Source organism: Pleurodeles waltl, chromosome 12, assembly GCF_031143425.1.
Source record: "Pleurodeles waltl isolate 20211129_DDA chromosome 12, aPleWal1.hap1.20221129, whole genome shotgun sequence".
NCBI lineage: Eukaryota > Metazoa > Chordata > Amphibia > Caudata > Salamandridae > Pleurodeles > Pleurodeles waltl.
Window position 1 is genome coordinate 552020083 of NC_090451.1, and position 72089 is coordinate 552092171.

Genomic DNA, 72089 nt, shown 5'->3' on the forward strand with positions numbered 1-72089 from the left:
CTTAGCAGACAGTGAAAATCGCGACGGGTGCTACTGCACCCGTCGCACCCCTGCAACTCCGCCGGCTCCATTCGGAGCCGGCTTCCTCGTTGCAGGGTCTTTCCCGCTGGGCCGGCGGGCGCTCCTGGGCCGGCGGGCGCTCCTTTGGCAGGCGCCCGCCGGCCCAGCGGGAAAGCCAGAATGGCCGCCGCGGTCTTTTGACCGCGGTGCGGTCATTCGGCGGTGACCGCATGGCGGGCGTCGATCGCCGCCTGCCGCGGTCAGAATGACCGCCTAAGTGTTTTGCCCAGGATCACAGGACGTTGCGCCGACACAGAGGCTCAAACCTGGATCCCCAACTCCAGAGGCGGTCGCTCTGACTGCTGCGCTACATCCTATTAAGAAACTCTGACATGGTTCTGGACTTACCATGGATTCACAAGGGAAACATTCGTTTGAATCCTTTTCATAGCCCCAAAAAATGCCAATGAACCAGCTCTGTGGGAGCCTCACTGGGCACAGGTCTAGATGAAAAAACACTCTGTCGTCCAAACAGAGGCTTCCTGCTGTACTCTGAGTGGTCCAGACGGCAAGGCCAAGACTTCAAATTTTCAGTAGCCACCCCAACAGAGATAATTCTCACTTCAAAACCAGCAGCCAGTTCACAAATGTATGCACTGAAAAGGTACAGCCAAGGCTTAGGAGATTCAGGTACATGCATCTGTTCTGCAGAGTCCAGCCTGGCGCCGAGGGCCATCATAAGACTAATCACCACAGGCAGTGCTTTACATTAATACAGAGTACCAGCTCTTCTGTATTTCCATTTAAAACACTGACCCAAGGTCACAGATGTCGCACCTCTGGAACCTATCCTGTCGGCCAATCTACCCCTGAAGCTCTGTTTCACCAACCTGCACACATTTGAAGCCTCCTGTACAGTTAAGCTGCCTCTTCTGTTATTCTCTTAATATACAGAGAATGTTTTTAAAAGTTCGGCTGGTATTGCCAATGTAGAGGAATAATTTCCTTAAAATTTTAGCACACAGAAATATATGGCTGCCCCCTTTTCTTTGCTCCTCTTTTGTCCCACTCATTCTCCAGGTTAAAGACCACGAAGGTGCCTCTTTGTGGCTTGTTTGGTGCTATATAAGTAAAGGTAGACACACTAGAGAGGGTTGCATCTCTAGGGTATCACAGACAGTCTGTAGGAATGAGACAAAAACACCCTTAAGATGGCGGACTAGTTGTGTCCTCTCTCCTGCAGCGAACTGGCCTGGGAGGGTTGCTGAGGTACCTGGCATACATCCACTGCGCTCCAAACCAAAACACATAGGTAAAAAACATTGACATTTACAATCCCAATAGCTCTAACTCTCACAAATGCAAGACTTGTTGCATTGCAAATGCTTGTATATTGGGACGATTTTGACTGCCTTCCAACTAATTGAAATCTCTGTGCCCTTGAGTAGTGCATTCAACAGTTTGTTAATATACGTGGCCCAGTTCTCTGGACTGACAGAAGAGGTCTCCCGGAACTAAGTCTAGTCCCCCTGCTTTTCCTAGGGCAACGCAGTGTATTGCGCTTAAGGTCTCACTCCATTCCAAGCTTGAAGATGGTGAGCTCGGGTGCAGGCCAGAACCTACCAGGGCACATTCCTCGCCAGCCAGACCTGAGGAAGAGTCAAATAGATAAGTAAAATGCTTATGCCACGTCCCAGGGGTGATAGAGTTAGTCTGGTGGTCTCTAGCATTCTGTCCCCGTTAGCTACCATCTGCCAAAATCCCTTTGTATCTCTAGATTTACTTGCTTCATATATCTCCTCCCAAATCCAGGAATCCCAGGTTCTACGTGCTTTTTCCTGGACCTGTTTGTATAGTTTTCTTTTTGATCTAAAACACGCAGCATTCCCACCCTTCAAAGCTAGGCGTAGCTTGTGCTTTGCATTTTCACAATCATTATTGTACCAAGTAGTGGCTGCCTTTCCGGGTTGTTTATCCCCTGAGTCCCCTTCATGAAACATGCCACCAGTGTTTCAAAAAGCTTGTCATGGATACTTAAGACATCCTGGATTGGGGGCTGTGAAACTGGAAACTATTTAGGGTCTCTATGGCGGCTAGTAGGGCATTATTCATAGCCAATAAAACGTTTGGTCTTGGTGTCATATTGGCCCATTTGAGACGGCGTCTATCATTTGATGGAATCACGTCAGAGGAGCGTGCAGTGGGTCGTGCACAAGGTGATTAATTAAATTATTCATGCCCATATTTATACTTTTTTAGCGCCGCGTTTGCGTCACTTTTTGACTCAAAAGCAGTGCAAACTTACAAAATACAATTGTATTTTGTAAGTTAGCGCCGCTTTTGCGTCAAAACATGACGCATACGCGGCGCAAAAAAAAGTATAAATATGATCAATGTGCAATGGACCCCTTTCTGGTCACTGTCATTCCGGTCTCTAATCTTGCTGTCCAGTACAAAACTCCTCAGGGGAGAGAAAACAGTATGTAGTCAATCCTGCCAGTATGATTAGTATGGTGTGCATGTGCAACAGATTTCTGTGCGCCCATTGCACGACCTTAAGCCATAAAGGGCCAGATGTAGCAAATTTGGAAATTGCGACTTGCAATTTGCGAGTCGGAGCGACTCGCAAATTGCAAGTCGCAATTTCCAATGCAGAACGGTGTCTCAGACACCGTCTGCGACTCGCTATGGGGTCGCAATGACCCACCTCATTAATATTCATGAGGTGGGTCGCAAATTGCAGCCCCATAGCGAGTCTAGGCACTCGCAAACATGGAGGCCTGCTGTAGTCAGCAGACCTCCATGTTCGTGACTGCTTTTAAATAAAGCAGTTTTTTTTTTTTTTTAAGTGTAGCCCGTTTTCCTTGAAGGAAAACGAGCTGCACTTAAAAAAAATCCGAAACCTTAAGTTTCAGTTTTTTTTCAGGGCAGGTAGTGGTCCCTTGGACCACTACCTACCCTGAAAAAATAATTGTGGGTCCATTCACAAAGTGGAAGGGGTCCCATGGGGACCCCTTCCAATTTGCGAGTGGTGGATGGTAACTGCAACACCATTTGCGACCGCATATGCAGTCGCAAATGGTATTGCATACCACTCCGAATCGCAAATAGGAAGGGAACACCCCTTCCTATTTGCGATTCTGAAATGCATATTGCGAGTCGGTCCCGACTCGCAATATGCATTTCTGTATTGGAACTGGAATTTGCGAGTCGCAAACGGCATTTTTTGCCGTTTGCGACTCGCAAATAGTTTCCTGCATCTGGCCCTAAATAACGTTAATGACAGCAGTCTGTACACTGCGTCTGTCTATCGCTTCACAGGAGCAATATCTACGACTGGAACCCCCCCACTCCCCATTTTCAACCTTGGTAAACAAGTGCCATCATTGTCTAGAGATTCGTAGGTACATTGTTCCCTGTGTGCCCTAAACTGTTTCAAAGTCGGAGTTTCTCCCCCCCTTGTATCCCCTCGATTGTACACATCGTACAGATAAATATGAGGGCTATTCTCCCCAATAATTTGAATGCCTTGGATGTCTGGGGAAGGAAAAGATATTGGGCTAAGTGAAGCATTCAGAAAGATTTGTATCCAGACAAGAAGGCCACTAGCAGGGATACAGAAATGTACATATCCATGCCTATGAATGGGATCCTAGCTCCAAGTCTCCTGGAGTAGACAAATAACTTGGTCCGAAAAGGAGCTCCAAGAAGGATCTCCCAGCTTGGAATGCACACCTGCGACATTGCAGTAGATAATATTTATATTAGCCACGTTCTGAGCATGGGTGGTATTTGAAACCATACATAGCTCTACCAGGAAAGAAGTAGGGGGTGTGCCAGGACTTTTAATCAGATGCTCTTCCTCTCTTGTTGGTGCAGAATAACACCTATCTTTGAGTCAATCCACCATGGACAACCCCAGCCTCTATTGGGAGTATACAGAGGGTCCTGGGGAGGGATGCGGTAGTCTGAATTTAAACTTCATTGATATGTGCGCCGAAGGGTTTTTCCAGAACTCAAGGCCCACAAGCCCTTTCACCATTTTGGTATCCTTCAATCTAATCTCAATAAAGTCGTAGGTTGTCCCAGTAGGAGATAGATCGAGAAGTCTTTAGGCATGCAAGATGTCTTGGCGAACTACAGAGTAACAGTTTCTTACAGATCTTATGTAATGAGTTTATTACTGAATCCTCTTCCTCCCTTGTCCCTTCACACAGTTTAGGAACATGTGTCAGAAATACACAGACCTGAATTTAAGAAAAGTGGAGCTGCATCCAATGCAGCACCACTTTTCTTGCGTCCCTTAGTGCCCCCTACCACCACCATGTGTGCGCCGTATTTAATATATACGGTGCACCATGGCGCAGGGTAGAGGCTATAGCACCAACATTGTTTACGCTATTGATGTACTGTGCAGGATTAGCACCAAGATTTTGGTGCTAATCCTGCAGTGTACATAAGGGCCCATTGTAAACAAGGGTATCCCCCCTTTTAACGCCTTCTCTGTGCAGGCGTTACAAATAGCCACTGAAAATGGCGCTGTGAAATCTCTTAGATTCCACTGTGCCATTTTTGCAGTCCCCCAACAGGGGAACGCCCCCCTTGCATACATTATGCCTGGCGCAGGCATAATGTGGCGCAGGGGGTTACAAAGTGGTGCAATGCATGCATTATGCCACTTTGTAAATATGGCATGGTGAATTTGGCCTCGTTTGGCCACATTAGCGTCATAAATAATGAATCTAATGTGGCGCAAAGATGTGCTACGCCCTCTTAAATCTGGGCCACAGTTCGATCTCCCGGTACAATCCCCTTGGGCCCTTGTCATAACGCCCTTTTCCTGTAGAGTGGAAGAGAGCCAATTCTAACTTGGTCTCTGCTCCCTTTGATTGGGTTAATGAGTTCAGAGGTGGGGCGCACAACCTTCTAGCCAGTAGGGGGGTTGCCAATGGGGGATGCCTAGAGGGATGTGACCCAAAGTTAGACTGCCATTCAGAGAGCGCCCTATTGGCAATGGAGTGTCCAGGCCCAACAGATTATTCTTTTGTTTATTTTGGTCTGCTTTGTGCATGCGCAAGTAGGTGTGGATGTAACGGCCTTGCCACAATGCGCACCTACAGGGTGTTTACATTTATCTTCCTCCCCGACACAGCAGCCAGCTGTAATCACAGCACAGTTACTTTACTCTGTAGCGTCGTAACCAATGAGATAACTCTAAACATGTTTAGATCACCATCACCATGAAACCTCTGCCACATAACCCTAACAGGGCTGTCCCCTAGAACGGCATTTACTGCACCGGCTTCCACCTCGACCCCCCCTCTCACCTCTCTCCATATCATTAACCTGATGGATGGGCAGAAGCTGAGAACCTATTTGAGCAAATAATTACTGGCTCCAGTGGTACTGACGTGCTTGGATTGATTGACGCCAGGGGATTTGACAACATTAACCCTGGGGGCCTCGCTAGGTAGAACACAGTTGTGCTTGTCTGCCCTGGATTGGATTTCGAGAATTTGTTCTTCCGTTTGCGTGAGAAGATTGGCGCCATGTTTCCTACTTGTTTCAAACCTACAGCAGCTTTAGCACCCCAAAGAGTGATTCAACCTCCTCAATAAGAGAGTCAGTGTCCTCAAGCATTGTATTGGCTGGAGGTCTTTCATCTGTCTCGCCAGGGGTAATCTTGGAACTTTTCTTCTTTTTCCCAGGGAGTGTCTCAGTCATTTTGCGCTTTCCCATTTGAGCAGGATTAAATGCCAGATGCCGGGTCGCAAAATAGGACACAGTCTTACTTCCAAACAGAAGAGGGAAGAGGTGATGCAAAAGTGTCAAAGTGCATTTGAGACTCAGCATTTTCCCCTCATTTTGCTATTTTTCTGTACTGATGGCGTTTATGGCAATAATTTACGCAAATGCATCTTTCCTTTCTAAATTGACTGCAATTATGATTTTGGTGTGTACTTTACCTTGGGATTTACCTCAACACCATGACCCCCTCCCCAGTGGGCGTGCTATTGGGTTGACTTTCTTGGGTGTAAGATTTTAGTTGTGCCTTGTCAACCACGATGGAAATGATTTTATGCAGTTAACTAGGATTTGATGCATAAGCACTTAATTATCTCTGTAGTCTACCAAATGAATGTAATACATGTTCTCACATTTCTAATTCTGCCCTAGAACTCACTTATTGAGTCAGTTCTTTCGTATTTGGCCACCGTTTTGCTGTTCTGTACCTTATCTTAGGTACACAGCCTTATTTATACTTTTTTAGCGCCGCATTTGCGCCGCTTTTTGACGCAAAAGCAACGCAAACTTACACAACCCAATTGTATTTTGTTAGTTTGCGCCGCTTTTGCGTCAAAAAGCGGCGCAAACGCGGCGCTAAAAAAGTACAAATACATTGGCCCGTATTTATACTTTTTGACGCTAAACTGCGCTAACGCAGTTTAGCGTCAACAATTTTTGCGCCGGCTAACGCCATTCTGAAGCACCATGCGGGCGCCGTATTTATTGAATGGCGTTAGCCGGCGCAAGCAGACCGGCGCTGCCTGGTGTGCGTGAAAAAAAACCACGTACACCAGGCAGCGCCGGCGTAGGGAAAAATGGCGTTAGGGCGTCTTAAAAATGGCGCAAGTCAGGTTGACGCTAAAAAATCGTCTTAACCCGATTTGCGCCATTTTTAACGACGCCCATACGCCATTTACATGACTCCTGTCTTAGTAAAGACAGGAGTCATGCCCCCTTGCCCAATGGCCAGGCCCAGGGGACTTATGTCCCCTGGGCATGGTCATTGGGCATAGTGGCATGTAGGGGGGCACAAATAAGGCCCCCCTATGCCACCCAAATAAAAAAAAAAAAAAAATTATACTTACCTGAACTTACCTGAATGTCCCTGGGATGGGTCCCTCCATCCTTGGGTGTCCTCCTGGGGTGGTCAAGGGTGGCAGGGGGGGTCCCTGGGGGCTGGGGAGGGCACCTGTGGGCTCATTTTGAGCCCACAGGCCCCTTAACGCCTACCCTGACCCAGGCGTTAAAAAACTGCGCTAACGCGGGTACACGTCATTTTTTTTTACCCGCCCACTCCCGGGCGTCATTTTTGCCCGGGAGTATAAATACGACGCATATGCATCGGAGTCATTTTTTTAGACGGGAACGCCTACCTTGCATATCATTCGGGGTTTTTTGCCCCGCCCACTCCCGGGCGTGATTTTTGCCCGGGAGTATAAATATGACGCATTTGCGTCGCCGTCATTTTTTTAGACGGGAACGCCTTCTTTGCATCTCATTAACGCAAGGAAGGCGTTCACGCAAAAAAATTACGCTATTTGCCCATACTTTGGCGCTAGACGCGTCTAACGCCAAAGTATAAATATGGCGTTAGTTTTGCGCCGAATTTGCGTCGAAAAAAACGACGCACATTCGGCGCAAACGGAGTATAAATATGCCCCATTGTCTCATAAAATTGTTTAAAACCATCCCCCATCCACTGGATGTGATTTAGAGGTGTAAGACAGCACGTCCACAATTCTAAATATAGAGGATTTGTAGTCTTTCCTTTACTATCTGAAGGCAGGCTAGAAGAAAACAGGAAGCCGTTAGCTTTGTGCCTCACTAGAGAAGAGGTGAAGGGAGGTCTGCCTTTGGAGCATGTTTCCCTTGTGGTATATTATACATAAAGCAAAAGAACGTCAGGGGCATATTTACTAGCCCCTAGCGCCACCTTGTGGTGCTCTAGTGTAATTTTATTTAATGCTAAATCAGCATTAAGAAGCCTTTCTCCCACGCCATATTTACAAAGTGGTGCAAGGCTAGCATTGCGCCACTTTGTAAACCTTTGCGCCACATTATGCCTGCGCCAGGCATAATGTATGCAAGAGAGTCGTTCCCCCGCAGAAAATGCTGCAGTGAAACTTACATTTCATTTGCACAATTTTTTCCATCACTTTTAACAACTGCTCAGAGCAGGCGTTAAAATGACACACCCATTTAAATCAATGGCCCCCGTGCGTTGCTGCATTAGCGTCAACCTTTTTGACGCTAGTGCAGCAAAGCGCCACAATAGCAGCAAACATTTTATTGCTATTGTCCTAACGACCGCCATGGTGTGCCGCATTGTAAATACGGTGCAACCATGGTATTGTTAGGTGGGGCAGGGGAGACCCAAGAAAAGTGGAGCATCAGGACCTATGAGCCATTTTCTTGTAAATATGCCCCTCAATATCTGCTATCAATAGTGAAGGGCTCCTGCACCGTATCCTACTGCTAGCAAGGTATGATCCCAAATCTGCTGATCAAGAGCAAGTGATGCCACACAAGACAGTTGGCAGGCCCAGCAGCCAATGTGTTGCTAGTGGCCCATTGGTGCAAGCAGGCAGCAGAATACCAGAATACCATAAGAACACCTGCAGGCTGGATGGCTCATCTGTGAGTATACTGGTGTGCGGTGGATGCCCCTGCTCCATGAGACTCACATACTAATTCAAAAGACACTTCTGAAATGTAATGAGCATACTTGAAAATGAGCCAACAGCAAATAAAAACGTTACTTTTAAAAGGCCATCTTAACACAATTACATAATAGAGTTCACGTGGTACTGCAAAGACATCCGTAGTATTGTACAACGTTAGGCAATTGCATACTAGACCATATTTTGGCTTATCCTGATGACGTGCTTTCTAACAGTCCATTTCACTATTGGATCAGTAAGTAATCAGTAAATGGCAATGCGTTTATTAGAATGCTACTCACTCAGAATTAATGTGAGAAATGTATTTTATTATTAGAGTGGGCATACTTAGCCTTCACAAACACAGATATACAGCACTTCTATACAACAAAAGAAAACATATTTGATAGAACTGTAATGTTTACAGCAATAAAAACACAATTTCCAGGGTGATAATTTGCATAACTCTAAACACAATACTCAACATTAAAACTTACAAGACAGTGATAGCTGAGCACGGCAATAACTAAACAAAAGTATGCGGGAAGCTTACGTATTTTATTTGGAGTGAGCTTGCCTACTAGACTAAAGGTGGGTTTAAAAGGTGGAATGACTTAAAAAGGCCTCACTGACCAACCAGAGGTAAATCATTTCCAAAAGAGAGAAGTTCTGAAACGAGATGATTAATATTAAGATGACCTACTGGGATGGTCAGTTGGGCGACCCTAAGATAGGAGTGGCCAGACAGAGATAACCCATTAGCTGTTAAGCAATGAGATGGTTTGTAGTCACATGACTAGTGTAACTTGTCTAGCAGTGGAATGATCAGAAGTGAGATTGTGGGAAAACCACTGGTGAGATGTGATATGTGAAGGTGCTGGTCAGAGTGAGATGGTGAGAACGAGATGTTAAAATAATTTAGCCATGATGGGAGGGTCAATTAAAGGTTAGCAATGAATTGGTCAGTGAGAAGAAAAGTAACTGCTTTGATGATTTTTCAGTGAGATTGTCAGTGGGGAGTTCACTTACTATATGATCAGGACTGAGGTGGTCTATTTTACTGTTGGTTGGGAAGAACACAAACACTATTGGTTAAAGCAGAGATAGAATTCTAAAATGAAATAAAGACAAAAGCAGTAACGTTTGCTAAGCATCTTTAAATCCAGCTGTACAGGGCTATGTGCATCAAGGAAGGCTGGTGTCGAGTACATTGGACACCAGCCAACTTCTTTACTAACTGCAAAGAAACTAAGGGGCATATTTAAGAGCCCTTAGTGCCTCCTTGCGCCACTTTAGCGTAACTCTTATTTACGCTAATATGGCAAAATTCCCTTCACCATATTTACAAAGTGGCACAATACTTGCATTGCACCACTTTGTAACCCTTTGCGCTACTTTATGCTTGCACCAGACATAATGTATACAAAGGGGGTGCTCCAACGTTAGGGCCGAAAAAATGTTGCAAAGAGATCTAAGAAATGTCTTTGCGTCATTTGTTTGGCACTTTTAACCCCTGCTTAAAGTAGGCGTTAAAAGGAGGCATACCATTGATTACAATGGGCCTCGATCGGCTCTGCAGGATTAGTGTCAACATTTTTCACGCTAATCCTGCAAAGCTCCGGACTAGCGTAAAAAATTATGACACTAGTCCCCTAACTACTGCCATGGTGTGCTGTATTTTAAATACGGCGCACACATGGTGGCATTAGAGGGGCGCTAAGGGGCGCAAGAAAAGTGGGGCTGCAATGTGTTCAGCTCCACTTTATTAAATATGCCCCAAAGCCTTGTGGTCAGCTAAGCATCCTTGAGCAAGACAATGCACAACACATTTATCGTAACATACAAATTGCCAGATCTACCATTCTCTGCATTGGAGAGCATGTGTTATAAAAACAAAAAAAATGATATATGAGGCCCAACAAATAATTTAAATGTACTGTCCTCGTGTTGACACATTTTTCAGAATCGTCCATCTCTATAAAGGTATGAATGTAACTTGTAAAGTTAGTAAACAGAGCACGACCTCCTAAGGCGTAATTTGTGTATTACAGATGTTCAAAATAAAATATGTTGAAACCTACTTTATTGGCACGGAGCCCCAATCATGGAGCACCTTATGTTGCCACAGCCTCTTTCCTTCCGAACAATGACTGACCGCTGGAAGGAGGAAGCACTTTGTTCTCGTGCCAAATTACCAATAGGAGTTTTAATTAGAATCTGCAGAAAATGCGGAAGGAGAGACACTAATTCCGGGTAAAACCAGAGCGGAAAATGGAGAGTAGTGTATTTCAAAGCTTGGAATTCCAGACTTGGGACCCACGGGCTTGGCCTACCAACTGCTCACTGTAAACAAGCAAATTCTCTTTTAGCCAAAGATGCAGTGAAAAGCTGTTACCCTGATTAACTTGTAATATACGCAATGAACAAAATCTGGAAAGGAAAAGGGTGGACAATTATGGTACTACTATTTTATTTTACTGACGTGAGACTCCAAATGCAATCCGAGAAAAAGAATGATTATTATCACTCAATGGATCCAACCATACGTTCACAGATATTCAAAGTTGGTATTCATGCGCTCCTCATCAACCCTACATCAATGTGTCTCTATTTTATACAGACCTCCGCTTAAGTCATTGGTGTGTAGTTGTGCAGTGGGAGAGAGTGTCCCTATCGAAGGCTTCAATTAGATAATTTGCTGAACATATCTGTACCTTCGACGGAGAGAAATGCTTTTTGTACAATCAATAGGATCTTTGAATTTACTGATAATAAAATATAAAATATACAGGTACTGTATGCATGCTCGTTTTATCTTCTCTTTTACATTGGTGGTAATGTCCTCGTACATCCATTATTTGAGTTTCAATTTAGTGACTGGGATGGACAGATTGTCAGTCGCCATTACCAATAGATTCACATCTCAGTCACTAATGACCTTTGCTCTCAACTCTCGTCTGCTCCAGTCATCTCGAAGATGGTAACATTACAACTATATCACTTGCTTGAAGTGGACACCCTGGTGGTGCAGGAACTTTTTGCCCAGGTGACAAGTTGGCGGATTCCACGGCAGATGCAGAAGACGTTGTAGAAACGGCAGTGGCAGGTATGACAGGGGCTGCAGCAGGGCACGCCCCCCATGCATAACTCCAGGTGTTGTGCACACCTTTTAGGTGACCGTTCTTCCCTGCCTGCTGCTTCAAGGCCATACGGCATCACCTGCAGAAGGGTAGAAGGAAAAGTGTTACTGATGTCATCACCAGGTTCACGCAAGCACTGAAATGGAGCTAAATACATCCCAAATGGAAGTCCACATTGCTCAAGACTTCAAGGGCTGACTGCTCTACATCACCTGCCTGTGTCTCCTGGCAAAGGTAGGTAGCACAGGCGTAGCCGGGGTATGGAACTTTCGCCGGGAACACCCTAAATTACAAAATGCTCATCTCTGGGCCCCTGTCAAGTCTTGTACGCAGTATGTTGATAAGAAAGTTTTAGAGGGGATGCATTTTTACATCTTATAATTATTCACCACAAATTATTGCAGCCTCTTTTGTGCATTGCATTTAAAAACAACCAAACGGGATGCATTTTAGTCCATAATATTAGGGGGTTGCAGGTTTGAGATTTCAAATCAAGCCACGCTAAACCAACCCACCTTCGTGCCTCCCCCTGCCCCAAGCCCTGACTGAAGCAGAATTACTGAGTAACAATGTTCAACTTTACTTATGAATCACAGGAGCAGCATCTGAGTTTCTTCACAGCCACTACCAGCTCACCTCCATGGGTCACTGCCTGTTCTCTGATCTTTCAAGCTGCCAATATATTTTGGATAATGTTTTATTGAAATTACTCAATACCTAATCTTGAATGCAATCCTTTAAATGTACTGCTCAGAGGGAAAGTGTTCTCTTTGTAAACTGATACTTCCGGTTTTCAGAGAACCAGTGGACTCATCTTATGGAGATGTGCTATTCCTGACATTGGCAAACCTGTAGTGCCTTGGAGAAACTGTGTCTTTTGCTTCAGCACTGTATGTTCATCAAAAGCAACAACTGACTTCAAGTATATTTTGGTAATTAAATATGCGAGAGTAAGCAAGTGCCAGTTTTCACCTCTCGAAGCCTGTTCTAATCTCAGTATTGGCTTCGTTTGCCTTTCTAACCCTAAAACCGAAGTCAAAGGCAACTGACATTTCAGGGCTGAAACTGGGATGAAGGAAATTACTCTTGTATCTCCAGGAGCACTACTTGCATCTACAGATATTCAGTGTCCGAGCAGTACCCACACATTTTTACATTTGCATCATTTGAAAACACCCCTCCTAATATTAAATACTTTGCATTAGTTTGTTATGTATTTAGGAAGGTGAAGAACTTGTACATTTGGTTACCCTGTGTACGAGCCTGGCTGGTTTGTAGTGGGTACCAAAGGTACTTACACCTTATACCAGGTCCAGTTATCCCTTATTAGTGAAATCCAGTCAGTGTGTAGAAGTCAGGTTGTCTAGAGGTAGCTGAAGGCAAAGCAGTCAAGACTGAATGAAGAGACATGCAAAGCTCTTGCTCACACAGTACTCACACACAATGAAAGACAAATCTCAGTGTTACAAAAATAAAGGTACTTTATTTTAGTGACACAATGCCCAAAATACTTTGGAGACTATACTCTCTTAGGAGGTAAGTGAATTACACAATATATACACTAGTAACCAAAAACAGGTAAGTACACAGTAGGAAAACAGTGCAAATAGTGAAAATCACAATAGGTTGCAATGGGCCTAGGGAGAACCCAAACCATATACTAAAATAGTAGAATGCGAAAGTCGGTTTCCCACCTAGGCAAGTGTAGTGTGTAGAGGGGTGGTGGGAGTGTAAGAAAACACTAAAGGTAAGTAATAGACCCCACCCCAGAGCCCAGGAAATCTGGAGTAAAACACAGCAAGTTTCCTAAAACACACTAGAGGTCGTGATAGAAGATAATGCAAGAACCAAAAGAGACTGCAAGACACCAACAATGGATTCCTGGACCTGAAGACCTGTGGAAGAAGGGGACCAAGTTCAAGAAGCACTGAAGAGTCCAGGGAGAACAGGAGCCCCTGCTAACCCGGATAAAGGTGCAAAGAAGGACCACTGGTGAGAAGACAAAGTCAGTATTGCACCAAAGAATACAGATGTGGGTTCCTGGTTAGTGCAGAAGATGTCCCACGCTGGGTGGATGAATGCAGTCTTGTTTGCGTGGCTGGATTCCACCAACAAGCCTTGGCACATGCAAAGCTCGCAGTTAGTGGCAAATGGCATGGCCTGGGACCAGTAGGGGCCTGATAGCCTCTACCCAGGAAGGGAAGACAGAGAGAGCTCTCAGCAACTCAGAGAGCCCTCAGAAGACCAGGCCACGTGCACAGGAGTCCCACAGCCCGGGGACAAAGAAGGTGCAAATGGAGGCCCATGCAGCGCGACACAAAGGATTCCCACACCACCTGAGAACCACCCAGAAAGCTGTGCATCACAGGATGGAGTGCAGGGGGCATAAGCAGTGCTGTGCATGAAGAAACTTTTGGAAGGTTGCACACAAGCCTTGGCAACTGCAAGTCACGCGATGCATGAGCATACTGTCTTGCGTGGGAAGGCAAACTCTTACCTCCACCAAAGTTGGACAGCTGGACATTGGGACTGTCAAAGTCACTTTAGTCCACCACCCGTGTTGCTGGATCCACTCCTGTCATCTGGAGAGGGGACGCAAGCCACCAGTTGTCGCTGCAGAGAGGTGCTTGCTGAAGCAGGGAAGTGACTCAGTCACTCCACAGGAGATTCCTTCAGTTCTTCTGGTGCAGGTTAAAGACAGCCAGTCCTCAGCGGATGCACGACCTGGAAACTGTTCCAGTTGCTGGCAGGAGCTAAAGTTACAATGTTGCAGAAGTCACCTTTGTTTCTTTGTTGCAGTTTTGTAGAGTTCCTGGAGCAGTCAGCGGTTGATCTGTTGGTAGATGATGAAGTAAAGGATGCAGAGGATTCCTGCTGGAGTCTTGCAATCCAAATCTGCAGAAACACCCAGAGGAGAGACCCTAAAGAACCCTGAGAGAGGGATTGGTCACCTAACCAGGTAAGCACATGTCAGGAGGGTTATCTGATGTTACCTGCTGGCACTGGCCACTCAGATGCTCCCAGAGTGCCCCACCACCTTGGAATCCAAGATGGCAAAACCCAGGGACACTCTGAAGGAGTTCTGGGCACCATCCCTGGGGTGGTGATGGACAGGGGAGTGGTCACTCTCTTTTCCTTTGTCCAGTTTTGTGCCAAATAAGGGACTGGGGGTCTCTGGACCAGTGTAGACTGGATTATGCAAGGAGGGCACCATATGTGCCCTTCAAAACATTTCCAGAGGCTCTGGGAGGATACCTCTCCCATACATGTAACGCCTATTTCCAAAGGGAGAGGGTGTAGCACCCCTCTGTCAAAGAAAATTATTTGTTTTGCCCTCCTGGGCTTGAGCTGCTCAAGCAACAGGAGGGCAGAAACCTGTCTGTGAGGTGGCAGCAGCTGGGGCTCCTTGGAAAACCTCAGAAGGCTGGTATGGCACTACTGGGGATCCACTGTGGAGCCCCCAGAGTGCATGGGATTGTGCAACCAATACTGGAATCAGTATTGGGGTACAATTCCCAGTTGTTAGACACCTTACATGGCCATATTCGGAGTTACCATTGTGAAGTTGGACCTAGGTATTGACCTATGTCCAGTTCACACTTAAAATGGCATCCCTGTACTCACGAAGTCTGGGAAAATGGGCCTGGATGACGTGGGGGCACCTCTGCTAGTGCAGGGGTGCCCGCACACACAAGTACTTTGCACCCAGCCTTCAGCGTCTGAAGGCCTGACATATAGGTGACTTATAAGTGACCCAGTGGAGTGGAAATAGCTGTGAAAGGGTGCTTGCACCATTTCACACATGCTGCAATGGCAGCCCTGTAGAAGCCTCTGCATGGGCTCCCTATGGGTGGCAAAAGTAATGCTGCAGCCCATAGGGATCCCCTGGAAGCACTGTGCCTTGGGTACCTAGGTACCATCTACTAGGAACTTATAAGGGGGCACCAGTATGCCAATTTGCGATGAAATACTGGGTTACCAGTATGTAAGGACAAGTTTGGAATCAGAGAGTGCATAAGCACTGGGGTCCTGGTTAGCAGGATCTCAGTGACACAGTGAAGCATACTGACAAAAACAGTGAAACATACTGACAAGTTGGCCACAAACAATAAGCACTGGGGTCCTGACTAGCAGGATCCCAGTGACACAGTCAACACACACTCAGGTATAGGGGAAAGAGTCAGGGGCAACATACAGAAAGGAGGACTTGTAGTCCTCTCCAAAAACCAATGAGTCCTGAGTGTTATGTCACAAGTTGCACTGCAGATTACATTTAGCTGAATTTAAAGCTCTCACATCATGTGAGAACCTTAGGCATTCCTGACTTTGAAAGCAACACTGCAAGATTTTGTGACCATACAAATAACTTCAACGAGTAGTGATCTACATAGAAAATAAGGCGTAAATGCATGATTTGGAGTTTGGTGGAGTAGTTACTCCATCACAAACGTGAGGGATATCCTGTCCCCCATATCAGAATATGCATAGGCTACAACAGAATTGTAATACAGAGGACGGGATATCCATCACTTTTGTGAAGGAGTAACCCCTTCACTAGACTCTAAATCAGGCCCTCAATAAGGCCAGTGACTTCTGATTGATTACATTCATTCAGGTGAACGATGTAGAAGTTGAGTAAAAACTTGTTAATGAGGCATGACAACCGTTCCTATGATCCATACATTGCATATTGCACACTGGGTGACAGACGGGGGATCTTGTTAGACGAGTGTGTGGGGGAGGTAAAGAGGGCAGGTCCTAAAGTGAATCAGTGATTGACAGTAATCCTTACCAGTGATGAGAAGCTCGGACACAGTTCTGGAGGCTGCTAGGCAGGGAATGACTCTCATGTCAAACAGGACAGCATGTCAGTGCAGTGGGACAAGAAAGTGGATTAAGCCGCAGTGCGGTTAAGAACAGGAGGTTGGAAAGGTGGGGATTAAGGTTATCAGAGTGCAATCGATGTGGAGGTGCATAATAAGAAGTAGATATTGTAATCCGTCTTACCCTGGGATTCAGAAGGCTGGAGTCACTCTTCGGTTCTTCATCTTGTTCAGATGCCAACCTGGCAAACTCCTGTCTTGCCAAAGCACCTGCAACATTCGGAGATGCACAAACAACTCAATATTTGTAGGTCGCTGATTGACTCTGTTCAGTTTTACACTATTGGGATTCTGGTAGCGCGTATATATAACAATACATGTGCCTCAATGATGTAAATAGGTGACAGTGGATTTCTATGGAGATCACAGATTTTACAATTTATAGACTTCTAGACATACTTAGGCTGTTCACAGTAACAATAACATTCCGACAGAAATATTGTTAATGTATAACTCGTGACATAACAGATGCTCGTCTCAACTTTGGACATTAGACATGTTAAATACATTCAGATTGGTTGGACACACGGGAAGTCCTTTCAGTTTCGCAAAGCATCTCAATACTGGCTAACTGTGCAAGATTCCCTAGTACTGCGTAAACTACTGAAAACCTGGTTGTTCTCAAATTCCTCCCACTGTGGGACTTATTAACACCCATTTTGTTCAATGATTTAGTCACGATTTCTGGTATTCGGATCCGGCGCCAGGAGGGGTCATAACTAGGGTGACCAGAATTTTAAAGCCAGAAATCGGGACATTTCACAAAAATAGAAGGACAACAAGTTTTCTATAAATACTTTATAATAAATAAAGTATTCTGAATAATCTGGGCTAATCGTGGCATCAAATAAGCACAGATTTTGCAAGTCTATGATTCCCAAAGAGGACATAGTTACTGTGAGGAGAACAGGAGCGCAGAGAACAAACGAGAGCGCGACCCCCATTGAAGATATAGCAGAGCAGGACACACCCACTGATCCTTCCGATTCATTGGTTCCCCAGTTACTGCATCATGGACAGTAACCTTGAGAGCTGGTGTCTCCTCCCATGACGGTGTAGAGGAGAAATCCGAAAAATGTATTTTTTAGTAGTGAGGTTACTCAAGATGTCAGCACCACAGCTGGTCTAGGAGGCACATGGCATTAGGGCTGATTCACGCCTGCCCTGCACATCTACCAGCCTAAGCTGCCATGCTTGAAGGACTTTAGTGAGATGTCTGCACCTCACTTAGGGAATAAGAGACGAATTAAAACACCACAACATTAAATAGCCCCGTTCTGACAAATGTTTAATGGTCTCTTTCAGTATAGTTAGGTCGCAGTCTACCAGCAGGCTTGATAAAAACATCTTGGGTACTTTTAGAGAGTTGACCTAGGAATGCTTTCCACCTGCTGCTTTCTATTGGCTTTGTGGTTTGTAACTCACGTTCTCTTGATTTCCATTTGCAGGTTTTATTCTCTACAGGTTGAGTTCCCCTCTCCCTTTACCGCAATTGTGTTTAATGAATCCTTCCATGAGCTTGTTTTCTGTAAACAGACCTCTAAATCTTATTTCTTATCCTGTCACTGTCACGTTTGCTGGGCATTCAAAGACAGAGGTCAAGGGGCATATTTATACTCCGTTTGCGCCGAATTTGCGTCGTTTTTTTCGACGCAAATTAGACGCAAAACTAACTCCATATTTATACTTTGGCGTTAGACGCGTCTAGCGCCAAAGTTCATGGAGTTAGCGTCATTTTTTTCATGAACACCTTCCTTGCGTTAATGATATGCAAGGTAGGCGTTCCCGTCTAAAAAAATGACTCCGATGCACATGCGTCGTATTTATACTCCCGGGCAAAAATGACGCCCGGGAGTGGGCGGGGCAAAAAAACCCGCATTTGCGCCGGATTTTAACGCCTGGGTCAGGGCAGGCGTTAAGGGACCCGTGGGCTCAGAATGAGCCCAGAGGTGCCCTCCCCTGCCACCAGGGACACCCCCTGCCACCCTTGCCCACCCCAGGAGGACACCCAAGGATGCAGGGACCCACCCCAGGGACATTAAGGTAAGTTCAGGTAAGTATTTTTTTTATATATTTTTTGTGGCACAGGGGTGCCTTATTTGTGCCCCCCTACATGCCACTATGCCACTATGCCCAATGACCATGCCCAGGGGACATAAGTCCCCTGGGCATGGCCATTGGGCAAGGGGGCATGACTCCTGTCTTTGCTAAGACAGGAGTCATTTAAATGGGGGATGGGCGTCGTAAAAAAATGGCGCAAATCGGGTTAAGGCGATTTTTTTGCCTCAGCCTGACTTGCCCCATTTTTGGACACCCAAACGCCATTTTCCCCTACGCCGGCGCTGCCTGGTGTACGTCGTTTTTTTTCACGCACACCAGGCAGCGCCGATCGGCTAACGCCGGCTAACGCCATTCAATAAATACGGCGCCCGCATGGTGCTTCAGAATGGCGTTAGCCGGCGCTAATTTTTTTGACGCAAAACTGCGTTAGCGCAGTTTTGCGTCAAAAAGTATAAATATGGCCCCAAATGTCAAGCTGTGTCTTCCACGGAGTTTGGTGTTTACTTTGCTTACACTTACTTCAAACTGAGAACATTTACAGGAAATAGGCATGCTGATTACTTTCCTCATGTATCCTGCACCACACCTCACATAGACATGGCATGTTTAATTACACATGCTTGCAGTACATCAGTAGAGACTTCTCTGCTCTACTCACGCACCTGGCGTGTTTGCTCAAAGCGTGTGAAATGCTGTAGAAACAGTAATGTGTTTTTTCCATGTGATATTTCTTTTTTTGCTGCGCTGAGAGGGAACTTCTTGTCCTTCAAAATCAAACTTGAAATGGAGCTGAGCCATCAGAGCGCGAGACGTGCGCCTTTAAAGTCTTAACTGCACCTGCTTCCTATTTCAGTGATAGGCGATGTCTATGAGCAGTCAGAAGCTTGGGGCACCTCGTTTAGCTTTTCATCTTTATTGCTTAGCAATTGATATTATTTGTGTACTAGTGCTCAGCGTATGTTTAGGGCCCCCAATTATGACACTAACCAAAGCATGTTTTGGCAAATATGATAAACTGGCACCAGGAGAAAAACAGAAATTAACATGTAGCTGTGCAAAACAAGACTGTACATTTGTTAAGGCTGATGTTGGCCTGTCTGTCTTGTGCTATAGTTTTTACATAAGATCCACACATTAACATTTGTGTGCTGTATACTTTTGTCAGTAAAACTACATGTCTGTGCCATGTCAATAAAGATATGTTGTCTGTAATAGCAGTGTGCTATCACACCATGCATGCTCCACTTTACCCCTCTCCACTCCACTATGCACCACTCCACACTATGCCAGTCCACAGTGCTTCACTGCACTCTACTCTGCACCACTCCACTCTATGCCACTTTATTATATGCTAATGCACTCTACCCCACAGTACTCTACTATGTGCTTCTTCACTCTGCTCTATTTCACTCTGCGTCACTCCACTCTGTGTCATTCCACTCTGCAAAACTCTACTCTGCATCACTGCACTCTTTGACACTGCACTCTACTCCATACCACTCCACTCTAGGCCAGTGTGCTCCATGCAAATCCACTCTAAGCCATACTAATCTACTATGCACTGTACGCCACAGTACTCTACTGTGCATCACTCCACTCCACTTTGAAAGAATCTACTCTGTGCCACTGCACTTGGCGCCACTCCACTCTACTCTGCCACATTGCAGTATCCTCTGCACTGTACGCCAATGCAATCTTCACCACTTTACGCAAAACCAATGTACTGTATGCTACTGCACGCTATGGCAATCTACTCTGCACCACTGCATTCTACCGCACTACACTGTGCTCTGCAACACTTTATGCCACTGCAGTCTATGCCATAGTACTCTACATCACTGCCGTCTATGCCTCTCTATTCTGCTCTGCACCACTGTACCCCAGGCCACTGCTCTTTATACCCTTCTACTCTGCACCACTAAACTCCTTGCCAATGCACTCTACACCCCTCTGTTGTACACTACTGCACTATGACAATCTACTCTGCATCACTGCACTCTCTGCATCCCTGCACTGTACACCCCTGCAGGCTGCAATACTCCACTCTTTGCCACTTCACTCTACTCTGCGCCACTCTACTCTGTGCCACTGCTCTCTGCTCTGCACCACTCTACTCTGCGCCACTGCAGTCTACTCAGTACAACTCTACTCCATGCCACTGCACTCTACTCTGCACCATTGTACTCTACGCCACTCTACTACACTCTATGCCAATGCACTGAAGGCCACTACTCTACATAGCTCCACTCTACACCACTGCACTCCACACAAATCCACTCTATCCAACTGTGCACCACTGCACTCTATGAGACTGCACTCTACGCCAATCTACTCTAAACCCACTCTAATCTGCTGTTCACCACTGCACTCTACGATACTGCAATCTACCCTACACCACTTCACCCCCCTATATTCGAAGCCACTGTACTCTACGGCACTGCACTCAACGCTGAAGCACTCTACACCACTTCACGCAAAGCCATTACACTCTACAGCAATCTAGTTTGCACCACTGCACTGTATGCCCCTATACTCTTTAGCAGCAACACTGCACCACTGCACTCTACACCATTTCACTCTATGTCACTTTACTCAGTGCCACTCTATGCCACTCTACTCTGCACCACTGAACTCTACGCCACCCTACTCTGCAACACTGCACTCTCTGCCACTGAACTCTATGCACTCTACTCTGCACCACGGCACTCAATGCTACTGCACTCCACTCTACAAAATATTACTGCACTCTACACTAATGCACTCTAAGGCCCATATTTATACTTTTTTAGCGCCACATTTGTGTAATTGTTTGACGCAAAAGCATTGCAAACTTACAAAATACAATTGTATTTTGTAGTTTGTGCTGATTTTGCGTCAAAAAACGACGCAAATGCGAAGTTAAAAAAGTATAAATATGTGCCTAAGTCACTCTAACGTACTGCGCACCACAGCACTCTGACACTGCACTCAACACCACTTCACTCTATGGTGCTCTACTATACTCTGCACCACTCTACTTTATGCCAGTGCACTCTACCCAACTCTACTATGCACCACTATACTCTTTGTCAGTGCACTCTCTGCCACTGCACTCTACTCTGCTCGCTTCTGCCCTCCACTAATGCACTTTAAGCCACTTCACTCTACTCCAAAACAATATACTCTACGCCACTGCACTCTACACCACTTTTCTATGCAACGGCACTCTACTCTGCACCACGCCACTTTTCACCACTTCACTCTACTCTAAAATGATCTACTCTGTGCCATTGCACTCTGCGTCACTCTACTCCACTGTGCGTCACTCCATGCCACTATTCTGCACTGCGCCACTATATGCCACTCTCTACTCTATGCCACTGCCCTCTACACCACTTTACTCTAAAGCACTGCAATCTACACCACTGCCCTCTATGCCAACTACTCTGCACCACTGCACTCTACGCTACTATACTCTACTCTGGAACACTCTGCATCACTGCATGTTACACCACTGCATGGTACTCCCCTCTGCGTCACTGTACCCTGTGCCACTGCACTTTGATTCTCTCTTCTGCAAGACTGCAATTTCTGCCACTGAACGAGGGGTCACTGCACTCTACACTGCTGAACGCTATGCCACTCTACACCATTGCACTATGTCAATACACCGTAAGGGCCTCATTTACAAAGCTAGTGGTGCAGGGTGGCGCAGCAAGTAACTTGCTGCGCTGCCCTGCGCCACCAGGAAAGGGCCTAAACGAGCTGTATGTACAAGATACAGCACATTTCTGTCCTCCTGCACTGGTGCACAAATTGCTGCCTAGCACAATGCAGGCACCCTTGCACCATGGTGCAAGGGTGCCTGCTTTGTGGGGATGATTGTTTGTGTGCAGTAAAGGACACCTTCATGCACAAAACAAGAACAAGTGGTGTTTTCCTCTTTCTATGTGTGCCGCACAATGCATTAAATCACTCTTACATCACCCACAAGGTGGCGTAGGAATCTGACGAATTCCCAGACTTGTAAATCTGGGAATGCATCAGATTCCTTTGGGTACCATTGGTGTTGCGTGGGAAGCCCGTAAGCAACATCCATGCAATGCCCCTTTCACACAGTGTTATGTGTAAAAGGGGGTCATATTTACAAGGCCACCTTGTGTGGCCTTGTAAATATGGGCTGGCAGGCTGCCCCACTGGAGCATCACAAAAAATGGCGCTCCGGTGGCAGAGTGTGACGCTAGGGCCTCGTAAATGAGGCCCTAAGCCTCTTGATTCTACTCAGCACCACTGTACTCTCTGCACCACGTTGCTCCGAGCCACTCTGCTCTACATCACTGCACTCTACAACACTCTACTCTGCAAGATTGTACTCTTCACCACAGCAAGCTATGCCACTTTACATCTTGCACTCTACGTCACTGCACTGCACGCCGCTCTATTCTACCCTGCACCACTGTACTCTAAACCACTCTATTCTGCACCACTCTAGTCTGCACCACTATACTTCACCCCACTGCACTCTATTCTGCACCATCATCTATGCCACTGGACTGCACTCTACACCACTACACTCTGCATCACCCCATGCTACTCTAATCTATTCTGCACCACTGCATGCCACGCCACTGCACTCTACACCAGTCTACTCTTTGCCACTGTACTCCACACATGTGCACTCTACCCTACACCACTCCACTCTACCCTGAACCACCCCACTCTACACCACTCCACTCCAATCTAAAATAAACTATTCTATACCACTGCATTCTACTCTGCACACTCTACTCTATGCCACTCTACTCTTCATCATTGCACTCGATGCCAATCCAATCTACACCATTGTACTATAACCCACTTCACTATAGGCCATTCTACTCCACTATAGGACACTCCACTCTACAACACAACACTTCACGATATTCCACTTTGACACTCTACTCCATTAAACTCTCCTCCACTCAATGACACTAAACTCTACTCTATGCTACTCGATTCTACAACACTCTACTCCATTATACAACACTACTCCACTCTATGACACTCTACGCAAATCCTTCAAGCCACTCCATGCCACTTTGCTCCACTCTATTCTATGACACACTATTCAACCCCACTCCACTCTAGTACTACACTCTATGCCACTCTACCCTACTCCACAACACTCTTCCCCACTTTGCCATTCCAGTGTCCCACACAACTTCACTCTATGCCATTCCACTCTACGACAATCTGCTCTACAACACTCTAATCAACGCAAAACCTATTGGCTTTGCCAATGCTTGTTTTGAATACACTTCTGTAACACACAACTGATCTTAGTGACTAAGATATCACTTACAGATTTATTCAAGTTTTTTTTAGAGCGCAGTCTAACCAGAATTTAGAAGCGCTTTATATGAACTAATCTAAATATGATTACAAGGAAGTGAAGTACCAAAGAACCTGGAGGTGTTAGGGTCAAGGCATTCGGGCTGCCTCGGCTCATTTAGCGGGAGTATTCTAAGTAGACCTTTATTTAAAGACTTGCAGAAAATGATAAGAAATGACAAAAAATATGCTATGTTTGTTTTTTATGTATTGCATTTTATGTCACACTAAGATCGTCTCAAACCAAAGGGGTGAGGGAAACTGAAAGAAGTTCAAGAGAGGCAGGAAAAGGAGATACGTGACAGAAAGCGGGGGACCCTTGTGGATAAAATGTTTTTGCCTGATGAAACAATTGAAAATCACTGTCTTTCGGTGTAAGGCCATCTGCTAGCGAGGAAAGTAGGGAACCGAAGTGATAAAGCGGGTAGATAAGAAACAACAAGAGGAGCTCTGGTGGAAAGTGGTGTGGAGCCAGGAGTGACAGTGATAGGAATCAGGACTTCGTAAAGAGTTAGAAAACAAAATGGTCTGTTTGTGGAACATTGTGGAACAATGGTAAAAACATGATAACGGATGACACAAGAGAAGGAACAAGCTTCTTCCGAGAGACTATTTGTGAAGAAATGTTCATAGCACTCTCACCATTAAATAGCCACACAGTTATTGTGTACGCATGCCTTCGAAGACGGAACAACGGAACAACGGAACAACGGAACTCGAAGTAGAGAAGATGGGTGGCACCTGACTTTGCCAGAGGCAAAGGTGTTCCCCTGTGTTTCTCTTATGTCGTTTCTAAGAGGAGCATCATAGAATTATCAGTGGTGTTATAAAACCTGCGAGCATTCCTTCATAAGAATGTCTCATTCAGAAACAAGAAGATTGTGGTGAGATGTAACCAGCAATCACTTACTTCAAATTAGAGAATACTTAACACTATTTCCGATAACTTAGAGATCCTGGATACTGAGGCTATAGTTGTAATCAAGCCCAGCTAATTTTCTATACATTCAGCACCACAACAATGTTATCCGGAAGCCATTAATGGTTCAAACCTTTTTTCCACAATGCCAAAATCGTGATTTGTTTTTTGAAATTGCGAATTTCAAGATGGTGAAAAAAAAATCTTGTTCATCAGTTGTAGGAAAGTGGACTATTATGCAGAGAGGTGTTGGGTTTACACTTTATTAAACATTAAGTATTATATGTTATATTGTACAGGACTCGTTATGTTTCTTTATTAGGATGTTCTTCAAGAGTTAGCTTTAAGGCATGGAATGTTCAGACCTTAGAATGTATTAAGTCTTTGTAGGAAAGTAGCCTCTTTCTAGCTTGGTTACCCCCACTTTTGGCCTGTTTGTGAGTGTGTTTGACTGTGTCTACTGGGATCCAGCTAATCAGGACCCCAGTAGTTATGCTCTCTCCCTTAAATTATCGTTGCAGGATACTGGCAACCCAGTATTTCACCCACAATTGGCATACTGGTGTCCCCTTATAAGTCCCTAGTATAAGGTACTTAGGTACCCAGGTCATTGGGGTTCCAGGGGATCCCTATGGGCTGCAGCATATATTTTGCCACCCACAGGGAGCCCATGCAAAGGCTTCTGCAAGACTGCCATTGCAGCCTGCGTGAAAAGGTGCATGCACCCGTTCACTGCCATTTACACTGCACCAGGTCACTTATCAGTCACCCCTATAGCAGGCCCTCCAGCCCTGAGGGCAGGGTGCAAAGTACCTGTGTGTGAGGGCACCCCTGCACTAGCAGAGGTGCCCCCACGACCTCCAGGACCATTTTTCCCGACTTTGTGAGTGTAGGGACGCCATTTTACGCGTGTACTGAACATAGGTCACTACCTAGCATTGGTTGTATGATTCCATTTACTCTGGAGGCTCCTTAGAGAACCCCCAGTATTATCATTACAGCCTTCTGAGGTTTTCCAAGCAGCCCCAGCTGCTGCCACCTCTCAGACAGGTTTCTGTCTTCCTGTTGCTTGAAAAGCTTGAGCCCAGGAAGGCAGAACAAAGGATTTCCTCTGGGAGAGGGGTGTTACACCCTCTCCCTTTGGAAATAGGTGTCACCTGGCTTGGGAGGGGTAGCCTCCCCAAGCCACTGGAAATGCTTTGAAGGGCACATTTGGTGCTCTCCTTTCATAATCAAGTTTACACCGATTCAGGGACCCCTAGTCCCTGCTCTGGTGTGAAACTGGACAAAGGAAAGGGGAGTGACCACTCCCCTGTCCACCACAGCCCCAGGGGTAGTGCTCAGATCTCCTCCAGAGGGTCCCTGGATGATGACATCTTGGATTCCAAGTAGGCAGGGAACTCGGGGAGCATCCGAGTGGCCAGTGCCAGCAGTTGACGTCAGAGCCCTCCCCTGATAGGTATTTACCTGTTTAGGTGACCAATCCCCCTTTCAGGGCTATGAAGGGTCTCTCATTTGGGTGGTTCCTCAGATTCGGATTGCAAGACCCCAGCAGGAATCCTCTGCATCCTCTTCTTCACCTTCTAACCGAAGAAACTGCATATGGACCCTCCAAGAAATCTACAAACTGCAACAAAGATGCAAAGACGACTTCTGCAACATTGTATCTTCAGCTCCTGCCAGCAACTGCAACTGTTTCCCAGCCGTGCATCCTCAGAGGACAGCCTGTCTTCAGCCTGCACCAGAAGAGCGCAGGAATCTCCCTCAGCACGAAGGAGTTACTCGCCTGCTTCAGCAGGCACCTCTCTGCATCGACGACCGGCTGCGTGGATCCCCTCTCCTGGTGAGCTGCGTGAACCCTGCATCACAGCTTGTGGACTGAAGTGGTCCCGATGGTCCCGATGTCCTACTGTCCAACTTTAGTGGAGGTAAGAGCTTGCCTCCCCATGCAAGACAGTATCCCTGTGCAGTGCGTTTTTTGCAGTTGCCAAGGCTTGTTGTCATCCTTCCATGAAGTTCTTCATGCACCATGCAGCTCCAGCCCCCAACACTCTATCCTGCGACGCACATCTTCGTGAGGGCTTCTCCGGCAGCGTGGGAGCCTTTGTCATAGTGCTGCGTGGGCCTCCTTTTGCACCGCCTTTGTCGCCTTGCTGTGGGCGTCCTGTGTACTCTGCCTGTTCGTCTGTGGGCTCACTGAGTTGCTGAGAGCCCCCTGCAGCTCCCCCTCCTGGGTAGAGTCTACCAGGTCCCTCCTGGTTCCGGGCAGTGCAATTTTCCGCTAACCGCAAGCGTTGCGTGTTGCCAAGGCTTTTTGGCGGACTCCAGCGATGCAAACCAGACTGCAATCCTCCATCCGGTGTGGGACATCATCTGCACCAACCAGGAACCCGCATCTGTCTTCTCGGGTGCAGTACTGACTGTTATTCTTCACTGGTGGTTCTTCTTTTGCACCTTCATTTGAGTTAGCGGGGGCTCCTGTTCTCCCTGGACTCTTCTGTGCTTCTTGGACTTGGTCTCTTTCTTCCACGGGTCTTCAGGTCCAGGAATCCACGGTTGGTGTCTTGCAGTTTCTTCTGGTGCTTGCATATTCTTCTTTCTCGCGTTTCTGTGTGTTGTGGGAAAGTTCCTGTACTTTACTCCTACTTTCCTGGGCTCTGAGGTGGGTTCTAGTTCTTACCTTTGGTGTTTTCTAATACTCCCAGAGACCCTCTACACTCTACACTTGCCTAGGTGGGAAACCGACATTCGCATTCCACTTCCATAGTATATGGTTTGTGTTGCCCCTAGGCCCATTTCTAACTATTGTGATTTTTCACTATTTGCACTGTTTTCTAACTGTTTTTACAACTGTTTTTGCATACTAGTGTATATAATTTGCGAATTCCTTATCTCCTAAGGGAGTATAGTCTAAATGGTAATTTTGGGATTGTGTCACCAAAATAAAGTACCTGTTTTCTAACTGTTTTTATGCCTATTTCTGCATACTAGTATATATAATTTGTGTATTACTTACCTCCTAGGAGGGTATAGTCTCTATGCTATTTTTGGTATTTGTGTCACCAAAATAAAGTACCTTTATTTTTGTAACACTGAGTATTTTCTTTCATGTGTGTAAGTACTTTGTGACTACAGTGGTATTGCATGAGCTTTGCATGTCTCCTAGATAGGTCTTAGCTACTCAGCTACAGCTACCCCTAGAGAGCCTGGCTTCTAGATACTACCTACATTTCACTAATAAGGGATAACTGGACCTGGTATAAGGTGTAAGTACCATAGGTACCCACTACAAACCAGGCCAGCCTCCTACAGTCATAGATTGTATGACACCCGAGAGTAGAATGTTATGAAGAAATGACAAAAGAGAATGGTAGCTGAATGGTTGAATAAGGGGTGGAGTCTGGGGTTTGAGCATATAAGCGTATTTATTGACTTTCATTGGAGATAAACTAAGGAACCTTCTTGTCGTTTTGTGTTAAAATTTTGCTGCACCAGCAAGTGTTTAAAAAAACTGTTTAAGAATTTTGTGCTGTTGACCACTGACACTTATCCTGGGTGCAGTAACTGTTGAGGTATACACGATGTCCTTCCATTCGTACCTCGCAGATCCTGGTTTCCAAGGAATCGTGCGCCGCAAGCATGTACAGTTACCAGTGAGGCAGGCATGCATTGTCACGCAACATCCACACGCAAACAGTGGCCATTCTGGGGAGAGCTTCTCGTAGGATTTTGCACTGATCTGCAGTGATGTGCACATCAATCGAGGAGCGAAGTGATTCCTATTTTTAATCGCGTCGAAAATTTAGCATGCATCACACTGCAATAATTCATCTTTCTTCAACGAATTGCACACACCTATGGTGAAGTGCACACCAAGTCACAAACTTAAAGTAAGTTGTGTGTGCTGTGAATAGTGACTCTCCTAAATATACTGTGTTTTCATTACTTAAGCACACCTGTACGGTGATGTGCACACCATTAGAGTAAAGTTCTTCTTCTGGTTATAAGTGCCTATGCCTTCATGGATTTACATCGGTAACACGCACACCTATATCTTCTGGTGGCCGTTTAGGATATATTTATACGTGTTATAGATGAAATTCCACGGTGATGCGCACACTGATAAGCACACACCTACCCACCATCGTCATATGGCAAGGGCATCATTTATAGGAAGATTTTCATCAGTGACACGCACACCTATATTCCCTAGTGACCAATTCACGTACATTTAAACATGTTATCTTAAGGTTTTTAAAGTCTTGTACTCATTGTAGCAGAATATTTACCTTACCACAATTTTCAATTGGATTAGTTAACATTATGCCTTCTATGAATTTTTCAGCACCACATCCTTTCATGGTGACCGAAGGTGAATTTAATTTGAAGTGGGAAGAACGGAAGGAATATTTTGTCAATTATATCGCCACATTTGATACTGAGGAAGTGTCTCCAGAGAAGAAAAAGAAAATTCGATTGCATTGCTTAGGTTAGTACTTAATTTGTGCTTGTTGTTTCCGGTCCAGAGCACCAGCACTTATTTTTGAGGTCCGGCACTTCATATTCTCTCTTAAGCATTTACTGCAGGCAAAAGACACAGATGTAGGCAGAGAAAGGGGAAAAAGCGTCACAATGGGAGAAAGCAGAAAGCTGCAAGAGTGAGTTGAAGGGGCAGGAAGTAGCTGTACATGGATCAAAGAGGCCAGAGAATGCTTCAGGATTACGCTGCCTCAATATTCTGTGTTTGCATATTTAACTGCAGCAGCCGTGTGTTTAAGAGGAGGGCTTTGGGCACCGGCACCTTTTTATTTACAAATTAAGCACAGACCTAGGTCACGGTGGCTTAAAAACATACAACTGTATGGAAAAAAAACTTGATCAGGGGATGAAGGGGACATGTTTGTACGTGCATTAGCAGATGTAGATGCATATTTTGCACCTACTGTTTGTAAAGCTATAGCCAGATATACTTTTTCCATAGAAAACAGCGGATAAATGAGAAAATAGAAGATTGTGTAGCTTCTTTAAGGAAATTGACCTTGTCATGTAAATTTGGTGGGCTGGAGGATGAGTTAATATGAGATCAAGTCATTATGCATTGAAATAACCCTAATTTACAGGACAGATTGTGGGTACATGGTGAATCCACCTTAAAAGAAATTACTGCGATAATAAGCAAATCAGAACTCACAACTAGGTGTGCGAACGTTGTAGTATCTACCAGTAAGAGTGAATGTGGGGAGGATATGGTCAAATTAGTCAAAAAGAAAACTCAGACAAGGAATCTTCGGGAACACAGTGAAAACAGATAAATAGTTCAGGGAAACAAAATCAGAATACAAGGACAGGTGACTTAAAAGGCAAATGCTACCGATGTGGTAGCTCATCTCATCTAGCACACTACAGAAAAATGTCCTGCTGTTGGACAAAAGTGTGCCAAATGAGGAATTAAAGGACACTATGCACAGGTGAGTCGTAAATCAAAGGTTATTAAGGGGCATATTTATACTCCGTTTGCGCCGAATGTGCGTCAAAAAATTTGACGCACATTCAGCGCAAACGTTGCCCCATATTTATACCCTGACGCCCGAGCCGGCGCTAAAGGGAAATGGCGCTATGTGCGCCAGTTTATGGAAGCGGAACCCCACCCTGCGTTAATGACATGCAGGGTAGGCGTTCCCGTCCAAAAACTGACGCACACAGGGGTGCGTCGTATTTATGCTTCCGGGCAAAAATCACTCCCGCGCGGCAGGCGGCGAAAAAAAATGGCGCAAAGCACGAATAGCGTGAAATTTTAACGCCTGGGTCAGGGCAGGCGTTAAAATGGGGCAAACACACCTGTATTTAATCAGAACACACAGAACAAACAACAGAGCAGCACAGCAGCAGAGCAGCAACAGGGAGATATGGAGATGCTTTTTCTTCAACGTGCACGTAGACGCAGAGCCCTGCAGCAGCAACAGCAGCTACAACAACAACAGCAGGGACCCCAAAGACAGCGCAGAAGGCAGGAGAGGATATTCCGCCCAAGAACAACCCTGCATGGCCTCAGGGAACGGGACATCATCCAGAGGTACCGGTTGAACTGGCAGGCCATTCAGCAGCTGCTCAGAAATATTGAACCGCAGTTGGCCCCCAATATAGTGACTCCCCGCACTATCCCAACAGAAACAAAGCTGCTTGCCGTACTTCACCTGCTGGCAAGTGGCTCGTTTCAGACAACTGGTGCCCTGGTTGGTGGAATATCCCAACCATCATTTTCCGCATTCCTGCCTAAAGTCCTGGATGCCATCATTCGCCTGACACCCCTCCACATCTGCTTCCCTAACACACTGCAGAAGCAGCAGGAAACTAAGCAGGGGTTCTACGCCATCAGTGGCTTCCCGCACGTCCTTGGTGCAATCGACTGCACACACGTACGTCTTCTGCCACCTGCTGCGAGTGAACACCTCTACCGCAACAGGAAGCACACCCATTCAATCAACGTGCAGGCCATAGTCGATCACCAAGGACTGATCAGCAACATTGTGGCTAAATACCCTGGGAGTGTACATGACGCATTCATCTTCCGTCACTCTACCATCAACCAACACTTCCAGGATGGACGGTATGGCAATGGACTACTTGTTGGTAAGGACAAAAAACAAACTCATATACACACTGCACAGAAACCCTCTAGGACAAACAACACATACACCACAATAGCAACACCTAGCCATGAACACACTGAGGTACTCACATCACTAGCCATGTGTCAGAAGTCACCATTGAACCTGTCACACATTGGAATTAACTCTACACCTAAATGTGAAGACATTAATGACTGTGGTTGTCTAAATGTCACCTTGCAAATTTTAGGTCTCACATAACCTGTACACTAATACATTGCATAAGTTTAAAGGTATGGGATGGCCTGGGTACTTTCATATGAACGTTTCAACTACACTTTCATGTTTCAACTCTGCATGGAACTATCATCTCACCCCCAGTGAGGACACACGGACACCTGTATCACAAGTCACTATGCTAGGGAGGGCACACTGTACTTGAAAAACTAATACATCCTGCTGACAAACGGTCAGCCAACAAACACTTGTTCAGCCAAGGAAAAAGAACTCAATGCTAAAGTTTAAAAAAAAAAACATAGCTTGTCACATTAGTACACAAAAGAGTCACAGACAACACTAGACAACTACTGCCATCAAAGATCTGTACAACAGTGCCTCCTACATCTAATTGATCCCATTCTGTGTTTCTCTTTCAGCTGATCAGGGGTATGGCATCCAGCCTTGGATAATGACACCATTTGGGAACCCAAATACTGATGCAGAGCGGGCATACAATGACGCCCACAAGAGGACCCGCAGCATTGTGGAGCGGACATTTGGGATCCTAAAGTCAAGGTTCTGCTGCCTTGACACAACTGGCGGTAGCCTACTCTATTCCCCAGAGATGGTGTGCAACATCATACTCACTTGTGCCATATTGCACAACATATGTGTAAAAAGGAACATTCCCCTCCTTGAACCGGACCCTGACATGCCTGAGGATGACGAAGAGGAGGATGCTGGCCTGCAACAGCAGGGGGAGCAACCTAACACGGCAGCAGGAGTGCGTAGGCGCCAACAGCTTGTCAACAATGTTTTTACTTAAAGTATCATAATAACTTGTATTGCACAATTGTAAATAAACACAGATGACAAACACCACATCATGCTTTGGCCTATGCATTTCTGACCAACTTTAGTTTTAAATTGCTGAAGAACAATGTCGTCTCATTGATCAAGAATGCTATAACAATCCTCACACCAAAATTGAACAACACAAATGTATGCACAGAGGGTAGGATGTGACATGATACATTACCATACACAGAGTCCAACTAGAGTACAAATGTGGCAATTACACATGCCTGATCCAGACACCTGAGACAGTCTCTCACCCAGCCCAAACATGTAGATCATTTGAAAGTCTCATCACACGTGTTCAGAGACAGGCTGGGACCATCCATTTGTACGTGACCATGTCATCAATGGCTTCTCCCAAGTGTGTGATATGAGCAATACCCGATTGGAACAACATTAGCTGCCACTAACTCAGGAGGAGACCTTGAAGTTACAGTGACAACATACACCCAGACAGGTGATAGTGGATCCACATTCCCACACACATGTACACATATGTCATACAAGCAACCTAATATTTGAAAGCAGACCATCACAGTTGTGTCCCAGTTTGAACCTAGCAGGAAGAATGTAACATGCCACTAAACCAGGTAATGCAGAAAGGGACACAGAAACCAACTTAAAAATTTCTATCAGCACATGAGGAACGCTGATAGTTTTGCTAACATAGTCATTGGAAAATGGAATGCAAGTTAGCTCCAATTCATCTATACAGCAAACGTCAAATGGGCTAATGAGATGAATGAATGGTTAACAGTCATTCATACCATATGGCCTTACATTAGCCTGCTGCTGCAGGTTTGCCATAATATAATAAATAAAAGCCATGGCTACAGTAGCTAATCTGGGTGGGCAAATCCTAGGGTGCTGGGGGCCTAAGTCCACCTCTACTGCCCCCCAAATATACAAGGATCTTGTACTTGTGAACTACACACATGCATGAGGCACATGTGTGGGCTACATGTCAAATGGCAAACAGAAATCAGAAACACAAATTCATAATGGGACATGGTTAGCCCCATTAAAAATGTACGTGACTATTGCACTCCCTGTTTGGACTATAGATAAAAGCATCACCATCCTAATTGTGGACATTTTTTGGAGACGGAATACATAATGGTATCCCATCCATCATTTCAAAATAGCCATCAGCAAATACCCCAAATATGTGGTCAAATATGGTTAATACATCATTTAGCGTTCAAAAATATTACAGTGTGAATGCCTTCTATACATACAACAACGGACATGTGTCATATCTAAACACAAATGTGTATCACATACCACCATTTGCCCATGACAATTCACCTTCCCCAAGGTAAAAAAAATGAAGACATTAAAAAAATAAAATTCACTCAAACATTCTACGCATACAGGATGGGCGTCATAATTTCTTCACGTACATGAGTGCACAGAATGCAGAGTCAAATAAAAATGTATCCATAAATATCTCAGATATTGCCATAAAATTATAAATTACATCATATAATTTTTTGACTCAGCATCATGTGCACTACTGTACGTTAAATAAATATGACGCCCATGATGATTGCGTGAAAAAATTGACGCTACATGGACAATATGTTGGACATCTCATGTACATTATGAAGTATTAATATTAATATCATATTTTTTGACTCAGCATCATGTGCACTACTGTACGTGAAATAAATATGACGCCCATGATGATTGCGTGAAAAAATTGACGCTACATGGACAATATGTTGGACATCTCATGTACATTATGAAGTATTAATGTTAATATCATATTTTTTGACTCGGCATCATGTGCAATGTAATGCGTCAAAAAAAAATGACGCACAATTGTGTATGCGTGAAAATATGACGCAAAACGGGAAAATAAAAACGGCGGCCATTTTATGCAGGAAGTGATGTAATAGGATATCCTGTTTACAGAATCTGTACTGGGAGTTAACTTTCACTTTCACTTTGCAGTCTCAGATTTATCTAGACTGTGTGGTTGTGTGAAAGGTGTTGTCCTGTGTTTTACTGCTTTAGTGTCCTGTGTCCCTTGTATTTTGTCTATTTGTCAATCTATTCTTGTTGTATAACATTGTCTCAGTCTGTTTAGTCTTGTTGTGTCTATTCCTGTGATTGTTTGTATTGTCTGTGGGAGTCTGTTGTGGGTAGCATAGTTTAGGGGGTTAGTTGGGCTATTTTTCTAATTTTTCATTTTCTTTCACACCTCTACCTTTACCCTTTCCCACTTTTACTTTCATATTTCATTTTACCTTTTTTAGAGCTGTCAATATGTCAGGTAGGCCTCGCCTGTCCAGGATGGGTGAAGATGAATTGGGGGGATTCATATGGCTAGTTAGCCATTTCCTCCCACTGATGCTGGAGGCTGGGGGCCGTGTGATACAGGGGTATCACACGGAGGCTAGGAAAATCCGGTGGGAGAAGGTGCACCATCACCTGGTCCGGGTCTACGGGAGTATGCGAAATGTCCATCAACTCAAGCACCGCTGGGCAGATCTGATCACCAGGGAACAGGACCTGCTGGACCACCTGGGACTCCAGATTGGTGGCCATGTTGGTGAGTACAAATCAATTACATGGGAATAATAGAAATCTGTGTGTGAACATGTGATGATTGTTAGCCAATCTGCTAAATAAGTAGCTGACTGTGTGTAATGCTAGGGAAACCTAGGCCCATGGTTATACACATATATCCCCATTTTTGCTACACATTTTCACGCAATAACAGCAGAAAATTGCAACATCTATCTGTAATTTGCTATGTAGCCCCCTCTCTGCGTCACAAATGATGAAAATGATGCGCTACAAAGGTATACATATGTGTCCTAATGTGTATTTGTTGCAGAATGTGTATGAAGATCAATGCTACCAGTCCGATGGCTCATTTTTGCAACACATACCAGATGCCTGTAGCTGTATGTAATGTAGTGTTGCATTTGTGTCAGAAAAGCAACACATGAACGGCTCTATTTTTACTCTACTGGTCATAATGGCCAGTGAGTAAGTCATGTAGAAACTACATACCTACATATGTAGACGCCATAGCTAGACAGAAAATTAGAAACACATGATGATGCTATACATGTGTGTTGCCTTCACGTCACATGAAGTTAGTTATGTTGTCCACACATGTGTCACATGTGTGTGTGGTTGCTGTGTGTTGAACATGTCCACCTAGCCTGTTTGGTTGTGAGTGGTCATGCAGTCCTCATGGAACCAGTTTTGGAATGTCTCTCTGGGATGCACATGCTGAGATGTATGGATAACATTATTGTTGGGGCATACTAATGGAGGATTAACTTGGACGACACATGACTGTCCTGGCCACTGCATGTGTGTAGTAGGGTCTGTCACTGTAGCAGGAGACTCATCCAATGATAATGTTGAATACAAAGTCATCCATGCAGTATGAGCATGTCTGAAAGTCTATCATTACCATGTCATATTCACACAGTGTCATTGTAACTGAAATTATTTGTCAGTTCACCCAGTCTGAGTATATTCTTCCTTTCATGCTTTACAGGTGGACCAGCCCCGTACACCGTGGGAGAGGTGGCACATTTTGACGACCCCGATACCTACAGTGAGTGTCGCCTGAGTGCTATTTTCATTGTTTGGTAAAGAAGCATGATGGATTACTGTGTTCAAGAGAATTCATGATTTGATGCGCTGGCCGTTCATTGGCATTGTTGTTTTAGTGTGATATCAAATAGGACTTAGGTTTCTGTAAAGCAATACCTAGCCATCTCTCAGATTGAGGGGCTGTAGCTCATGCAAGTTGTGCGGCAATGGGGAATGGTATGACTCATTTGGAATACACTGGTCAATGTTAGACTTGGTCAGGGACTTGCCATGAACTGAGTCTGCATATCAGACTGACAGTCTCCCAGATAGCTTAGGCACATGGCTTTGATGACAAGTGCTTCTTCCTAGTTGAGGATGGACTGTGTACACTGTAGGTTGGATCTTCCGGGGGCATGTACTTCCACAAGGTGAACTAGAAGTGTGTGTGACTTGAGTGCAATGGCCTAGGTGTTCTGTTGAATCATGAGAATGGGTGTTCTACCTCCTCTGTGTGTGTTGTAAAACATGCCTCACTGATAGTATGTCATGTTGGCCTAAGTCATAGCATTTTGACATGTGTGGACCTGGGATGTGACAATGTTTGGCTGACTACAACGTGTTGCTAGCCATTCATAGGTGTTGTGTGTGAAGGCACATACTTGTTGGACATTCTATACACTCCTGGGTGTGCATTGAACATGGGATTGTTGGTTGTACTTCCCACACCACCCACAAAGACTGGGATGTTACTGTGAAACAGGGTACCTAGGACTGTAGCAACCAGTATGTTACACGTACTTGACACCTTTTGTGACTTGAGTGAGTACCTAGGGCCAGATGTAGCAAAATGTCTACACGTTGCAAATGGCATACATTTCTGTTTGTGAGTTGCAAACGTCTGTTTCCTATTCCGAAATTTATTTGGTGGTCATGAACATATTAGCAAAAAGCTTTTCAAAATGCAAAATATAACGGGGTTTTCCTGACCTACTTGCAACTCACAGTGGTAGGCAATCCCATTAGCAACCGAGTACGTGGTTGCGAAGTGAGTCGCAGTTTTCATCCACTTGAAGTGGATGGTAACCCACTTGCTAACTGGAAGGGCTCCCCATTGTAACCCTTCACCTTTGTGAGTGGACCGTAATGATCCTGTACCAAACAGCCAGTGGTCTAAGGGACCACTTATTACCGTGAAATAATCCAAGATTGAAGTTGTTGAGTTTGTTTACTAATTGCAGCTCATTTTCCTTTCAGGTAAACGGCCTACACTTGGGGAAAATATAACCTGCTTTATTTAAAAGCAGTCACGTCCATGGAGGTCTTCTGTTCCCAGCAGGCCTCCATCCCCGTGACTGCCCATAGTCACTAAGGTGGCGCAACTTTGAACCCACATCATTGATGTTCATGAGGTGGGTCTTAGGGACCCCATAGCGACTCGCAGACGGTGTCAGAGACACCGTTCTGCATTGCAAATTGCTAGTTGCATTTTCCAAATTCCTACATCTGGCCCCTAGTGTTGAAATTAGATTCTGACCCATGGGTTCAATCTTAGCACACAACTAATTCCAAAAGCCATTGAGTGAGGAGTGTGATTGTTATCACATTGAATGACATATGTAGTGAAGTCAGTATGCGGAAGAGGTTCTGCCATGATGTCAAATGCCTTAGGTATGATTTGGATGAGTAGTTTAGGGTGATGTCATCCATCATGTGGAGACATGGATATGCTAGGTGTGATATGCCCTTATGTATGCATGTTTCACATGTACTTCCTCTGAGCCTTTCCGTGAACTATGTTGTAACAATAGCTGCAAGCAATACATTTCTAGTAATGGACAAATGACCCATTGTGGTATTCCACCCACTGCAAATCCAAAGCTAAATATTTGCCTTTTCTCTTCACAGCTGCAAATATGAGTGCCGCTGATCGCAACCATTTTGAGCACCGTGCCATGAGATACAGGCACATCCTGCAGGTGCAATGTGGGTATCGGAGGATGGCCCGCAAGTACCATTCTGATCGGGCCTCCGGGGCGTGGTGGGCCACACCACAGGCTCCCCCAACAGTGCCACCAACAACCACCGACACTACATCCACCAGGTCTGCCCAAGTGGACCCACCAACGGCCCAAGCATCTTCCTCCAGACCTGGACCCAGCCGTGTGGTGGTAGCAGGCCTGTCGCGTGGCCACACAACTCCTGCCACAACATCCACCTCCACCGGCACCCAAACCAGCACTGACCCTCCGGTCGACCCAGCTGCCTTCCAGGCACTGTCCAAAAAATTGGACAAGTTGATTAAAAAGGTGGACAACCTGACTGAGGACATGAATGAGGTTAAAAAGAAGGTGCGTTCCATCAGGCGCACACTACAGAGGGCAAATCTGTAGTTCTTTTGCCCTCCTGAACTTTTACCCCTCCCCTCTCACCTCTTTCCTATTTTATACTGTTAGTTGGGTTTTGGGGGTTAGTTATAGGATAAGTATAGGTACTTAGCTTAGTTAGTGTTAGGTAAGAGGGTGGGGGGTCCTTATTCTTCCTATCTTATATTTTTGTGTGGGTGGGTGGGTGGGTGGGGGACAATGTTGGGATTCCTGTTTAAAAAAACCAAAAAAATTTAAAAAAATTAAAAAAAAAATTAAAAAAAAAAAAACCCAAAAAAATATATGTTTGTTTAGGATAGTATAGTATGTGTGTAGGTTAGTAAGTGTTGTACTGCATGTGTCTTGTCTCATAATGTTGGGTGGGGGGTTGATGTTTAGATCGTTTCGTGTCATGTGTAGAGTAAGTTTAGCTTAGGTTAGTTAGGGACAGTTGTGGGTTAGTAGTAGTCAGGTTAGATTAGTGTAGGTTTACCTTTCCCTTAGTTGCCTCTTTTCTTACTTCTTTAAAATAAAAATGTTGTTAACCCTTTACATGATGCGTTAGGTGCTACATTATCATGGCCTTGACATCAGTGTAGCTGAATGTTTTAGTATGACATTTGTGTCCTATGCTCGCTATCCCCAGGCTATTGAGGTTTAACATGCCAGCTACCCGTGTGCTAACTTGGTAAGTATCCACCATGTGGGAGACCCACCATTGGTAGTGTGCATTGATCATCAAGGTTTTGGGTTGGCATGTATCCTACTTCACAAAGAGTGCTTCCAGACTTGTTATTGTAGGTAAATTGATAGGTTGGACAGCAGTGTGAAGTTCATGGAGATCTTTGTAGATGAGGATTTGTTCACACTCTTGTCTTGTTGCTGTCATTGCTGACCTACATCATGTGTGTAGTGATTCAGCATGACTTTCCTTCATGGAAGTATACTCCGTAAGGGTGATTGATGCAGTGTAATTTGTTTATGATTCCTTAGATTTTACAGCATTATTTCTAATTTTAGTATTGCATGGTGCCTACATTTCTCAGCCACCATTAGTTGTCTAGAATAGCTATAGATGGTGCATCATTCTGTCCAACACAGCATGATTGTGTGTGCTTAGTCACTTCATCAGTTATTTTCCTCAGTATAGTAAGGCTATGATGCAATCCTGGCCACTGCACCGATGTTTCTGTATACATGAAATCAGGACAGTAGTATAGAGAATCTACATGGTTGCCACACAGCCACTTTGGAGTTATGTACTGCACAGTTGAAGTGTGAAATAACACAGAGACCCAATAGGTGTGCAAGTGATATTTATTTTGAGGTGGTGTAGTGCAAAATGTCCATTCACAATGTTAGCTGAGTCCGTTCTGGTGCATTCTTACATGGTGATCCTACAGACGGGGTGTGGATGATGCTCCTGACATGCTGGGGTGATGTCACAGACAGTGCAGAGGAACAGGAATTGCCAAATAGTAGGAGAGAGACATTCACTGGCAATGGGGACAAGTCATACAGTGGATTGCCAAACAGTCATTGAGTGTAGTAGTAGTGAGACTGGCATTTGTCAAAACGTAGGACCTTGGTCAGAGTAGGCCATGGAGCAGGGACTAGGGCTTCCGGGTACTCTTGCGTGTGAATGTTATCTGTTCCATGTCTTCTTCTTCTGATGTGTGTGTTGCCTGGTGTGTCCTTGTTGTTGTTGGTTGTGAAGGGGCAACACACACCTCAGTGTTGGAAGACATGGAGGTAGACATCCCGGGGGCTGCTCCCTGTTGAGTAATGAAGGGCAGTACTGCAGCAAGGAGGGCCTGCTGGTTTTTCAGAATGGCAGCCACATCCCGATGGTAGGCAGCCAGGTCGGCCCTGAGGGGTTCTATGTTGCATTCATGCACACGTTGACTGGCTTGCATTTGGAGTTGTTGTGTCAACTGGATGACAGCTGTGCATATTTCCTTCTGTGTTGTTAAAAGTTCCTCCAAGAGCGATGTTCGGGTTTGCCTGATCAGCAGTTGACAACATGCACGAACGCACCCCCTCAAGGCCGGCTGCCATAGTTTGCATCCCCACCCGCACCTCCTTGGCCAGCTCCCGCTGGACCCCAACGACTGTTCTTTCAAAGCTGGTGCCAGTGTCGTCAGAGTCCTCAGCTGTGTTGGAGCTGGCAGGTCTTACAATTGGGGTGGCGGGTGGTTCTCCTGTGGTGGCTGCTTCTTCTGTGCTCCTCCTTGTGACTGAAGGTGGGGTTTGGAGGCTGTCAAGGACCATTTGGATGGTCTCTTGTGGGAGGTTTATGGGCTCGTCATCCATGTCATCAGGGAACTCATGGACAGGCATATCGGCAGGAGATCCGTGTTCCTCTGCAATGAAACAGGGTACAATTAGTGTGTCTGTGTTGTGACAATTTTGCAATAAGATACAAGCCTTTGGATGCCTTAACTTTGTGCTCTGTGTTTGTCTTGGTATCTGCTGTCCGTCATAGGGCATTGTTGTAGGCCTATGGCCCACCTGTGTGTTACATGTATGATATGGAGCTATCAGACATGTCTGCCAGGTCGCCTCTAGGTGTTGCTTTGTAATTATTTAGGACTAGGCGTTTTTTTGTCCTACTCCTCCCTCGGTGTTTAACTATTGTTATGGAGGGACATTTTGTTGGGTGGGCTCTCATTATCCTACATGTGATTCTTGGCTTTCTAGGCACCAGGATAGCTAATGGTGTGGGGGAGTAAGTCTGACCCACTTGTAAATAACTCTGTAACCCTGATATTTCATTTTGCTCAGACTAACTAGCAGTGCCTCTGGTCTCCCACATCAAAGGAATGTTTAGACATCCGAGCGCATGACATCTTTGGAAATTCTCTGGGAAGTCGTGGTCACTCAGATCCTACACAATTATGTCTTTTCCGGTATGTTCCCATACACAAATGACAAAGACAGTATTTGTTTAATATGAGGTTTCATTGTACAACTGACTTGTAGAAATTGAGGTGTGAGCCCCTATAACCCAAACAATACACACAGTTAGAATTGAAATAGTCCGCAGGAGAGTAATACATTAGTACACAGCTATCATGGTGCCTAACAGTTTCTACTCTCTCTCTGCTTGTTCTATGTATAGCACAGCATGTTAAGTTTGGAGCTTGCCTGTCTGAATCACAGGGGAGACTTCATCCCTCATATCAGTGGAATGGGCTGTGATCTGGTTGTGCATCAGCAGCAAGGCAGGCAGCATCTAGTTATGATTCTCTTTTTGGAAACTCCCTCTTGCGTGTCTTGGGACAAGGAAGTGATTTTATAAGTCATATGTCATCGTGATGACAAAGTTTCCCTACGCAGGAATGCCAAACCTTAACCCCTACCACATCTATCATCAACGTACCAGACTGTGGGGGTGATTCTAACCCTGGCGGTCGGTGATAAAGCGGCGGCCAACCCGCCAACAGGCCGGCGGTCAAAAAAATGGAATTCTGACCCTGGCGGGAACCGCAAACACTGGCCGCCGCTTTAACACTCCGACCGCCACGGCGGAACAAACAAACAGCGCGGCGGTCACCGCCAACAGCCAGGCGGCAGACAATGTACCGCCCACCCTATCACGACCCACCAATCCGCCACCTTTTCCGGGGCGGGAGCACCGCCGATAAAAACACGGCGGAAACAGACATTTTCAATGGAAAACGCTCACCTCTACGCACTCCACGCGGAAGGAGGACAGCATGGAACCCGAATTGAACATCATACCTGCTCTCGTCTACCTGCTCATCTACCACGAGTACGAACTCCGGCGCAGACGTCAATGGTGAGTACTGCACCTACGACACACGGGAGGGGGGAGGACGAAAAGTTACGGGCACACACATATGCAACCCCCCCAATATGTACACACCAATGCAGAGCAACAAGTCACAGTGACACCACCCAAACACCCGTAAAAAATACAATGACATAACCAAATTTGGAATAAATATTTATGTACAAAAAAAGCTCCTGAAAATTATTGTCCAACCGTGAAAAATATTTACAATAAAAATAAATATATACACATCAGTGTATAACTGAAGTAACAAGTCCTGCACATCCTACGAATTTAACATGTCCGTGGGCCAAAGTTTTGCGAAACAAGGGCAAAGCCCACACAGGAGACCTGAGTCCTTTGGAGAGAACACTGCAGGGGCATCTGATGTAAAAACTACAGGCACCTCAGGGGGAAGGAAAGGGGGGAGCACCACAGCCACATGAGTCCACGACGCCAGATCCACGAGGAGCCACCATGCCCACTGCACCATCCTAGGGAGTGCAAAGCCACAGTCTCTCAAGTCTCTACAGTGGGTGGGCTGCCCACTGTACCATCCTGGGGAGTGCAAAGCCACAGTCTCTCAAGTCTCTACAGTTGGTGGGCTGCCCACTGTACCATCCTGGGGAGTGCAAAGCCACAGTCTCTCAAGTCTCTACAGTGGGTGGATTGCCCACTGTACCATCCTGGGGAGTGCAAAGCCACAGTCTCTCAATGTCTCTACAGTGGGTGGGCTGCCCACTGTACCATCCTGGGGAGTGCAAAGCCACAGTCTCTCAATGTCTCTACAGTGGGTGGGCTGCCCACTGTACCATCCTGGGGAGTGCAAAGCCACAGTCCATCAGGTGGATGACAGTCTCCACTGGTCAAGGAGGAGGCATGGTGGGCACAGTGAACCATAAACAGTGCTTGAGATGGCGGTGCCCAGCGGAGCGGTGCTTGAGATGAAGGGCCCAGCGGAGCGGTGCTTGAGATGAAGGGCCCAGTGGAGCGGTGCTTGACAGGAAGGGCCCAGCGGAGCGGTGCTTGACAGGAAGGGCCCAGCGGAGCGGTGCTTGAGATGAAGGGCCCAGCGGAGCAGTGCTTGACAGGAAGGGCCCAGCGGAGCGGTGCTTGAGATGAAGGGCCCAGCGGAGCGGTGCTTGAGATGAAGGGCCCAGCGGAGCGGTGCTTGAGATGAAGGGCCCAGCGGAGCGGTGCTTGAGATGAAGGGCCCAGCTGAGCGGTGCTTGACAGGAAGGGCCCAGCGGAGCGGTGCTTCAGATGGCGATGCCCAGCGGAGCGGTGCTTGAGATGGCGAAGCCCAGCGGAGCGGTGCTTGACATGAAGGGCCCAGCGGAGCGGTGCTTGAGATGAAGGGCCCAGCGGAGCGGTGCTTGAGATGAAGGGCCCAGCGGAGCGGTGCTTGAGATGAAGGGACCAGCGGAGCGGTGCTTGAGATGAAGGGCCCAGCGGAGCGGTGCTTGACAGGAAGGGCCCAGCGGTGCTTGAGATGAAGGGCCCAGCGGAGCGGTGCTTGAGAGGAAGGTCCCAGCGGAGCGGTGCTTGACAGGAAGGGCCCAGCGGAGCGGTGCTTGAGATGAAGGGCCCAGCGGAGCGGTGCTTGACAGGAAGGGCCCAGCGGAGCGGTGCTTGACAGGAAGGGCCCAGCGGAGCGGTGCTTGAGATGAAGGGCCCAGCGGAGCGGTGCTTGAGATGAAGGGCCCAGCGGAGCGGTGCTTGACAGGAAGGGCCCAGCGGAGCGGTGCTTGAGATGAAGGGCCCAGCGGAGCGGTGCTTGAGATGAAGGGCCCAGCGGAGCGGTGCTTGAGATGAAGGGCCCAGCGGAGCGGTGCTTGAGATGAAGGGCCCAGCGGAGCGGTGCTTGAGATGAAGGGCCCAGCTGAGCGGTGCTTGACAGGAAGGGCCCAGCGGAGCGGTGCTTGAGATGGCGATGCCCAGCGGAGCGGTGCTTGAGATGGCGAAGCCCAGCGGAGCGGTGCTTGAGATGAAGGGCCCAGCGGAGCGGTGCTTGAGATGAAGGGCCCAGCGGAGCGGTGCTTGAGATGAAGGGCCCAGCGGAGCGGTGCTTGAGATGAAGGGACCAGCGGAGCGGTGCTTGAGATGAAGGGCCCAGCGGAGCGGTGCTTGACAGGAAGGGCCCAGCGGAGCGGTGCTTGAGATGAAGGGCCCAGCGGAGCGGTGCTTGAGAGGAAGGTCCCAGCGGAGCGGTGCTTGACAGGAAGGGCCCAGCGGAGCGGTGCTTGAGATGAAGGGCCCAGCGGAGCGGTGCTTGACAGGAAGGGCCCAGCGGAGCGGTGCTTGACAGGAAGGGCCCAGCGGAGCGGTGCTTGAGATGAAGGGCCCAGCGGAGCGGTGCTTGACAGGAAGGGCCCAGCGGAGCGGTGCTTGAGATGAAGGGCCCAGCGGAGCGGTGCTTGAGATGAAGGGCCCAGCGGAGCGGTGCTTGAGATGAAGGGCCCAGTGGAGCGGTGCTTGACAGGAAGGGCCCAGCGGAGCAGTGCTTGACAGGAAGGGCCCAGCGGAGCGGTGCTCTTCTGCACGGCGGGCCCTGTTCAGCGGTACCTGTCTTCACGGCGGGGCCCTGTTCAGCGGTGCTCTTCTGCACGGCGGGGCCCTGTTCAGCGGTACCTGTCTTCACGGCGGGGCCCTGTTCAGCGGTGCTCTTCTGCACGGCGGGCCCTGTTCAGCGGTACCTGTCTTCACGGCGGGGCCCTGTTCAGCGGTACCTGTCTTCACGGCGGGGCCCTGTTCAGCGGTGCTCTTCTGCACGGCGGGCCCTGTTCAGCGGTACCTGTCTTCACGGCGGGGCCCTGTTCAGCGGTACCTGTCTTCACGGCGGGGCCCTGTTCAGCGGTGCTCTTCTGCACGGCAGGGCCCTGTTCAGCGGTACCCATCCAGTAGGTCAAGGGAGCCAGACCTGGGCTGGACTCCCTGCTCAGTCGCCCTCGGACCGTGACGTTTCTGGACCCTTCGGGGACGGAGTCCTGGGCTCTTTAGTGTCCTCCTTCGCAGCTGGGATGTGACATGTGGGGCCCACCTGCTCCGCGCTCCTGCTGCCCTTCCGCTCCTTAGATGGGGCTCTCGGGCCCTTGCCTCCCCTAGATGTTGTGGCTGGTGAAGTGGGCGCACATTGCTCCTTGGGGGCAGCCGTGTCAGTCCTCGCACGGCGGCCCTTGTGTTTGCGGGTCCTCTTGCCGGGGGGGGGGCTGGATGTGTCCTTGCTGCTGATCGAAGTGTCACTGCTGGCAAAGGGTGGACTCCAGTACCCATGCACAACAGTGACACTCGAAGCTGGGCTGGTGGTGGCTGTGGTGCTCTTGGGACTCTTTGCAGATGGAGGGGGTAGGTCATCGGAGGGAAAGAGGTTAAGATTAGACAGGAAAAGTTTTTTAGGTCCAAGGTAAAGGGTAGGAGAAGTGGTGATGGGAGTGGAGGAAGAGGATGTGGTTGTAGGAGAGTCAGGTGTGCTGTCATTGGGTGAAGGTGCTGGTGCTGTAGGCTGTCGTGAGGTGGATGGCTGTTGGGTGGGTGTCTGCCTGCGTTTGTGTGTCTTGGAAGAGGGGGTGACAGACACAGTGGGAGAGGACACAGGGGACGTGTAAATGCCAGTGGGGGTGGTGACTGCACGTGTGAGGACTGTAGTGGAGGGTGAGGTGGTGATGGAAGCACTGGCTGATGTTGGGGTGCATGCAGGTGTGAGTGTAGACGTCACAGGGAGGGAGGAGGAAGACGAGGAGGAGGGGGACACAGAGGTGGTAGTGACTGTTGCAGTGTCTGCATCTGTGTGTTGCTTGGGTGAGTGTCTGTGGGATCTGTGGTGCTTCTGTCTGGATGAGCTGCCCTTGGGTGTTGAGGTGTGTGCAGGCTGGTCTGATGGTGTGGATGGGATAGGCTGAGGAACAGGAGACAGAAACAGGCTGGAGGCAGACAGAAGAGGGAGGCTGGAAACAGGGACAATGGCTGCCGTCAGTGCTGAGGCCAGAGCAGTGAACGCTCGTTGTTGGGCAGCCTGACCCGAATGAATGCCCTCCAGGTACGCATTGCTCTGTTGCACCTCCCTTTGCACACCCTGGATGGCATTAAAAAGGGTAGTCTGCCCAACAATGAGCGTCCTCAAGAGGTCAATGAGCTCCGCACTGAGGGCAGCAGGGGTAACAGAGGCAGGGGCTGAGGTGCCTGGGGCGAAGGAGACGCGCGCCTTCCTGGGCGAACGGGCACGGAGCGAAGACTGAGGGGCTGCTGGGAGGGCGGTGCTGGTGCGCTGGGTGGCGGCTGTACCTGTAGAGGCGGGTGGCACGGATGTTGCCGCCACCGCTGGGGAGCACCCATCCGAGGACGTGTCTGTATCGCTTGTCTCACCACCGGTCCCCGTTGTGGTGCTCCCCTCGCCCTCCGGATCACTGGTGCCCTCGGTGTCTGTTCCTGGGCCCACCGGGGCCTTGTGACCTGCAGCTCCCTCGTGCTCCGATGCCAGATCTCCTCCGCCTGATGATGCTAATGCACACATGCACAAGAAGATGAAGAAAAAGGGTGGGGGGAGAAAAAAGAAGACCAGGTTGAGTGCATGCAATGTCAACACCGTTGGTGGAGAGGACAGACACAGGAGCCTCATGCACTAAGCCGCGCATTCGGGGTACACTACTCAGTACTACTGACTAGGACAACAGGTCAAGAGACGTCAAACACGCACATGGGTGATGCTGGACCATCAATGGCTGTACTTGTCACCCTACAGAGGTGGGGGCCGGGGGCACAGGGCCATGCCTAAGGGAGAGGACTACACTACAGAAAGCGCCCTGGCCTAATGTCACCCACAGCCCTCCTCCCCCACCCAGACGCCTCCACTGCGCATAAAGATAGGAGAATGTGCTGATATTCACCCCCTTGTGTCTGCTGTGATGTCTTCAAGTGCCCATCCAAATCAGGGTAGGCCACCGCCAGGATCCGGGACATCAGGGGGGTCATGGTGCGACTGGCACCCCTCCTAGGTTGGGAGGCCATCCCCAGCAGTGATTCTGCGGTCTTCCTTGTTCCGCGGCGGATGTCCTCCCACCTCTTGCGGCAGTGGGTGCCCCGTCTGTTGTGGACCCCCAAGTTCCGGACTTCCTTGGCGATGGCACGCCAAATATCGATTTTCTGATGGGCGCTCACCTGTTTGACATGTACAGGGTGGGAAAGAGAAAACGTCACATTTCTGCATGTTTGGAGTACATGCCCCCCCCTCCCCAACCTTGCCATGTGGCCCATTCTCTCATCTGTTGTGGGTTGCACTCCTCATTTCCTCCCCACCCCACCAACTTACATCCCCCCCACTCCACACAGGCATAACCCATTCAATGTGCACTCAGTGTACTCACCTGTTGGTCTGGAGGACCGTAGAGTAGCGCATACTGGGGGAGGACCCCATCCACAAGTTTGTCCAACTCTTCAGACGTGAAGGCAGGGGCCCTTTCCCCAGTCGCAGCAGCCATTGTCACTTCCAGACCGAGTTCACAGCAGCACTTGCAGTATAGGTCCTCTCCTGTGGATGATCAGGTCTCGAGTGATAAAGCGGATAGGAAATGGCGGACACGCCGGCGGCGGTGCGTACCGCGGCGGTGCGTACCGCGACCGCCGGCGCACATCGTCATTGGCTCCTGAATCCCATAGGCTTCAATGTTAACCAAAGCGTCTGCGCACAGCGGTCTTCTACCGCCTACCGCCACGGTGTGCCCCGCCAGCGCAGTGACTTCACATCCCATTGTCCCACTTCACAGGTCAGGCAGCCGCCATTTCAAGGGCCCACATGGCTTAATTTCTAATGCGTCACACAGGGCTAGGCCTTGCTTTGGCACACATACAAACATAGCAACCCATACATTTACCTGTACTGTGCAAGCTGTGTTGTACGTACCTGTGAGTGGATTGACTCTGTACTCCATATTCTCCTTCCTAGGCACCGTCCGCTGGGACTTGCGATGAGAAGGAGGAATCCTCGCGTGTACCGGCCGCTGGTGGACCTGTCGACAATGGAAGAACGCCATATAATACTACGATACCGACTTGACCGGGCCACCATCCATGAACTGTGTGCCCAGCTGGAGCCAGCCCTGATGTCCCCCATCCGCCAACCCACAGGAATTCCCCCTCTAGTGCAGGTTCTGTCTGTCCTCCATTTTTTTGCAAGTGGCTCATTCCAGACAACAGTGGCCATGTCATCTGGAATGTCTCAGCCTATGTTTTCCAAGATCTTGTCCAGAGTGTTGTTTGCCCTGATGAAACTCATGCGGAGCTACATCATTTTCCCAGAGGAGGGTGATTTGCCTACAGTGAAAGCTGATTTCTATGCCCTTGGACACATCCCCAACATCATTGGTGCAATTGATGGGACCCATGTGGCTTTAGTCCCCCCAAATGACGATGAACAGGTGTACAGGAACAGGAAGAATTATCATTCTATGAATGTGCAGGTGGTCTGTTTGGCTGACCAGTACATCTCCCATGTAAATGCCAAGTTCCCTGGGTCAGTGCATGACGCATATGTTATGCGAAATAGCAGCATTCCCTATGTGATGGAACAGCTACAGAGACAGCGTGTGTGGCTAATAGGTGACTCTGGTTACCCCAACCTGCCGTGGCTTTTGACCCCAGTGAGGAATCCCAGGACCAGGGCAGAGGAACGGTACAATGAGGCCCATGGGCGTACTAGGAGGGTGATTGAGCGAACCTTTGGCCTCCTGAAGGCCAGATTTAGGTGCCTGCATATGACTGGTGGATCCCTAATGTACTCACCAAAGAAGGTGTGCCATATCATCGTGGCGTGCTGTATGCTTCACAACCTGGCTTTGCGACGCCAGGTGCCTTTCCTGCAGGAGGATGGTCCAGATGGTGGTGTTGTAGAAGCCGTGGAGCCTGTGGAGAGTGAAGAGGAGGAAGACGAAGAGGACGACACAGACAATAGGGACAGAGTGATACAACAGTATTTCCAGTATCCCACAGGTAAGAATCACCCATGCCATTTCACAATTGCTTATAGCCTCCTGCATCTGTACTTTCTGTAGTTCCCCCCAGTTCTTTTTAACTAATTTTTGGTTTTCCCTTCCCTTCTCAGTGCTGTATGACTCAGTGCGTGACTTCTGCTTGGTTTGCCCATGAACTATATCGTATTGACATTGGTATGTTGTCATCACTAATTGACAGAACAGATATTGAACAGTAATGTGTAATACATTTGTTAATAATACAGCATGACTCCAAACTGATTTGTGTGCAATATGTGATTTATTTACAGTGCTAGATATTGGTACATGTGATTATAAGGGTGATGGGTGGGGGTGGAGTAATGTCCATGGCAGAGTCCAGTTCTCAGTCTCACAGGTGCATTGTCCTTTTGCCTGTGGAAGGATGGAGCAGAGGCAGTTCATGGTTGGACAGGGTGGCAATGTGGGACAGTGGGAAGACTTCAGGGGGTATGTCCTGCTGGCGGGGGTCTTGACATCCTACTCTGTCGTTTTTTTGGATCTCAGGCTCCTCTTACGGGGTGGTTGTTCTTCAGCAGGAGGTGGGGTTCTGGTGGGCTGTCGTGGTGTTGGGGCCTCCTGTCCACTAGCGCCGGCGGAGGTGGTAGGCTGTTCCTGGTCCGGGCTAGTGACAGGGGCCCTGTGTGGTGCCACATGGTCCCGCAACGTCTCTTCGATCCTGTTGAGGGCCAGGACGATGGTCCCCATTGCGGTCCCGATGTTTCTCAGCTCGTCCCTGAACCCCATGTAGCGTTCCTCCTGCTGTGCCTGGATCTCAGTGAACCTGGCCAGTACCGTCGCCATCGTCTCTTGGGAGTGGTGGTAGGCCCCCATGATGGTGGTGAGGGCCTCTTGGAGAGTGGGTTCCCTGGGCCTCTCCTCCCCCCCCTGTCGCATAGCAGCCCTCAGAGCTGCCCGGTTTCCCCCGGCCTCTGTCCCCTGGACGGTGTGCCCACTACCACTGCCCCCAGGTCCCTGTTGTTGTTGGGGTGTTGGGTTAGCCTGGGTGCCCTGTAGTGGCAGACACACCGCTGATTGACCTGTCCTAGAGACAGAGGCATGGGCCCGCTGGGTGGGAGCTGTGCTGGTGTTGCCAGAGGGGGTCGGGTCTGGTGTGGCCTGTGGCTGCCTGAGGGGAACCGACTGCCCTGAGGTCCCCGATGGTCCGGGCTGGTCATCAGATTCAGTGTCGACAGAGCTGCTGTCCTCACTGTGGGCCTGTTCCGGGGGTGGGATGGACATTTCTGGACCCTCCTGAGCGGTGTGTTGGCGTTCGGGTCCTGCTTGGGGTAAGAGAGTTTGGTTATTGTTTCTGTGTGTGCAATAGCATGCGTGTTATGGGTGCCCTTGTCCCCCAGTGCAGGCATTCCCTTGAGGGAGGTGTTGTGAGTATAGTTAGTGGGGGGGGGATGGGTAAGTGCAGTGGTCATGCTTAGGTGATGGGTGTCCATGGTTTGTGTTGGCATGCAGGGGTTGGTGTTGGGATGGGTGGGTTGTGCTGGTGACACATTCTCAGGGAGGATGTGTGCTGGGGGGTTGGGGGTGAGGGTGGGGGTGTGGGTTGGCATGCTGGTGGGTGGGGGGGATATAGTAGTTGAGATTGGACTTACCAGAGTCCATTCCTCCAGCTACTCCAGCGAGGCCCTGAGGATGCAGGATGTTCAAGACCTCTTGCTCCCATGATGTAAATTCGGGAGGGGTGGGTGGGGGTCCGCCGCCAGTCTTCTGGACCGCGATGTTGTGCCTGGAGACCATCGAGCAGACCTTCCCCCGTAGGTCGTTCCATCGTTTGCGGATGTCCTCCCTATTTCTGGGATGCTGTCCCACCGCGTTGACCCTGTCCACGATCCGCTGCCATAGCTCCGCCTTCCTGGCTATACTGGTGTGCTGCACCTGTGAGCCGAAGAGCTGGGGTTCCACTCTTAGGATTTCCTCCACCATGACCCGGAGTTCTTGGTCCGAAAACCGTGGGTGCCTTTGGGGTGCCATGGGGTGGTGTGGGTGAGGTGTGGGGTGGTGTATGTGATGATGAGTATGTTGGTGTGTGGTGCTTTGTGCTACTATGTGGTGTGTGTGATGGTGTAGTGTGCCTCAGTGTGTATTGCTATATATTGTTTGCTGTGTCTCTCTCTCCTTCGTCAAAATTTGGGTTGTAGGGGTTTGTGGGTGATGTGGGTGTGTGTTTTATAGTTGGTTGATTGTGTGGGAGTGGTGTGTGTATGTGTATCAGGTGTGTGTATTTCGAATTGTCCAATGTGGCTGTGTTTTGGTGCTGGGTGTGTATTTTGACCGCGGCGGTGTGTAGCGCCAATGGAATACCGCGTTTGAAAGACCGCCGCGTGGATTCGTGGGTCAGAATGGCATGGGCGTATTTCTGTTGGCGTGACGGTGGAGGTTTGGTCATCTCCAGTTTATCGCTGCCCGCTGATGTGGCGGGCTGCAGTGGAGGTCGGATTTTTGGAGGTTTGGCCGTTGTGGGTCAGAATGACCGTGGCGGCTTACCGCGGCCGCGGCGGTGTTATGGCGGTCTTCTGACCGGCAGTAAGCGCCTTTTACCGCCGAGGTCAGAATGACCCCCTGTATCCTTGACTGGGGCACATAGTGAATATGTTCTGGCAAACTCCAGTGCAGAAGTAGGCAAAACAGTGTGATTTGACTAATTGACAACACCTTAGGACTGGCTATTTGCTTCATTAACTGATAGGAAGGGCAATGAGAATCATTTAGTGCAAAGTGCTCTGAGGCTCTTAGATGTGAGCAAATGAGTATAAGTACATTCAGGGTAAGATGCACAAAGGCCTCCATCCTGAGGCTAATGCGCAAAGTATACGTTACACTTGCCACAATACACTTTGACTGACTGTGGGTGTTGTGACTGCCCTGCCAGCACACTTGCCTCTCAGGCCCTGCCCCATACACTTTTTATTCACATTGCATGAACTGTACATGTTACGTGGCATTACCTATGCATGTCAATGTTAGAATGTGGTATGGATGTAAACATTGTTGATGTTTGAAGATGATGTTGGGTCATGTGTGTGTTACTGGATTGGCCTGTTTATCCTATGAATGTCCTATTTGTTTGTCAGCCTTTGCAGGTGTGTTTCAGTGACCAGTTGCCTGTGTCCCATCCTCAATGTTGTTGTCTGAGCAGTATGACATTAGTGATGTAGCCTTGTTAGCCAGGCACGTGAGGGACCCTGACGTATGCAGCATGTGTGTGTCGTTAGTGCTGTGTGGCTCCTATTGCTGTTTACTTAGGCTTATGTATGTGTCAGGTATCGACATTCGTCATTTGAGTGTACTGGTGCCTTTGTCTTATTTCAATGAGTAGTTGCGGATGTCATCCTCACCCCCTAATTTAGGTATGTATGTTCCAGGGTGGGGTTCCTGCCATTTGGTACTATAGCTGCACAGAGATGAGAGGTGTTATTGTCAACTGTTGTGGCATTTACATTCCAGTTGTTGTTTTTGCTACTGCATTACAGATAGGGACCTAGTTGATGTAGAATAGATTTTGCAATACAAGTGCCTGGATGTGTATTTGAGGTAGTGGGCTTCCCACCTGTCACTGCTTTCCCTTGGCTCTATTGTTGTCATTACAGGATGTCCCCATGGGACTGTTGTTGTTGCTGTATTTTGTCGTGCCCCACCTTCAGTCAGTGCTGGGCATGCCCCCCTGCCATGCCCCTTTACCCATGCCACTTCATATATGTGCTGAGTTACATGCATTGTGTAGTAGGTATCCCCCCCCCTGCTTACAGTCCCCATTATTGCATTTGAATTCCCCATGCGACTTACCCTGCATGTGCGTTGTGTCGTGGTAGTCTGCGCTGTCCAGTCCTTGAATCCCTGTGACGATCTCCTCCGGGATGACGGCTGCGACCATCTCCTCCATGTGGTCCAGGGCCTCCTGTTGTGCTGGACTCCCCCCTCCAGTCTGCATTGCTGCCTTCCTGTTCCTGGCCATTTTCTCTTTTGTCCTACGTTTGCAGTCATGCCAGCGTTTCTTACACTCAGTGACTGTGCGGCGTTCTTCAGCCACACTGTTGATCTTGTCCACTATTTGTTTCCATATGGCCTCTCTCCTACTGAGTGGCAATTTTGATGAGATGAAAAGTTGGTGCTGGTGTTCCGTCACCTCTTTCACCAGGATTTCCTGCTCCTCTTCACTGAAGCAACACTTTCTTTTTTTTTTAAAAATGTCCTGGTTCCTATATGGATCTTCCTGGCTGGTTCCTGGTCTGCTCTCATCCTCCTGGGGTCTGTTGGGGCATCTGGGATCCATTTTGGCTCTCCTCTGCTGAAAGGGCAGTTTTCGCGCAAAAATTTAACGCAATAGTGTGAAAAAAACCAGCGTTTTCACAATTGCGTTGTCGTAAATCGACCCACAGTGATGTGCGTCGCATTTACGTTGGTTTCCTTCACGACAGTCCGACGCTGTGTGCGTCACGAAATAATGACTCCCACCTTTTGGTTGCGCCGCCGTACGTCAAAGTATAAATTTGACACCCGCACGGCGCTTCATTATGGCGTTAGACGGCGCAAATTTTTTTAACGCAAAACTGCGCTATGGCCCTAAATGTGTTGCAGATGAGGGAGAACAATAGAATGATCAAATCAGTTCTGATATGGTTAGTCCCCAAGTGTTGTGCGTCCAAGAATGTGTAATGGCTGTGAATGGACAGAACAGGAAAAACCTATTTGCAAAATAGTTGCCGGAAGTGTCCAAGTAATGTCGGTAGCTGACTCAGGCTGACCCTGCACTATTATTAATGAAGAACCATGGATAAAACTGTTTAACACAAAGTTGGGATCTAAATTGGAGAAACCAAATATTCAGCTTTACTGGAGAAACGATAGATTTATGACGTTACCGCAAATTGATTTTTTATTTCAAATGGAGAAAAGCAGAGTTCAAGTTGTATGTTGCAGTTAAAGGTGCGTGTGTTCTCAAATGGTGAGATCAAGGAGAATTAGATATCTTACTAGGTCCTAATAGCCCTGACCCTGTGCTTAGAGTATGTAAGTACATGAAAGAATGGCATGGATTGGGTAAAAAAAATACCTATAGTGTTCTCAGGAAAAGTGGGTGAGCTGAAAAATTTCGTATATAAGATTATATTTTAAAAAATACATGCCCAAAAGTTCACAAAGTAAGAAACATTCCGTTAAGTGTAAAAGAGGAGGTAGTTAAGGAAATCAATAAATTGGTCGACACACGGATAATTGACTAAGTGGAATCTTCTGATTTGATAGCCCCCCTCAAAAACGCAAGGAAAGCAAATGGCCCCATATGCTTGTGTGTAGACTTGAAGGAGCTAAATAAGAATATTTTTGTGGATATGTTTCCCTTACCATGTATAAACGAGGTGTTATCAGTTACAAAAGGTCGGAAGTGGTTTTCCACTACAGACCTCATATCTGCCTATCATTAGGTGCCATTACCTCGCAGTAAACACCTTACAGCTTTCATTACTCTTGATCACTTGTAGGTTGAGTTCAGGGGAACTCACTGAGGGTTAAGATGGTGTGGGTCCCTTGACAAAGGTCCACCAGGCAGTCTAACTTTTCCTGGCTTATACGGCCTAGGTGCAGAGTGTTTCTGAATGTCCGTGGTGTTGAACGTAGGAACTCTGAGTGCTGGTTTTACCACTTGAACGGTGCTAGTGAGAAAACGGTTGCAAAAACTTGACAATGAAGCCACTGAGGTGGATGGTTGAAAGTACTGTGGAGTTCCCTCGAGGTGCAGTGTCGAACAAAGTTGGTGGGAGCTGGACTGTCCATCAAAAAAACCTTGGCAGAGGCAAACTCAGCGTACAGTTACTTTGATGTCCTGGAGTCGGGGGGACAACAGTAGCCACCTGAAACTTTCTGGAGGCCAGGACTATGTTGCCCACAATGCACTAGACCATTTACTTTTGGGTGATCCCTTGGTGGGCCCTGTGGACAGTAATTCTTGGGTTCCAGGAGGGTGAAGGCCCTGCAGGCTGCAGGAGATGACTGCCTCTAGCCCAAGGGGGTTCTGGAGTTGCTTTTAGTGCCCAAAGAAGTTGCCTTTTCTTTGGAAGCAGTCTCTGGTCCTGGACATGTCAGTATCATGCAGTTGGAGGGTGGCTGCCACAGGTGCAGGGTATCGTGCCTTTGTTTTATGCAGGTCATGAAATCGCAGACTATGGTCTCTTCTTTGTCCCTGGTTGCAACTCAAATTAGATCAAGGGTTCTGGTTGCCAGGGATGCCTCTTAAATCCTAGATTTAGGGACATTAGGGATGTGGATGCAAGTGGCAAATGGGCTACTAGCCCAGGCAGCTATTCTGCCTGTGAGATGACTACATCCAGGGGGGTCAACCTTTCTAACCAGAACCCTCTATTTTGCCACTTTTCAAAATGACAGAACCCATCCTTCACTGTACAGTCCAGGTAGACACCCTAGAAGTGTGGCTAGCCTTCTGGGGTTACAGCTCCTGATTATCTAATGTTCCCACCTGTCCAGGTGCAAATGTGCCTTGGGGCAGGGAGATGTGCTATCCTCCTTTGGGAGGCTGCCTAATTGCGTAACAGAGGCAGTGAAAGCTTGAAAGCTCACCGGTTTTATGTAACACTTCACAAGCCATCCTGTCAGGGAAGGAGGTGACACCTCTCACCCAGGCAGGCCTTTGTTTCTGACACCTGGGAGTGGTCACACCTTAAGGCAGGGTGTTCAGATTCCTGTCTTGGTGAAAGCCAGGGCATGGGAAAAACTGTGGCAACCAGGTGGGCAACCTCCAAGGTAGCCACCTGTGTGTGCATCACATTAAATCTGACTCTTGATTAAAGTCAGGTTTAATGAGAAAATCTGTATGATTCCAAACATGAGATACTTCATTGGGGCCATCACAAAGTTGGCAACCTTGGGATGCCTAGGCGCCAGCCCGAACTAGCCTATTGCCCGCTGACCACTTTCAGAGGCCTTTAATCGAAAAGGCCACTTTAGGGACATATAAGCTTGTGCTTATATCTCCACACCTGTAATAAAATGTACCCTGGCTCCTGGGCTCAGGAGGCCTATGTAGGAGGCTGGCCTTGTTTGTAGTGGTTTGCGTCAAAAAGGAGCTGCCTGGACCCAGGAGGGACCTGGGGGGTCTCAACTTAGACTGAGGAGACAGAGGGAGCTCTCAGGACTTCAGGGAGCCCTCAGAAGACCAGGCAGCACCCACGCAGGTCCCAGGACACGGGGACAAAGAAGGTCTAAATTGGGGTTGGTGCAGCACTACAAAAGAAGGTCCCACGTCACCGGAGGTCAACTCAGCTGGGCTACACTGTGCATGAAGGATTCTTGGAATAAGAACACAGAAGCCCAAGGAGCTGCAGAAGACATGGTGCACAGGGGTACTGTTGCAGTATGGGGGAGGCAACCTCTTACCTCCACCAAATTGGGACAGATGGACCTTTGGACAGTCTGGGTCCCTTCGGTCCACCACCTGTGCTCCAGGGAGGGGTAGCCTCCCCCAGCCTGTGAAAATGCTTTGGAATGCAACTTGGACTGAGGAGGCAGAGAGGGCTCCCAACACTGTAGGGAACCCACAAATGACCAGGCTGTGCACAAAGGATTCTTGCAAATAGTGCATTGAGGCCCCAGGAGGTGAAGATGACGCAGGGCAGAGGGGTTTTATCGCTAATGGGGAAGGCAAGCTCTTACCTCCTCAAAAGTTTGACAGCAGAACCTTAGGGCAGTCTGTGTCGAAGGGGTCCACCACCTGTGTTCCAAGGAGCAAACTTGTCACCAGGAGAGGAGTCCAAGAGAACCGGTCGTTGACTTGGAAGGTGCCTGCAAGAGCAAGGAAGTGACTCTGTCACTCCACTGGAGATTTATTCAGTTCTTCTGGTGCAGGATGAAGACAGGGAGTCCCCAGAGCGAGCACACCATGGAAACTGTTGCAGTTGCTGGCTGGAGCTGAAGTTGCAGAGGAAAAGTAGCCCTTCTGGATACTTTCTTGCTGTTACAGCGGTTCCTGGAGCAGTCTGCGGTTGATCTGAGGTCAGAGGATGAAGTAGTAGTTGCAGAGGATTCCTGCTGGAAACAAGTAGAATCTGAAGAGAAACCCAAATGAGAGACCCTAAATAGCCCAGAGAGGGGGATTGGCTACCTTATCAGGTATGGACCTATCAGGAGGGGTCTCTGACAACACCTGCTGGCACTGGCCACTCAGAGGCCTCCAGAGTGTCCTCACATCTTGGAAAACAAGATGGCTGAAGTCTGGGACACACTGAAGGAGCTCCGGGCACCACCCCTAGGGTGGTGATGAACAGGGGAGAGGTCACTCCCCTTTCCTTTGTCCAGTTTCATGCCAGAGCAGGGACAAGGGGTCCCTGAACTGGTGTAAACTGGCTTATGCAAGGAGGGCACCGTCTGTGCCCTTCAAAGCATTTCCAGAGACTGGGAGAGGCTACCCCTCCCAAGCCTGTAACACCTATTTCCAAAGGGAGAGGGTGTAACACCCTGCTCTAAGAGAAAATGCTTTGTTCTGCCTTCCTGGGACTGGGCTGCCCAGACTCCAGGAGGGCAGAACACTGTCTGTGAAGTGGCAGCAGCTGTAGCTGCATTGAAAGCCCCAGAGAGCTGGTTTGGCAGTACAGGGGGTCCATGGTGGAGCCCCCAGGATGCATGGAATTGGCTCCCCAATACCAGATTTGGAATGGGGGCACAATTCCATGATCTTAGACATGTTACATGGCCATATTCGGAGTTACTACTGTGAAGCTACATATAGGTATTGACCTAAATGTAGTGCACGCATGTAATGGTGTCCCGCACTCATAAAGTCTGGGGAAATGGCCCTGAACTGTGTGGGGGCACCTTGGCTTGTGCCAGAGTGCCCACACACTAAGTAACTTGGCACCTAACCTTCACAGAGTGAGGGTTAGACACATGGGTGACTTATAAGTTACTTATGTGCAGTGAAAAATGGCTGTGAAATAATGTGGACGTTATTTCACTCTGCAGTGGCAGTCCTGTGTAAGAATTGTCTGAGCTCCCTATGGGTGGCAAAAGAAATGCTGCAGCTCATAGGGATCTCCTGGAACCCCAATACCCTGGGTACCTAGGTACCATATACAAGGGAATTATAAGGGTGTTCCAGTGTGCCAATGTGAATTGGTAAAGATGGGCACTAGCCTGCAGTGACAATTGTGAAAGCAGAGAGAGCATAAACACTGAGGTTCTGGTTAGTAGAGCCTCAGTGATACAGTTAGGCACTACACATGGAACACATATAGGCCACAAACTTATGACCACTGGGATCCTGACTAGCAGGATCCCAGTGACAAATATCAAACACACTGACAACATATGGTTTTCACTATGAGCACTGGGCCCTGGCTAGCAGGAACCCAGTGAGATAGTAAAAACACCCTGACATATACTCACAAACAGGCCAAAAGTGGGGGTAACAAGGCTAGAAAGAGGTTACCTTCCTACATGGACCTCCCTTATAAGTCCCTAGTATATGGTACCCAGGTACCCAGGGCATTGGGTACATGATGGTACTTACACCTTGTGCCAGGTCCAGTTATCCTTTATTAGTAGATTAGTAGTGTTCTAGCAGCTTAGGCTGATAGAGGTAGCTATAGCAGAGCAGCTTAGGCTGAACTAGGAGACATGCAAAGCTCCTACTATACCACTTATATCATATAGCACTATATCATAAGAATCACAATACTCAGAGTTACTAAAAATAAAGGTACTTTATTTTAGTGGCAATGTGTCAGAAATATCTCAGAGGATATACTCCCTTAGGAGGTAAGTAAAATACACAAAATATACACATAAACCAAAATCAGGTAAGTAAACAGTTAGAAAAGTAGTGCAAACACTGTAGAATACAATAGGATGCAATAGGCCTAGGGGCAACACAAACCATATACTAAGAAAGTGGAAGGCGAACCACTTAGGGACCCCAGGCCTAGTATAGTGTGTAGTGTGTAGAGGGTCACTGGGAGTGTACGAAAACACTAAGGGTGTCCAAGATGCCCCACCCCAAGACCCTGAAAAGTAGGAGTAAAATTACCCTACTTCCCCAGAAACACACTAAAGCCGTGATAGGAGATTCAGCAAAGACAACAACTGACTGCAAAGCACTGAAGATGGATTCCTGGACCTTTAAAGGAAGGAGACCAAGTCCAAGAGTCACCCAAGTGTCCGGGGAGCAGGAGCCCACTAAACCCCGGATGAAGGTGCAAAATGGCTGCCTCCGGGTGGAAGAAGCTGAAGATTCTGCAACAACGGAAGATGGCAGGAACTTCTCCTTTGCACAGAAGATGTCCCACGGCGTGCTTGAGGAGGCAGAGTTGTTTCCATGCAGAAAGACCGCAAACAAGCCTTGCTAGCTGCAAAGGTGGCAGTTGAAGAAAATGGGTGCTGCCCAGGCCCAGGAAGGACCAGGAGGTCGCCCCTTGGAGGAGAAGACGGGGGGCGCTCAGCAGCACAGAGAGCCCATGCAGAAGCAGGCAGCACCCGCAGAAGCAGTTGAACAGGCATTCAAGAAATCTGAGCACGGTGGTCATCTCAACACTACAAAACAGGGTCCCACGAAGTCAGTGGTCAACTCAGCGAGTTGAGCAATGCAGGACGGAGTGCTGGGGACCTGGGCTATGCTGTGCACGAAGCATTCCTTGCAAAAGTGCACAAAAGCCCTAACAGCTGCAGTTCACGCAGTACATAGCATTATTGTCTGGCGTGGGGAGGCAAGGACTTACCTCCACCAAATTTGGACAGAAGGACCACTGGACTGTCGGGGGTCACTTGGATCTAGCTCCTGTGTTCCACGGACCTCGAGATGAGAGGTGACCCAAAGGACCAGTGATGCAGACGTTTGGTGCCTGCGTTAGCAGGTGGAAGATTCCGTCGACCCACAGGAGATTTCTTCTTGGCTTCCAGTGCAGGGTGAAGGCAGACAGGCCTCAGAGCATGCACCACCAAGAAACAGTCGAGAAAGCCGGCAGGATTAGGCACTACAATGTTGCTGGTAGTTGTCTTGCTACTTTGTTGCGGTTTTGCAGGTGTCCTGGAGCAGGCAGCGGTCGATCCTTGGCAGAAGTCGAAGAGAGAGATGTAAAGGAACTCTGGTGAGCTCTTGCATTCGTTATCTGATGAGAAACTCACAGGAGAGACCTTAAATAGCCCTCAGAGGAGGATTGGCCACCCAACCAGGTAAGCACCTATCAGGAGGGGTCTCTGACATCACCTGTAGGCACTGGCCACTCAGAGGCCTCCATTGTGCCCTCAAACCTCTGCATTCAAGATGGCAGAGGTCTGGGACACACTGGAGGAGCTCTGGGCACCACCCCTGGGGTGGTGATGGACAGGGGAGTGGTCACTCCCCTTTCCTTTGTCCAGTTTCACACCAGAGCAGGGGCTGGGGGATCACTGAACCGGTGTAGACTGCTTTATGTAATGAGGGCACCACCTGTGCCCTTCAAAGCATTCCCAGAGGCCAGGAGAGGATACTCCTCTCAGGCCCTTAACACCTATTTCCAAAGGGAGAGGGTGTAACACCCTCTCTCAGAGGAAATCCTTTGTTCTGCCTTCCTGGGACTGGGCTGCCCAGACCCCAGGAGGGCACAAGCCTGTCTGTGGGTTGGCAGCAGGAGTAGCTGCAGTGAAAACCCCAGAGAGCTAGTTTGGCAGTAGCGAGGTCCATGCTGGAGCCCCGGTGATGAATGGGATTGGCACCCCAATACCAGATTTGGCATGAAGGGACAATTCCATGTCTTAGACATGTTACATGGCCATGTTCGGAGTTACCATTGTGAAGCTACATATAGGTATTGACCTATATGTAGTGCACACGTGTAATGGTGTCCTCGCACTCACAAAGTCCGGGGAAATTGCCCTGAACAATGTGGGGGCACCTTGGATAGTGCCAGGGTGCCCTCACACTTAGTAACTTTGCACCTAACCTTCACCAAGTAAGAATTAGACATATAGGTGACTTATAAGTTACTTAAGTGCAGTGTAAAATGGCTGTGAAATAACGTGGACGTTATTTCACTCAGGCTGCAGTGGCAGTCCTGTGTAAGACTTGTCTGAGATCTCCCTATGGGTGGCAAAAGAAATGCTGCAGCTCATAGGGATCTCCTGGAACCCCAGTACCCTGGGTACTTAGGTACCATATACTAGGGAATGATAAGGGTGTTCCAGTGTGCCAATCAGAATTGGTCAAAATTGTCACTAGCCAGCAGTGACAATTTCAAAGACAGAGACAGCATAAGCACTGAGGTTCTGGTTAGCAGAGCCTCAGTGACACAGTTAGGCACCACACGGGAAACACATTTAGGCCACAGACTATGAGCACTGGGGTCCTGGCTAGCAGGATCCCAGTGAGACAGGCAAAAACAAACTGACACACAAGTAAAAATGGGAGTAACACGCCAGGCAAGATGGTACTTTCCTACAGATATGCAGTGCATCATGAAGGAACCTGCTGACATCTTCCTTGGGTGCATTTATGCAGTCTTCGTCCAAGCGGGGACTCTTCTTTTGCACCCCCTTCTGGGGTGATAGGGGCTCCTGTCTTTCCTGGAACTTCTTTCGACTTCTGGACTTGGTCTCCTTCCTGTGCAGGTCTTCAGGTCCAGGAATCCACCAGTTGTTGTTTGCAGTCTTGGTTGGTTCTTGCAAACACTCTAATCACGATTTCTAGTGTGTCTTAAGGATACTTGCAGTACTTTACTTCTGCTTTTCTGGGCTCTGGGGAGGGGTATTTCACTTACCTTTATTGTACTCTTAATCTCCCAGCGGTTCTCTACACACTACACTTGTCTAGGGGGGGATTTGTGATTCACATTCCACTTTCTTAGTATATGGTTTGTGTTGCCCCTAGACCTATTATCTCCCATTGCATTCTATAGCATTTCCTATTGTTTGCACTATCCCATGTCTAATTACTTACTTAATTTTGGTGTCTAGTGTATATATTGTGTATAATACTTACCTCCAGAAGGAGTATTGCTTCTAAGATATTTTTGGCCTTGTGTCACCCATATAAACTACCTTTATTTTTGGTAACACTGAGTATTGTCTTTACTTATGTATAAGTACTGGGTAACTATAAGTGGTATTGCAGGAGCTTTGCATGTCTCCTAATTCAGCCTAAGCTGCTCTACTATAGCTACCTCCATCAGCCTAAGCTGCTCGAACACTACTACATTTCACTAATAAGGGATAACTGGACCTGGTGTAAGGTGTAAGTACCCAAGGTACCCACTACAAACCAGGCCTGCCTCCTATACCACCACACTGTACACCACTCCAGTGTACCCTTTGAACTCTATGCTCTTCCACTGAACATAAATCCACTCTACCCCACTCCACTCTATGCCACTCCACTGTATGTCACTCCTGGGTACACTATTCCACTGTACTCCACTCAACTGTATTCTACTTCACTCTATGCCACTCCACTCTACATTATTCCAGTGTATACCTCTCCGCTTTACCCAACTCACTCCACACAACTTCAATTTACTCCGCTCAAGAACACTCTACTCCACTCAACAACAGTCTATGCCTCCCCTCTCTACCACACTATACTCCACTCTATAGCACTCAATTGTACAACAATGCACTCATGTCAATGTAAGTCTACACCACTCTACTTTTCTCTATTCCACTGGATGAAACACTACTCCACACCATGGAGTATGCAACTCCCTCTGCGCCGCTCCACCCCACTTTACTATACTCAACTCTATGAGATAGGACACCACTCTACTCCACTACTGCACTCTACACCACTCCATTGTATGCTACTACATACTACCCAACCCTACAAAAGTCTATACCTCTCCACTCTGCCATAATAATACCACACTCTACTTCACTCTATACCACTCAACTGTACAACACTGTAATCTACTTTGTGGCACTCCACTCCACTGCAGAACACTTTCCAATACTCTACAACATGCCAATCCACTCCACTGCATGATACATCACCCCACTCTACAATTTACTCCAATATATGCTACACCAGTCTATTTTAGTCCACTCTACTCTACAACAAGTTTCTCCACTCTATGTTACACCACTCCACTGGCCTCCACTCCACTCGACTGCTTGACATTTTACCCTACTCTATGCCACTATGCAACACTCCACTCTATACTCCTCCACTCTACCACACTCTACTGTATTTTATGCAGCTCCTGTAGGAGGCTGGCCTGGTGTGTGGTGGGTACCTAAGGTACTTACACTTTATACCAGGTCCAGTTATCCCTTATTAGTGTAGTGCAAGCAGCGTCTAGAAGCCAGGCTCTCTAGAGGTAGCTGTGGATGAGCACCCAAGGCTTATCTAGGAGACATGCAAAGCTCATGCAATACTACTGTAGACACACAGTACTCACACACATGAAAGAAAATACTCAGAGTTACAAAAATAAAGGTACTTTATTTTGGTGACGCAAATACCAAAAATAGCATAGAGACTATACCCTCCTAGGAGGTAAGTAATACACAAATTATATATACTAGTATGCAGAAATAGGCATAAAAACAGTTAGAAAACAGTGTAATTAGTGAAAATCACAATAGTTAGAAATGGGCCTGGGGGATCACAAACCATATACTAAAAATGTGTAATGCAAAAGTTCGTCCCCCGCCTAGGCAAGTGTAGTATGTAGAGGGGAGCTGGGAGTACTAGAAAAGCTGAAAGGTAGTTACCACAATTGTAGGAATGTACCATCTTGCCTGGCATGTTACCCCCATTTTCACTGTGTGTATGTTTGTTTTTGCCCATGTGTCACTGGGATCCTTCTAGGAAGGACCCTAGCAGGATCATAATGTATGCACTGTATGTGTCCCCTGTGTGGTGCCTAACTGTATCACTGAGGCTCTGCTAACCAGAACCTCAGTGTTTATGCTCTCTCTGCTTTCTAAAATTGTCACTGCAGGCTAGTGACTAATTTTACCAATTCTCATTGGCACACTGAAACACCCATATAATTCCCTTGTATAGGTACCTAGGTACCCAGCGTGTTGGGTTTCCAGGAGATCCTTATGGGCTGCAGCATTTCTTTTGCCACCCATAGGGAGCTCAGACAATTCTTACACAGGACTGCCAGTGCAGCCTGAGTGAAATAACGTCCACGTTATTTTACAGCCATTTTTCACTGCACATAAGTAACTTAGAAGTCACCTATATGTCTAACCCTCAGTTGGTGAAGGTTAGGTGCCAAGTTACTTAGTGTGTGGGCACCCTGGCACTAGCCAAGGTGCCCCCACATTGTACAGGGCAAATTCCCCGGAGTTTGTGAGTGCGGGGACACCATTACACATGTGCACTACACATAGGTCACTACCTATGTGTAGCGTCACAATGGTAACTCCGAACATGGCCATGTAACATGTCTAGGATCATGGAATTGTCCCCCCAATACTATTCTGGTATTCCATGATCCCCCGGGTCTCTAGCACAGAACCCGGGTACTGCCAAACTGCCTTTCCGGGGCTTCCACTGCAGCTGCTGCTGCTTCCAACCCCTCAGACAGGTTTCTGCCCCCCTGGGGTCTGGGCAGCCCAGTACCAGGAAGGCAGAACAAAGGATTTTCTCTGAGAGAGGGTGTTACACCCTCTCCCTTTGGAAATAGGTGTGAAGGGCTGGGGAGGAGTAGCCTCCTCTTGACTCTGGAAATGCTTTGATGGGCACAGATGGTGCCCATCTCTGTATAAGCCAGTCTACACCGGTTCAGGGATCCCCCCTGCCCTGCTCTGGTGCAAAACTGGACAAAGGAAAGGGGAGTGACCACTCCCCTGACCAGTACCTCCCAGGGGAGGTGCCCAGAGCTCCTCCAGTGTGTCCCAGACCTCTGCCATCTTGGATTCAGAGGTGTTGGGGCGTAATGGACTGCTCTGAGTGGCCAGTGCCAGCAGGTGACATCAGAGACCCCTCCTGATAGGTGCTTACCTCTTTCAGTAGCCAAGCCTCCTTTCTTAGTAGCCAGACCTCCTTTTCTGGCTACTTAGGGTCTCTCCTCTGGGCTACTCCTCAGATAACGAATGCAAGAGCTCACCAGAGTTCCTCTGCACTTCCTTCTTCGACTTCTGCCAAGGATCGACCACTGACTACCCCAGGATGCCTGCAAAACCACAACAAAGTAGCAAGAAGACTACCAGCAACATTGTAGTGCCTCATCCTGCCGGCTTTCTCAACTGTTTCCTGGTGGTGCATTCTCGGAGGGCTGTCTGCCTTCACCCTGCACTAGAAGCCAAGAAGAAATCTCCTGTGGGTCGACTGAATCTTCCCCCTGCCAATGCAGGCACCAAACTTCTGCATCACCGGTCCTCTGGGTCCCCTCTCATCCTGACGAGCATGGTCCCTGGAACACAGGAGCTGGGTCCAAATGTCTCCCACAGTCCAGTGGTCCTTCTGTCCAAAGTTTGTGGAGGTAAGACCTTGCCTCCCCACGCCAGACAGCAAACTTGTGTACTGGGTGATTTGCAGCTGCTCTGGCTTCTGTGCACTTCTCCAAGGATTCCTTTGTGCACAGCCTAGCCTGGGTCCCCAGCACTCCGTCCTGCATTGCCCAACTTGCTGGGTTGGACTCTGACGTCGTGGGACCCTCCTATGTGACTCTGAGTCAACCGCTGTCCTCAGATCTTCTAAGTGCCTGTTCAGGTACTTCTGCAGGTGCTGCCTGCTTTTGCAGGGGCTCTCTGAGTTGCTGAGCGCCCCTTCTGTCTCCTCCTCCAATGGGCGACATCTTGGTCCTTCCTGGTCCCCAGCAGCACCCAAAATCTTCAACCGCAAGTCTTGCAGCTAGCAAGGCTTGTTTGTGGTATTTCTGCCTGGAAACACTTCTGCAACCTCTAGCACGCCGTGGGACATCTTCCTTCCAAAGGAGAAGTTCCTATCCCTTTTCGTTGTTGCAGAATCTTTGGCTTCTTCCACCCAGAGGCAGCCCTTTTGCACCTTCATCTGGGGTTTAGTGGGCTCCTGCCCCCCCCTGGACACTTTCATGACTCTTGGACTTGGTCCCTTTCCCTTACAGGTCCTCAGGTCCAGGAATCCGTCTTCAGTGTTTTGCTGGTGCTTGTGGTTCTTGCAGAATCCCCTATCACGACTATTGTGTCTTTCTGGGGTAGTAGGGTAACTTTACTCCTACTTTTCAGGGTCTTGGGGTGGGGTATCTTGGACACCCTTACTGTTTTCTTACAGTCCCACCGACCCTCTACAACCTCCAATAGGCCTGGGGTCCATTCGTGATTCACATTCCACTTTTGGAGTATATGGTTTGTGTTGCCCCTAGGCCTATGTCTACCTATTGCATTCTATTGTGATTCTACATTGTTTGCACTACTTTTCTTACTGTTACTTACCTGTTTTGGGTTTGTGTACATATAATTTGTGTATATTACTTAGCTCCTAAGTGAGGGTATCCTCTGAGATACGTTTGGCATATTGTCACTACAATAAAGTGCGTTTATTTTTAGTAACTCTGAGTATTGTGTTTTCATTTGATATTGTGCTATATGATATAAGTGGTATGGTAGGAGCTTTGCATGTCTCTTAGTTCAGCCTAAGCTGCTTTGCGATAGCTACCTTCTATCAGCCTAAGCTGCTAGAAACACTTCTATTTTACTAATAAGGGATAGCTGGACCTGGCACAGGGTGTAAGTACCACAAGGTACCCACTATAAGCCAGGCCAGCCTCCAACAACAATCAACACCAGTGACCAGGAATACAGGAGTAAATCACAGTATGTTTCTGAGATCACACACAGAAACTAGAAGACTTATGCAAAACCCAGAAGAGACTGCAAGACACCAACAGTGGATTCCTTAACAAGAAGACCTGTGGGAGAAGGGGACCAAGTCCAAGAAGCACAGAAGAGTCCAGGAAGAGCAGGAGCCCCTGCTAACCCGGATGAAGGTGCAAAAGGAGAACCACTGGTGAAGAGGAAAAGTCAGTAGTGCACCCAAGAAGACAAAGTCGGGTTCCTGGAGGGTGCAAGTGATGCCTTCACACACAGGTACTTTGCACCCTGCCCTCTGGGCTGGAAGGCCTGCTCTAGGGGTGACTTATAAGTGACCTTGTGCAGTAAAAATGGCAGTGAAAGGGTGTTTGCACCTTTTTTTACGCAGGCTGCAAGGACAATCCTGAAGAACCCTTTGCATGGGATCCCTATGGGTGGCTAAAATGTATGCTGCATCCCATAGGGATCCCCTAGAACCCCAATGCCCTGGGTACCTAGGTACTATATACTAGGGACTTATAAGGGGGCACCAGTATGCCAATTGTGGGTGAAGTACTGTGATAATAGTGACCAACAACCAGGTTTAAGGGAGAGAGCATAACTACTGTGGTCCTGGTTAGCAGGATCCCAGTAGACATAGTCAAACACACTGACAAATAGGCCAAAAGATGGGGTAACCAAGCTAGAAATAGGCTACTTTCCTACAGCTCCACTGTACAAGACTCTACTACATTATGTCCTACTATACTGCACTGTACTCCACTCTATACCCCTACACTACACTGTATAGCATTCTACTCCACTCTATGACACTTTCCAATACTCTACGACACACCACTCCACTGTACTGTATGACACCAACTCTACGCTACGCTTTTCCACTCTAATGCACTCCATGAGAATGTTTTATACAACATGCCACTGCACTCTATGACACTTTAGCCCTCTGTACGCTACACTATGCCACTCCACTCTACTCTACTCCACTGTACTGCACTGTACAACACTACACTATATGACACTCTCCTCCATTGTACTGTACACCACTCCCCTTAATGACACTCCACTCTATGACACTGGACTCTATGTTTTGAAACACATTTGTAATGGAAAAAAACATTAACATTTACTGAACAAAAGCAAAGGTTAAACCTTTGTTATTGTTAGGAAAACTTTATTTATTCTTTCTATATAAACCAAACGTAATCCATCCAAACATTAGAAATGCTAAAATTATAGTTCTAACTTAAATGTATAATTTATGCACCATCTTTAAATGACAATAACTTTATTTATTCTTTCTATACAAACAAGCCTTGAACTATACAAAATGTAGAAATTCTAAAGTTTTACTTATACCTTTCATTTATAACTTATGCAACACCTTCAAATTATAATAACTCGCACACCTCTATACACAGTGTATTCAACTCGGTAGCCACAATACGTTAACTATAAGGCGCAAGTCTACCATGCACTCTGTTCTCACAAATGATGTAATTTGTGATGTCATAAGTGTTATTGTAAATGTTATCATTTTAGATGGTATAAATGGCATAATATCAGATGGTATAAGCAGTGCATGTAGAAGGCGTAAACATCAGATTCCATAACTCTTGGATTTCCATGGACACCAAAGCTGCAGTAAGGTATATTCCCCCAAAACCTGCCGTTTTGATAAACACCTATATATTTTGATTCTTGTTCACTTTTCATTTTGTAACATTTCTTACTTTAAAGTAGTTAGTGAGTATTAGAGCTGTCAGCCTTATGGTGGTATTTCACCAAAGTTTTGCCTGCTTGCCTCCATTTTGATGAATTTTTCATCTGTTGGCCTTAGGACTCTGCACACTTTACCACTGCTAACCAGTGCTAAAGTGCATATGCTCATTCCACTAAACATGGTTTGGTTGGTTGGCATATACCTGATTGGCATATTTAATTTACATGTAGGTCCCTTGTAAAGTGGTATACCACATACCCAGGGACTGTAAATTAAATGCTATCAGTGGGCCTGCAGCACTTACTGTGCCACCCACTTAAGTGCCACCTTATAAGTTGTCCCAGGCCTGCCATTGTAGCCTGGAGGCAGTGTTCCACTGTCATGTTGACTTGGCATTTAAAACCCCTTGCCAAGTCTTAAACACCCCCCTTTTATCCCTAAAGTAGGCCCTAAGTAGCCCAAAGGGCAGGGTGCTGTGTAATAAAAAAATAGGACATGCACTTTTTTGTTTTACATGTACTAGTAGTGAAAAACTCCCAAATTTGTTTTCTCACTATTGAGAGGCCTACCCCTCCCATTTGGTAACATTGGGGATTCCTTATTAAAGTTCATAAATTGTAATTCCTAAACTAGAGGTGGTAGATATGTCATGCTTGGTGCCTATGAACTTGTAATGATAAACCTTCTTTAATGGTAAAGTCACATTTATCATCACAAGTTTGAAAATGCCACTTTTAAAAAGTTGGCATTTTCCTGCCCTCCGTGTCTGTAACCTTGATGCATATGTTAATCTATCCCCCAAGGGAAAGAAACAATTAGACAATGGTTTGCAAACCAACTTAGCTACCTTGAAACATTCGGAATGCTCTGTGGCTATTCTCTGGGAATTTCAACTTACTAAGTTTAATGCAGAAAACACTGGAGGGCATCCTATATCATTTAGAATATGGACCCCAAATGCATGAAGAAAGGAGATAAACACTTTCTCTAAACAATCTTTTATCTGTGTAGTTGGCATTTAGTAAGGATCCCCCAATGTCCTTCAATCATATCCCCCCAAAAACGATGGAAGGGTTTGAGTATACTCTTTCCTTGCTACAGGTATTACCTTTTATGTGGAACATTTGCATTTTGAAAAGTTGCAAAAGTGATCAGCTTCCCCATATATATGCTAACAGAAGTTCACTTATTGCATGTGAGTTTCACCTGTCTTTATTAAGAACTTAGTTGATAAGCATATAACAATACACAAGGAGTATTGCTGCATTACTTTACAATGTTCAATAGCTAATGCCAAAAGTAATTTTCTAACATTACCCTCAATCCTGTAATATCAAAGCATAGTGAAATGAAATGGAGGAGAATGACAGAAAGGCTAGAACGATGGGCTAAAAAGGGAATTATGGAGAAAGGAGTACAAATGGATGAAAGGTGTGGTACAGGGGACAATAGAGAAAAAGAGCAGTGAAACTGGCAGAGGACAGAATGAAGGAGAGAAAAAAATGGACACAATGTGAAAAAGGAGGAAGACAGAGAAAATATGGAAGAGAAGGGCAATGTCGAAGAGGTGGAAATGAAGCTAGGATGGAATTGTAATGAAACTGAAGATGACTCATGAAGATGAAAGGATGAACAGATAGGAAAGTGATTGAGGAGGCACAAGAAGGAATGGGGTAAATAGGCATTTGAGTTGTGACTTCATAAACCATGTGAATTCAGTGCCACTGACCTGTGAGCGTCAGAGTTGTGATGTTGACTCTTCCAACTGGGTAGCCGAGGGGGTCCGTGTCATCCACATTAGGGCTTATCTCATTCAGGTAATCACTGCTAGGGTTAGAGGTCAGCATGACTTGACTACTTTGAAGCAAACCCCAACAAAGGAACAGTGCATTGAACATGATCCCACTGAAGTCCTGAGAAGCTAAAGAAGGCACCTGCAAGAAAGAGCACCATTGTTTATTTGGGCAATGCATTTCTTGTAGAAATAAATATTTGCTTTGTCATGGAAAGCCATGCTTGAGTCAGCCTCCTTTAGTTTCCAAGGAAAGCACAACTTCTCTGAAAGCAGGCGCCATCACTTGAGTGATCTATGTTTAGCGATTAGCACAGCCTGAATGAAAAATGGTGGCACTGCAATCGATTCTGCCTCAATAAGTCAAGGAGTATGACGTCAATATGCGTATTGAATGTTTTATCTACATATGCCAATACATCAGGACTCAAAATACATTTCTGTGGTTTTGTGTGGGAAATAAACAATTCCCATTCAAGGTATTGCCTTTTGGATTGTCTGTGTCCCTCAGAGTGTTTTTTTAAAGTCCTAGCACCAGAAGTGGGAATTATGATGCATGATAAAAGTATTCAGATTTTCCCATATCTGGATGGTATGCTCATAAATTGTTCTTCTTTTTTTAAGGTTCAACAGGATAAGTAGCATTTCTGCAATCTTCTCCAGAAGTATGTGTTCCTATTAAATCTGGGCTGGTTCCAGAACAGACCTAGGGGAAGTCTCTGGTTCTCAAACAAGAAAGGAAAAGCTGAGAAACGGACTAGTACATCTATTTTAACACAACACAGCAGTAGCCAAAGAACGACTCAGAGTTTGGGGGATATAGTGGTTACTCTGTCAGTGGTCTTTTGAAATCACCTACCACTTCATCCTCAAATACAGCATCAGATGAAGTTTTGGAGACTTTCTTTCAAAAATTATGAAAAATTGATTCTGGTGTTACAGCAGACAATGGTTGATTTGAACTGGTGAGTGATGTTGGAGAGTTTGGAACAAGGGGTTTCTGTGGACTGCATGAAAATCTGAGGTTAGAGGAGGCCAGACTAAGGCTACAGCGGCAACAGTTGGCCTTAGACAGGGAATCCCTGGCTGTGGAAAGGGGAAGGCAGGGGTTGGGGTTAGTTCACCATGGTGGCAGCAGCAGTTTCTGGAATTCCAGTGCTAGGGAACCTACATTTGATTCCAGAGATCTGCACAAAGTTGACCCACCTTACAAGGATGGGGAGGACATCTAAAAGTAGTTTACTGCACCTGCAGGGCCTGTAAATTTCAGAGGGTCCCTCAACTTCAGTGGGCTGCTATCCTGTGGCTACCTTCCTCTGGCAAGGGGAGAGACAGACTCCTTATTGTCAGGGAGGATGATGCAGATAAATACCATATACTCAAAAGTGCACTCTTATATTGTCTGGGCTTAACCACTGAACAATACAGGATAAAGTTCAGAGAGACCAGAAAGAAGTCATCACAGGATTGGACAGATTTTGTAGACTGTTCTGTGAAGGCCTTAGAAGGTTGGTTAAATGGCAGTAAGGTGACTGACTATGAAAGCCTATATAACTAAATTCTGAGAGAGCATATATTGGACAATTGTGTGTCTGATTTGTTGCATCAGTATCTTGTGGACTCAGATCTGACC